Here is a 71,752-nt window from a genome sequence, read left to right on the forward strand (position 1 = left end):
CATCCCTCTAACCCTGACAGATTATTACCACCACAATAATACATCCGACTGTGAGAAGAATAAAGAGGCTATTCACTTGTTTCTGAAAGGGTCCGCCGGCTCTTTATTCCTCAAATGAAACGTATATTCATGGCGGCTTGGACACACGCATAGAAGCAGGAGAAAAATACACTTTTTCATATGACAGTTATTGATTTTTTAGGGCCATTAGCAGTTACATGAAACATGTTATCAAATCGCACATTGCTGTTATCCATTTACAAACTTCCCGACGCCCGCTCGGCTTTTCGTCACGCCGCTCCGTCGGGGGTTCTCGTCGGGGCGACGGGACATAAATGACCAAACGTCGCCCGGGCCGCGCTCTCGCCTTGGCATTCTTTTCCTGTCGCGGGCTCTCGGGGCCGACTTGCCGCGGCTCTGCCGAGGGGCTTTGTGGTATTACTTTGATAAGGAGCACAAAAGAAAAGTCTTGCATACGTCCTCTCTATCAGGAGAGCCTGAACTCATATGTGGGCATATTTTAGATTTAATGGCATAAATATCTTATCTGACTATGTGCATTCCTAATTTAAAAAAAAAAAAAAAAATATCCAGAAATGATGTAAAGGATAATTGTAGTGCTGTGGATTATAGCTCTGGGTGATTTAGCAGGTTGCTGAAAACTCAACTTTTTGTAAACTGATCCCAAGAAGGAAATTTGACAGAATTGACAGTCACCATAGCAACAGTCAGACTTGGTCATCTGTCCATACAAATGTCTGTGTTCGAACGTTGTTGATGTTTAGAGTGTATTCTCTGCATGCACGTGTGTGTGGTTACCTTACAACAGTGAACAACAGCGCTCACTAGAGGCTCGACAGGAAAACTACGTCACTGCTTTGTCACGTAACTGGGGTCTATATTAGAGTCAGATCATGCAAACTAAACATAATTCTCTCCTTCATTTTCCTTTAAATGTCAGCTTGAAGACAAACAGGACAAAAAAAATTAACAGATCGAGTTTTGGGTGCATCGTGTTAATTTAGTGACTCATAAAAGAAATGTACATATCAGCAGGTGAAACCGTTTTAATCAAGTGAACTGATTTAGCTCCACGACGTGAAACAATTAAAAAAAAAAACTGCATGAAAGAACAGGCACCACTTTCCCATTATTTTGTCTTATTGTGCTTCGAAGTGCTGAACAATTCGTCTTCTGTAATCGGCCCCGCGTCTGAGAATTTGGAAGAGCGATGCAGAAGCACAAAGCAGAGACACCAGGAAACAGATAACGGCTGCTAAAATATCCTCCGAGACCCAAAAAGACTTTGCGAAAGATAATGTGCTGCTGCATTTAAATCCCCGGGTTGCGACCGAGTACCACCTGCACCCGGCGCACGTGGTTTTGCAGCTTTGGAAACAGAAGCAGACAGCCGGGTGTCAGATTTTACCGTATCGCTGGCTTTCCATTTCCAAATCGCGCTTCCATGATAGCACCTGTGTTTGCTCTTCCGCTGTCGTACAGCCACGTTATCTATTACCTCCTAGAAATTCCAATCATCTCCCTCACCAGATAAGATCACGTGTGGCCGCGTGTCAGCGTCGCAGCCCACGCACAGAACGGGAGGCAACCAAAACTCAGCGATAGCGCTGATATAATCCCGGCCTTGAATCCGAGCTTTGCAGCCTCAACTGTAGACAAACTCCACTCCAGTGTAATTAAAGCTGATTTAGCATGATTTACACGCTATGGGCGAGATAAAATAAACATGATTAGGTTAGACAAATACTGAGGTCGATATTTCTGAAGGCTTGGAAATTAATAATACATTTGGTATGATAAACACTTGCACCGTGGGGTCTGAGCGCGGAATGCTAAACAGGCCGCGGCGCCAAACAGGGACGTGGAGCCCCCTGCCGTCGCACCGCCTCTCTGCTAATTGCTAAAAATATGAGTCTTAAAGCGCTTGTTATCAGAAGGAAGAGGGCGAATGGTGTCTCTTCAATGCAATATTTATGATTTTTCCCCGAGACCGTGTTGTTTATTTCATTTCAGCACGGAACAAACAATTTCAATACACAGACACACTTTGTTCTCTAAAAACAAAACCCAGAATAATGAAGACTCGCAACAGCCAAACACTAATTCTGCGGCACTGTGTGCGAAATGAGAATAGACACGTGTGTGCAGAAAAAAAAAAAATGAAGCAAAATACGTCCTGCAGTGTCTGCAATCTTGGAGATCTGGGACACGCTGTGTTTACAGTGATTTCCACCTGAGAAGGACTGAACCTGAGAGGGAGAAAATAATGTCCCGCTCATTGTGAGCTGCTTATCGCAGGCACTCAGCAGTGTCATCCTCTAAAATTAGCTTGTGCTGTCTGAGCACTATCTGGTGTAGATAAAATAAGGAGGGGGGGGGGGGGATCAGTTATGCTGCATTATTAATCTTGAGATGTGGAGAGGAAAGAAAAAGAGGAAAAAGAAAAGGGAGAGGGAGAATTGAATGGAGAGCGAGAGGGACGGGGAGTGAGGGAAGGACAAGATAACTTCCCTTTGAACTCCTTTTTTACAAGCCGAAGCTCCTGAGGGGGACGGGGACGGGGAGGAGGGGGGGTAAAGAAGGAAAAAACATTTAGCTAAATGAGGTTGCCACTCTCACCTGGCACAGCTGCAGATTTAGGTGGGTGGAGAGTCTGCCACTAGCTCAGGGTAAAGAAAAGTCAAGGAGATAACTGTCCCCTCAAGGCTGGTGTGAAATCACTGCAGCCAGACACACGTGCACGCACGCGTGCACACACACGGCCCGAAACATGACTGGCTGGGGTTTTTTGTTTTTTTGGTTGTTTTTTTTTCTGTCTCAGCAGAGATTTTTGGATGGCCCCTCTGCACCCAATTCCACCTGGTGCTCAGGCCGCCTCCACGTCGCAGCGCCATATCTGTTCCTGGGGTCAAAATTCAATTATACTGCAGTATAAATGTCTCAGTTCAGCATGGAGCTCATTCCGTGATAAGGCGCAGCCGCCAACGGTAGGTATGCGCTCGTATTATAGCCTGACTAATGGCCGTGGGTCTGAGATTCAACCTATTTTTGTCCCTTTCGTATCTGAGCACCTCTTATGTAAGGCGTTCATATCATTCCATGTTTTGGTCATTCACTAAATAGCTACTTATCCAAAGCAGCAATGCAGGAAGTGGCTTCAAATCAGGCTGACTCAACGGACACCGAAGAGCATGAAAACCACGCACAGTCAATTAGTGATGCACATGCATTTGTCTTCCTACTGAAAGCATTTTCCTGTGTGTTAGGGGCAAAATAAAGCATGTGGGTTTCATGCAGGAGGCACACAGAATTCATCCATGCAGGTTTTTGGGCCGTGTGCCTCTCAAAATCACTTACAGTACAATATTTACCATGAGAGGCGATTATGTGACGCTCGTGAGGCAAAGTGACATTTTCCACAGTGAGCTATATATGGAAATGTCATCAGAGGAAACAAGAGAGTCCATCAGAGCCACATCCACAATTTATGAATTCCAGCATCAGGGTAAGGTAAAAAGAAGAAGAAGAAGAAAAAAAAGAAGCTTTATGGCACTTCATCCACCAGTGATGAAAATTCAACCATGATCCAGCTGGATGGTTCTGGACAGGAGAGGTTTTTCAAGATAAAGCCGCCATAAAAATTGAATGACTATTTGCAACAAACACAGTGGCTCCTGAATCATTCATGGGTCATGTAATGGAAAAGTATGAGGGGAAGAATGACACAGGAAACCCTTCACCCAGACAAATGTCCACAGAACAGCAGGGTTGAGAGAACAGATGTCTCTGCATCCCAGCAAAGACTCTGGTTTTGCATACTGAGGCTCTGTGCAGGCCTCGTCAATGAAAAGACCAAACTGGACCAACCGTCAATCAATAATCAATAAAAAAAATCTCATAATACTACTTCTTTGATGTTGTTTAATTTTAATAACCGTGGTGCATGGGAGGCTCTTCTCTCAGATCTGGAGCGTCTTCCTTCAATCCAAACCATGCATGTTCACCTAAATCCTGGAAGGCCCCGTTTACACGACAGCAATCACATCAAAACACAAAACCTTTGTTCAGTTCAATTCAACTTTATTCATATAGCTCCAAACAAAAAACACAGTCATTCCGAGACACTTTTACATCGAAAAGACCAACATTTTCAAAGTGACTGTGGAAAGGAAAACTCCCTTCTTACAGGAAGAATCCTGCAGAATCAGACTCAGAAATGCTGCTAAAGCAAACACGTTAGTTCAGGAACCACATGCAGTCTTGGTTTTATTAAACATGTATATTTCTGTGAACATACAGCTAATCTGGACTTTTCTGCATGTTTGTCTAATATAGATGTAGGGGTTGATGCCAACATATTGATACTTCTGCTGCCAAATATGTCTGTTTTTGAATCAATTTTTCACGTCTAAATATCAATAGCAATTTTACAGTTGCTATTTTTTAACTGAAAAAAAAATCTGCAAATTTGAAAGTAATTATGATCTTTAGGATCCATTTCCTGCTGGTTTTTTTCATCTTTTTCTTCCATGTGTAAATTAGTCTAAAGGTTAAAAAACCTCCACACTTCTCAAAGTCGTGTTTCAGATGATGGCGTTCATCCAAGGTGCAAGACAGACAATATAAGAATGGCCAGAAACATGCAAAATGGGTCTGTTTTAGATGAAATAAAGAGAAACTTCTTTCAGTTTCCCCAGTGACACTATGAGGGCCGGTCAAGCAAACCCAAAGGGCCACATGTGGCCCACGAACCTTATGATGCCCAGATCAACCTCGTTAGTACAAAGTATCTGTATTGCATGAGTTTCAGAAAGATTTCTCCTCATCACAAGAATCTCTCTCTCTCTCTCTCTCTCTCTCACACACACACACACACACACACACCTTTGTTTTGAATCTACTGATTTTATTCATTTTTCTATACGTTGCTCACCCCTAGCTGCTTAAAGCTAGCCTGAAAAATTGAGCCGATATTGAAAAAGTAATCTAGATCAATAATTTGGTCATTACATAGATAAGTTCATGCCTCGAAACTTTCTTCAATGCGAGTCGGTGAAATGCTTCAATGCATATGCCTCAACTAAAAAGAAATTGCTTTCTTGTTCGCAAAGTGAAAGGACATAATTCAGCTGACCAAAACCTTAAATGCAAGAGATTAGATCACCGTAAAGATCTCGGGCTGAAAGAGATGAACGCCCAGCTGCCAACTGTGAGCACACAGAGCAGCCTGAGATCTGTCGAAATCTCTCTCTCACTGATCATGGGAGGATTGCTACAGGAGGATTCAAGGTCCTCCCATGATAAAGATGTCAGAATCAGAATAACTCCAGCAGCAATGAACGTGAATCGAATATTATTTGTGACATTGGTGCAGGAGCATGCAGTAAAATCATCTCAGTTACAGTACCATCCTACAGCAGGTACCAGTGAACGGATTCTAAACACGGCCTTGTTATCTGTTAGGTTGTGTGACTGGAACGAGTCCCACATCAAGCAGCCGTTGTGTCCTTCAATCCATTTTTTTTTTTCCTGTGATCACACATACGACACACGCTTTAACACCGCGTTATTTTTTTGCGAAGGGACAACAGCAGATATCCTTTCCCCAAGAATCTGAAAACAGAGTTTCACAATGATTTAAAGAAACACAACTGAGAGCGCTTTGCACCCAGAAAAGGGAGCTTGAAGTCCTCCGTCTGTGGTCAGAATGGTGGTTTCCACCAAAACACACGACACTGGCAACACTACCGTCTCTGATTTCACTCACACTCACTGCTGCAGTGACTCACATTCACCTCAGTTTGAATCTTCTCCTGAAGTTTTGTGACGACGGAGGACTTCAGAGTCCCGGGAAGCCATCGACACCTTCATGAGCTGCTGGAAGTCTTCATCTGGAGGTCATAAACATGCTCAGGTGGACTGTGGAGTTTCAACCTGCTCAGAGGAAGAACATCTCCTCCACACCGTCACAGCAGCAGCTGAAGCGTTGACACCAGCCAGGATGCATCCAACCTTTCACACATGCTCTCACACACAGTTATTTTTGTGCGGTAACAACAGCAGATATAGTTTTTCTCAGAAGAAGGCCTTCACTCGTCACTTTCCAGAGTGTCATCTGTGATAATGCTGTCACAACATGTCAAACACAGTCCTGCAGTCCTCCATCTGTTGCTGTGATTTCACTGAAATAACATTGAAAATCGATACGCGGCTGGATTTTTGGCCGAGGAGCCTTTTGGGAGTGTGACGTATGGATCCCATAACAGAAACACTCCCTGAACCTGCAGGAGCAGATCTAATTGGAAACGAGCGGAAAAAGCATGAAGCATGTGAATACATTGGATCATCTGGGGTTAATGTCAACGTGTTGACGGCTGGGCTTCGAAGATGAGCGTGTCATTCGTTTCCTAACATGTTGTCATGGTAAGGAGGTTATATTTATTTCCAAGGTGCTAAAAAGCATAGCAGACGTGCTGATTACTCTCGGTATGTTAAAGACCGTGGACATCCCACACAAGTGTTTCTCTTGTGCTTGATTGGACCTCTCACTGTGAACACAGGTACTCTGCTGAACCAACACCTGCTGCAGTGCAGCAGCCCCGTTCCCATTGTCTGGGACTGCCGCTGACATTATATAACTCAAGGCAAAAAAAAAAAAAAAAAAAAAGAAACGAATTAGCCACCAAGGGTCTAATTAACCAACGCAGACATGCATGGTTTTAATATCCGTGGTAAATTCAGCTGTATGTAATTACTGAGAGTAGGGACGAGGTTAACAAAGTGTGCCCCGGCTTCGGCTGGCAACAGCTGAGTCTGAAATGCCCTCGAAGATCCACGCAGGATCAAACTTTCTAGAAAACTTGCTTTCGCCGAAGATCGGGCCCTTTCAAATGTCCGTCAGGGCAAGAAGGCAATCAGCTGACAAAGAGGCAGACATGAGAGTGGCGTTGAGGCGATCATAAACACACATCATTTACTGAAGCATTCTTCAACAGCTTCAGTTCCTCATCGATTTGAACATTATTCTTCTGACTCATTTTATTTAAATGTGGAATTCAGAGAAAGGAAAACCGAACAGCATTGTCCTCTTCATTAAACATTTTTATCTCTGAAAACACAGAAACTTGTTGTTATGTGGACATTTCCAGTGAAAATGCAGCACTTTTCCATTTTCATTTAAGAAAAATTAATTAATGAAGATGTCCTTCATAAATGTTCAATTTGCAGCGGTGAATGGTGATTGGTTTATTTACCAGGTTAACAGGAGCTACTAAAGGCTGGGGTTTACAAAAGGTGGAGCGAACATGATGATGGCACGTCGAAGCTGAATGTTGATGTTTGATGACTTTGTCGAATAGCAGGTGTGTCAAATCACACAAAGAACCAGAGGAACTTCCATGTTTTTGATGGCGTCTGTTTTCAACAATTCTAAACACTCACTGCAGTTTGAGAAAGGGAAGAGGCTGTAAACATTATTTTCTATTCTTCCTTCCATTCTGGTATTATAGTATAGACTTTAAGATCAAAGCAGCTGTGGTTTAACTTGAGCTTCTGTTTGATGGATGATAAAATGCACTGTAGGTCTAGCCCATAATAGTACCTGCCACGCTCACTCAAACACATATTTAAGCATTAGTCACACGTATATCAGTCTGTTTTCAAGATAAAGCTTCAATCCCACTGCTCTTGGTATCTGCAGCTTCAGAGAAAAAGTGCCTTTATTTGATGTTGGACTTTGTTTATATCTCATTTCAGATACAAGGTGGCTTTTTCCTTTTAGCAGCAGAGGGAGAAAATCAATAGGTGGAATAATGATGCTGTTGTCTGTACTGCTTCCACGCTTTTACATTCACCGTCATCAATTTACAACCCAGCCTTTAAGACCTCGGCCCTGGTTTTTATTCATTTTCTTCTCTATTTATTTGTAACGGCTGGCGGTGAATGGGCGACGGGACTCGTGCGTGCTTTGCGGGCTGCGTGTGTGTGTGTGTGTGTGTGTGTGTGGGACACCAGAAGATGAAAAAGATGCGATTAGAAAATTAGAGACGATGAAGGTGGCGTGTTTGCTGCAAGGTGAGGTCCTCTGAAACAGAAAGCGGCGTGGCTGGGGTCGGTTCGGACGCGTTGGCGAGTGGCCTTCTCGCTCGCCAGCCTGCATAATGATGGGAAAAGAGGAAATGTTCTCACTCCGAGCCGGAGATAAAAGGATTTGTAAGGGTATGTAAGTACAGAAGAGGAGTCGAGAGAGCGATCAATAATTAATTTACTTTCAACAGTCAAGGGCAATTAACACGCTTTTTTGCCCATTACCCGCCTAAAAGGGCCGGCGCTGTGGCTCGAGCCCCTAATCTCACTGACCATTGTCACAATCGAGGATTACACCGCTAGCAAATCGATGTACACATACATACACACACATACACGCCCGCCCCTAAACACCAGAGACGTGGATTAGAGGCAGTTTTGTATAGTTACAAATGTCGAACATGCAGGATTTTGTTGCATTAACCTCCATCCCGAAGAACAGGAAGGCTGAGCTCCGGCTTCTGTTATCCATCACAAAAATGCAATCGCTCCCAATGTAATGGCATATCAATACCTGAGGTGGCCTAAATATTCAGAGCAGAACACAGAGAGCTGGTTTAGTGTTTCCAAATGCATCACTGTTACGACACATTTTTCACGGGCAAAGTTTTAGTGTGAAACTTCCTGCAGATGTCACAGTGGCAGCAGCAGATTTGTCTCCAGAAGAAAAATCTGTAGGTGTTAAGTTTGGGCTTTTTTGTTTCCTTTATGTAACAAGTCAGTAGATTTTCAATCCATTTTATTTCAGATATCTTTCCTCCTGTCCTTTCTGTGTCAGTGATGATGTATTCCTTACATTTTGGATATATGTCTGAAAGAAGTAGTAGTAGAAAGAAGTTCCCCATTATTTACTGTAAATGTTACATTTCCTTTATTGTTACTCGCTTTGCAGTGTGATACAAAACACATTATTGTCCCCACAGGGAAACTCCTCCTATGCAGGTGCAGACAGACTCTAAAACGCTGCTTTTTGCACAAAACAGTGTAACTTACTGACATCTATTTAAGCGGGGACGAAGAAAGAAAAACACACACGTCTTATTCAGAAGCAACACAGACCGACCCAAAAACAGGGACACACAGAAGATGCTCCAATATATGAAACAGCCACCAGGTGCAGGCAATCACACACTCAGACACAGGTGAAACACATCAGGGCAGGTGGGAAGTCAAGGCGCCTGAAAACAGAGGCAAACTCTCAAAATAACTCGAGAAACAAAATGTGTACCATGACAGGATGAAACTATAGAATATAAAGTGTCAATGTCTCCATTGCACTGAAGACATAAACTGCATATGTCATTGTTGCATAAGAATGTTAATTATTGCACCCAAAATATAAAGTGCACTTATTCCCATTTCAATAAAGACATAAAGTGTATAGGCTATCTCACTATTGCAATAAAAATGTGACATGCACCTGCCTCTTTTGCACCAGAGTTAAAAGTGCATATGTCTTTATTGCACTAAAGATATGAAGTGCATATATCAAAACAAAAACAAATAAAGTCAATGTCTCATTATTGCACCAAAAATATAAAATGTAGATCACATCTCACTGTTTCACAAAGAAATATGAATTACTGCTCCAGAGGTTTAAAGTGCACCTGTCAGTCTTGGACCAAATAAATAAGGTGCTCATGTCACAGTTGCTGAATAATGTAAATAACTGCATAAAAATATAAAGTGCAGATGCCATAAAATGGCATTAAAGCCATTGCATCAAAACTGTAAAATGCATTCAATGATCATATCATATTATGAAATGGCTTAGTGCTATATCCCCTTGATTTTTACAGTAAACCACTGAAAGCAGGGAACTACGTATATTCCTGTTTTTAATTAACCTGAGTGCATTTATAGTCCACTGCTTTGTTGATACTAAATACACTAAAGTGCTTTATTGATTGATACTTGTGCAGGGTGGTAGAGATTAAATAACAAGATACCGTCACAATCCAGCCAGGAAATTATGCGTAAAACACATTTTAATATAAATTATGCAACCAAACATTAATTTAAATAACAACAAGTGCATTTCCTAATTGACAGTTGGACATTTCAGGTAAGCTGAATTTAAAATTAAATCATGTTTTGCATTTTTACATCTAAAAGGCCAAGAAAAAAAAAAAACAACCTGCATATCAATAGTGTGACTGAATCCAAATGGTGAGTTTCCTGTGATCATGAGGCGGAGAATGATTTCTCAGCTCCAGATCTCCACTGCGCTCATCAGCCGTTGCTCATGTGAAATATGTTGCCAAGGAAACACCATTTACGCATGATGAGCTGACCTCGGAGTCAAGATCAAACTCTGCATACGAAGCAGCGCCTCGTCCTGCCCCGGCGTTACCTGATGCAGATGTGTCGCGGGCCGGGAGGAGAGAAGGGGAAACAAAACTGGGTCAGAAATCCCGGCTCGTCCCGCAGAGTCGGCTCAGAGATGGATGATACCCAACGCTTCGGGGGATAAATTTAACAGAGACTGAATTCTGGAGTTATGACACCAGTGATTAGAGCTGAACCGGCAGCAGGGAAAGCTCATTTAACTAAGTAACTGCCAGGGGACCCGGTTCCCACCAATCACAACAAGTCTACTAAAACTCTGTTTTTATTTTCTTCCAAGTTTCTTACTCACGTACACACATCTCGCAATTAAAAAAAAAAAAAAAAAGCATAACTGGAACAACTTCATCGCTTTGTTCAAGGTCGAATCATCACATTGAAGATATTTTTATTTAAATCTTTAGTATAACAAAGACCAGATGTGTTTTCATCACAGGTTCATCGCTTCTCAGAGTGTCATTGAGTTTTGTGCTAAAGGTTGTTATTACATCTAAAGTCATTAATAAAACAACATTCATACAATCTGTTAAAGGCATGATAAAAGCTCAAGGAAAATTCAAACTAAACACAAATATAGACCCGGATATTTCAGTTTAATTGAAGTTACAAGTGCAGTCCTGATGTTTCTACTCAAAAAACATTCTGGAAATGTTCATGACAATCTCCAAAAATTAGGCAGCCACAGCGTGCTCAGTCCTACAATACCAGGTTCTGCCACAAGATGGTGCAATGAGAAGCTAACAACTTTTAACTAACTATGAAGCTCTCAGCAACAACTGATTTTATATTATCAAATTTTCTTACAATTCATCAATTTTAAACACAAATGAAACACAACTCATCAGATATTTTAAACAGCCTATATTCCAAAATGATTTCCACTTGGGAACCTAATTTCTTGATTTGTACATGACGTGTGTGTTTACTGGAGATGGACACCTAACACACTGCCACCGATCCACAGACAGAGTTCACAAATGCATCATTTAGGCTCTGTTTTCACAACAAAACGTCAAGTGGAAACAAAATTTTTGTGCATTTTAAAAAAGATGCCCATCTGTATAGCAATAGCAGAAACATTGCAAACTGTTTAGTTAGCATGTCGAGCGACGAGTTGGAGTTTGTTTTGCCGCTGCAAAGAACAATACACTCTGAACTTTAACATTGGAGAACAGATACTCATATGGACAGACCACCAGGTTGGATTGTTATTACGATGACTGTTAACTCTAAAACTACCAAATTCAGGAGAATCTGGACTGGGAGTCATGACACTCTGGAGAAGAATACTGTTCTTATCGTCCTTCTACTGAGCATGAGCAGAAGAACTATTTCCCACGTACGTAAACTTGTAGCGAGTCCACAAAGTTTACGTCCGCGGTTGGACGTGAGGCTCTCCGGCTGGGTTTCGGGTTACTTCAGGACTGCTGATGTCTCCCGGTCTGACTCACAGTGCTGCTCACTTTGCACCACACTCACAGCTGACTGACTGCCGTCTGATGTTATGCCGGCTGCAGCATCGACTCTGGTGCTTCTCTCCTCAGCAGGTCACAAAATCTGTATTTTTCCAACAGGCGAGGGAAGCAACATGGTGTTTCTCTGATCAAGGTCATTTACACTGGCGAAATATGAAGAAAAATAAATCCAGATAATACAGATTTTCAAAGAGCTTCAATTATTTTGTATTCAGTGAACCTCACAACAAGCTGATCCAACAAACAGTGGTGGTTTCATTTCTGTGATTAGCCTCACGCAGAGATGGAAATTTAGCTGTACAAAATTAGAATATATTGTGTTTTGACTAATATTCTTGGTGCACTTTTTAAATAAATATGACTAATGTTTTTGTTTTTCTTTAGACGCCAATATGCAACCGATATATCAGGACTGCATCTGGTTTTTGGTCACAGAAGCACAGCGGCTTCCTACATCTCCATAGTCAAGGGCGTCGCCTCGGACGGGCACACGGCACGGTCACACTCCAAACCAGTGAACTGCTAAATAACGGAGCTTTCTGACGGTCCTCACTTCATTGAGCAATTCCATTTTACAAGCCCAGATACACATGGTCTGTCTTTATGCTGAGGGCTACAGATAATTATCACGAACATATAAGCGTTTCCCATAAAACAGGAAAAGGTGGGAAGTGGGTGAACGGCGAGTCGTTGGCTGGTGATGCACTGCTCTGACACAAAACTCTCACTATTGGTCATATTCAACCAATCACACACAGACACACACACACACGCCGATGAAGACAGCTGCCATGCAAAGTTCTGCTGAGCTCCTTCCACTAAATCAAGACAAGTAAAATGTTTTTGTTTGCTTCACAAATCAGTTCATTACAAAGTGGTTTAAACATGAAAACAGGAACGGCTGAATCAAGAGGAAAACTCAGGATGAGAACTTCAGACACAAATCGTCATTAAGGATCCAGATGTTGGCATCAATGTGTGATGCAGTGGACTGTAAAGAGTCTTAGTGACAAGATGTAGATTTATCTATCAGACACATTCAGTACATCCATCTTCCAACTTCTGGATCCAGGTTAACTTCGGAAAAACGACGAGAAGCATGGCTAACTTTTACCATGCTGTGAGCAGGAGCCTTGTTTTTATACACTCCTTCAACGAGACACAGCAGAACCTGGACACAGTTTGTATGGTTTTTACTTTGCTTTAAATTAAATCCCAATCAGAGGTCAGAGGTGACGAAACATCACAAACTCATGTCAGAGATAAAATGATAAGTGCAACTAGAAGAAAAAGACAGTAAAAAACTGACTTTCCAAAGCAACCATTGTCAGACCACTGTGTGTGTTTCAGGTGCGTGTGTGTGTGTGTGTGTGTGTGTGTGTGTGTGTGTGTGTGTGTGTGTGTGTGTGTGTGTGTGTGTGTGTCCTCCAAAGAGGCTCTCACAGTGTTTGTAGGAAAGTACCTGCAACAACCTTGTTGTTGTCTGAGCCACATTATGAAAGGATGTAAGGCGATAAAGAGAGACAGACTCTCACTACGCCGCCAGTTAACCTCAGACGTTCTGGGAAAAGTGAAAGGAAACTGGTATCTATGGGGGTGGGGGGGGGGGGGGGTGGGGGCATAAACAGAAAGGACCCACATGACGCACCAACTGAGTCATTTAAAAGAAATAATCCGTCTCATCTGTTCTGGATGATCCTGATGAAATGACTGAAGCTCCAGCAGCTCCTCTCCTCTTCTATGACTCTGATATCCTTAGATTTGAGTCTGGTTTTACGTGTGTGTGTGTGTGTGTGTGTGTGTGTGTGTGTGTGTGTGTGTGTGTGTGTGTGTGTGTGTGTGTGTGTGACGTGAAACCTGACGTGGTGTTCTACTTGGCAAAGAGTGGATTCCTGCCTCTGGTTCAGACAGAAAGATGACAAGATTAATATTGACTGTAGGACTGTGTCGGCAGCACCACAGATAATACCCTCCCTGGGTTCTGAGCGAAGCTCGGAGCCCTCACAAGCCGCCGCCGCTCGTCGTGAACCAACAGTTCAGCGTGAAACACAGAGGGAAGCAGCTCCTCCTCCAGCTCGTCCACACCAGTGTCATGTTGCCGGGGTTTCTACCTCCTGCACTTGTGCATACGAGGTGAGCTAGTGAGCGGGAGGTTGACAGTTGCCGCAGGCAAATCAGTTGAGATTTTTTTCCCCCCCTATTGTTGGGGTAAGAGGGGGGCATATATGAATAAATAAGGCACCCAGCTGCTATTTACAGATATGTTCTTCCCCTGGTGTGTGCCACAGAGACAGACTCAGTGGAATCCCAATTTCCTCCACCAAAACATTTATGGATTCAGAGACTGGAGGCAGAAGTCAAGTGTGTAGCTCTACTGCCTCCTGGTGGACACACGCCGTGCCCTCACTCTCTTTCACCTTGGCAACACACATGAGGTGGATGAACAGATTTAAACTGGAGTTTCAATTGAGCTGTCACATTTCTGAGGTCTGCTAAAGCACTGCCAGGATTTTACCTCATTCTTGTGTGTAAATACGAGCAAATCAATGCAACAAAGCGGCGAAAGAAAAGCCCTGAAGAAGAGTGGCGGCTTCAGCAGCTGATTTCTCTGGTCTGGCCGCACTGAGGCTCTATTCATGCAATGAATGTCAGCTCATTATAATTCACATAAGCATGGATAAGAGAGGGAGAAAGGCCCATATATAGGATATCCTCTGATTGCCCATGAGCTTCAGCTTTGATCCAATACGCTCCTAAACAGACATCTTTACAAAGGCTGCTTTGATTAGATGAACAGTGAACCTCACTGAGCTGAAATCACGTCAATACACAGTCAGAAAAACATCTAGTACTCTGATTTCAAGGTAACCCGCTCCTGATTAGTACAATTTAGTGAGATGTATTAAAGAAATGTTTTTAAAAAAAAAGACTTTTTGGCTGAAGTGTTTTGACATTGAGGCAGTGCCACTTTTACTACCGTGACTGATGTGAATATTATTTCCAGCTCAGACTAAAAGCCATGGTAGAGGAGTAAAAAAAAAAAAAAAAAAAAAAAAAACGTCTACTTCCTCTTATCAGTGGCTTTCTTATGCAGGAGCACATTAATGTTGCCTCTGTCAATTACAGGTGTCACCTCAGGTTTGCAGTTCTATCTGTCAGGACGGGAGAAATGAAATCTGCACACTTCAGGTGTCATCTGTTAAGGAGCACAAGAGGTGCTCATCAGATGGAGGGAAAATAGGTTCTGTATGAAGACATCACAAGACGGCTGCCAGAGGATGATTATGATCAGACAGCTTAATGAGAGCATGGACGAGTGTGAGGAGGAGGAAGGCACTGCGAACGCAAGAAACCCACAGAACAGGCAGACTCAGATAGATAGATAGATAGATATGGATAGATACAGGAGTAAAAAAAAAAAAAAGAAGAAGAAATGCCAGAGAAAAAAGTTCACCAGTTCACCCTCCATCAGAATATTCATATATTCATATACAGCCACGGATCCCAGCGGCACCAGAGATCAGAGGAGCACAGACGCTTTGTCTGCTTGGAGAATGACGGCTTATCAGGAAAAACACATGAAAGAAAGGGTGGAACCAGCCGAGCTCACTATAGGGCCAATAATCTAAGTTAATTGTGTTTTTCCAAGTGATAAACACTTGATCAGAAGGAGGCTCTTGACGAGATCGTAGAAAGCCACACTTTGGTGTTTTGTTAGTGCCTCTTCACAATAACCAAAACTAAAATTTGATTTTTCACCATCTCTAAGCCTGTTTTCTACGTGTGCAGTCAAAGCAAAGCGACCATAAACAGCACTGGATGGAGACTATAGGTCGTCTGTGGCTGTGTAAGACAGCACACACACGGATGAGTCAGGCCTGATATATTTAGGCTGAACTGTGTATTTATAGAGCTCCTGCAGCTCTTGACAAAGAAGTAATCATAAAAACAGATGGCGGCAGCAGGAAGTCAAACGGCAACATGTGGTAAATAAGTTGAAAAAGAGACTGATGTTTAAAGTATTCGAGTAAAAGTACAAGCATGCAACTCAAAAACTCAATTTACATCTAAAATACAGGGTGCAAATTATACACACCCTCACACACAGTGGGTAGTGGACTGTTCTCCTGCCACTCACTGAGAAGAGCCCCAGTCTGAGTCCAGGGCTGGAGTCCTGCATGTTGTTTGATCTTCATTTTTCTCTGGCTGCAGCTTCACCTCTTCACTCAGACCACTGTTTAATTAGCCATGTTCCCATCCACTAAGGATTCCTTCTGAAGTCCGCAGCGAGCCAGCAGCGGATAAAATCTCAATTATCCTCGGCTGCTCGGCACATACAGGCTTTATTATCTACAGACCTGCTTCCTATGTTCTCCTCATGGAGAGGCCAAACCTCTTTTCTTCCAGCCTCAGAAGACATTCCTGCACAACTCTCCTCTAATTTCCCCCTCAGTTGTCTAAATAGTGAAAAAGTGCCTTGATAGATTGTGTCAATTACAGGGAAGCTTAATGTAAATGGAAGAGTGGGGCCGAGCTGCCGATGCCCTCAAACGGCAGCCGATGGATGTCATAGATTACTTAAAGCTCCGGCAATTTGCACAGCCCAATAAAGGTGAGGGCTATAAAACAGCTGCAGCTCATAGAGAGCTTTTAATCCACCTTAATATAGTTACAAAGCCTCCAAATAAGAGTGGGGAAAGCGTAAGCTTAATGTGAGAGGAGTGACAGTGGGCCTCGTGACGGTTATTACTCACAGCAGCTTCATGAAAACATTTCATTACCGAGGAACAAGCTGTCAGAGCCGGTTTCACACCCAGCTTTCTACACGGCGCTGTCCAACACCGGGACGCGGAGTGACGGAGGGCCAGGAGGAGATTTCAATTTGTGAGATGCTGTGAGTGACAGCACAAAGCGTGAGCTGCGGCGGAGGAGTGGTTAGCACGCCTGTGTCGCTGGGTGAAGGTTAACTGGTTCAAGTCAGGGACAAAAGCGCGAGTCAGAGGTGAACTGATAACTGTCCTGCGATGGACCTGGTTCACGTTTTAATCTCAATACAAACATTTGGATCCAGCTCAAATAACTCCAGTAATCTCCGCTATAGTTGACTGTACAGATTTATTCATATTACTTCTTTTGAAAATTTCAGAAACACAAATATACATTTAAAGGCACAGTTTTCTTCCCTCCAAATATTCACAATGAAGTCTCGAGTCTGAAATGGAAATGAACGACATAAATAATCCTTCAAACTGAACACAATGCTGCAAAAACACATTCAGTCTGTGCAACTCAAAACTCCTTCAATACAAACTTAAAGCTGATCCGGCGGGTGAGAAATTAATCTGAGGTACAACAAACAATTCACGTTGCTTCTTGGATTATTTTGCTGTCATTTCTGGGACTGAAGAGTAGAATTAAAAATGTGACGGAACACTCCCTTTCAAACCAAGAGGAGGTTGTAGGTTTTTCCTGAAACCATAAATTAATTTGAGCGCTCATTTACAGGTGGTGTTGGGAAAAAAAGGAAAAAAGATGTTAAAAATCCCAAAATGCTGAAGTTCTGCAGAGATTTCGATCTTTAACGTAAAACAAAACGAACATCCACTGTAGCATTATAGAAATCAGACAACACTCAAAAAAGATTTCAAAAGTGCTCGAAAATGCTACATTTTTCAACAACAGAGTGCAAACAAACCCAAGCAAACTCTTATTTCCATTCCAGATGTTTTCCTCGGTGGGTAAACTTTGACATTCAAAAAAAAAAAAAAAAAAAAAAAAGATCGAGTCTTCTGTGGCTCAGGCGAGGAACTTGTTCTTGGCGTTGGAGGTGCTCTTTGTGGCCGTGTCAGCGTGCGACTGGTACCCGATCACCACTTTGGATGGCACGCCTAATCTCTCTTTGTACACTCGGCTGAGGAAGAAACAAGTCCACGTCAAAAACAGCATGGGAAAACGGGCTGAATCTGCACATGCCATGTTGAAACAAACAGACATTTTTTCCTTTTGTGACACAATGTTAACGCAAAACTTTCCTGAACATAAACTGCAAAAACAAAGACGTAACTGAGATTGAATAAATTCACTTATAGCCCATGTAACTGCTACTAGCCTTCAACAACCGAGTTTTCCCACAGTGTGAGACTAAAACATGATGAATTTCAGCAGCACTTCTTACTGCTTTAGTTTAAGTGGTAGTAACAGCAGCATGCTGTGCGGCTGACTGGTAAAACCTCTGGCATGAGTAACTCTTCCATCTTTGGCTCACCCGATGTGTGTGATGGCCTCTTTGCTGTCGTAGTCTGTGGTCCATATGGCTATTTTATCTCCTTTGGCTCGGACATTAATGACGGCTCCACACACTTCGTCACTGTAGTCATCAAACGCTTCACCCACGAGGCACAGGAGCTGCAGGAGGATCCCACATTTCCAGGTTGTGAACGAGAACCGATGTTAACTTTCAAACGCAGGATGTCTGCGGGGAGTTGTTCTTTCATGCATGTGGTCGGGAGAAATCCTTTAAGCATCAGGACTGAGCGTACCGTCTCCAACCAGAACCGATCCAGGTCCGCTTTACGCTGCTGCTTGGCTAAAGTGATGAGCCAGCGGCCGCCTCGTCTGTTCCTTTTGTCCTCCCACATGGGCTCGATGCCATCCTGTATTCACACACAAGTCTCAAATATATTACAAGACATTGAAACAGTCAGGAACGGGCCTCTGTATGAACTCAAACAAGTGATTGCACGAGGATTACGCTATTCGTCAAGTAGAAAAGGCCCATTTTTTCTCACAAAAATCCATTTCTCCCTATTTCACAGAGAGACACCCACTTTCCATCCTCAGTTTCTATTTGGCCGACATCTTTTGACAGACGAGGTCCAGTTTCTGCTGTGATTGATGCTCATAAGCGATTCTCTTTTCATAAACTCTCTGTGACCACCTGAGAAGATAAAGTGAAGTGCAGCCGGGTGAAGCCCGATTCCAGGGTAGAACCTGGAGTGAAATGTGTTTGGATCTCATCCACCTAATACATCAGCCGTGACAAAAGGCCCATAAGTCAGTATACCTGGAATGAATCACTCATCAGGCCATGTGATCTCATGATTAATGTGTGATGGGACGTTCCAAAAGGACTCATTTTGGTTTTGGGAAAAATGAAGCTGAACTCAGGAAAACATTAGCAACACTTTTGCAGACACGAATCCTTATACTGATCATTGATTAGGTATTCAAATGTCTTCTAAACACATTAAAATATCATACTGCCATTAGAAGTTTACCGACGCTCGACTTTACCGACTAAAATATAACCAGACTGTACCTCTGTGATACCATCCATACATATACCTTTACCTTAAATACAGAGTAATCACAGCCAGACATCAAGTTACTGGAGAGCTGTATGTGATTATATAACCTGGGAGGAAGACAGAGATTATGAATGAATTTCCTCTGTTCAGCAATAATTCCATAAATTTCACTTGTTTAATTCCACATTATACTGTTGGAGATCCATCTACTTACGCCCAGAAGTCTTCTACAGTGTCAAACTTGGCGATGAGACGGAGGTTCGCTTGCCATGTTTTGCTTTTGTCGTTCTTGAAAAACCACAGAGCCCACCTGAGCCACCGGAGAGCAAATATTTTCATTTAAGAAAACAAAAAATTAAAGTCTTACCCCAATCTAATCAAATAAGAAGATTCAGATATAATTTAGAATGAAACACATGAAATAAACGAAAAGATTAAGAACTATTTGCCTGTTATGTGTGGAAATAACAGATTTTACATACATTTGATTTTACACACTATTCAAAACAACTATCTTATACCCATGGGATTAGAATTAGATTACAGCTTCAAGATGACTTTCCGTAGACGTGAATGTCTACATTTATCGAAGAATGACTCTTTGCTGTCATGGTGGACTTCTTCAGTGCGTAGATGAGGGGCGTCAAGCTCACTTTAGTTCAGGAGCCACATTCATCCTGGGTTCATCTGAGCAGGTCGGACTCGTAAAACAGTGAGTCAACCTTTCAATTAAACTAAAGTTTTTCTTTGTTGTGGCATCAAATATATCTGATAAAAAATGTTGATATTTTCACAAAACCAAATGTTTCTTAGCCTGGTACTGGCCCACAAGCTTCATGTTTGGCACCCCTGGTGTAGCGAAAGAAGAAGAAACTCACTTGTTTTGTAAAGGATGCTTGATGTATGCTTCGGGACTCACAACCTTCTGGATGGCAGTTTCACATTTCTCCTTCTCGGGCTTGGCAGACACTGAAGTTGACACCTTGAAAACAGGGACAAAAATATGAAAAACCTCTTATTTTTTAATGGTGGTGCAATTTTCCTGCTGATAATACTTTAAAACATCAATTGAACCTCTTTTTCTTACTTTCATGGATTCAGAATCACAAACTAGAAGGAGCCTTTGATAAAAGTCCAACACGGCATATCAAGCTAATTAAATTCCCACATGGAGCCTAAAAGGCAGTATATTTCACATAATTACAAAGCCTTTAATAAAACTCACCGTCATAGTCGACTTAAAAAAAACTGCTTCAAATCAATTAAAAGTTTGGTTTGAAGAAAATTTGTTTAAGCTTCTTTTTAAAAACACAGAAGAGTTGTACAAAGTTTTATTACTCCAGCACGTTGAGCTGCAATCCATGTGATAACTAGTTCACTTAATTGTTGAGGTTAAAAGTTTATTAACTAACAAAAAAAAAAAACCTCAAGCAGGGTCGTTTTTGAGGACTGAATATTAGCTATTTTCTATACAAAACAAACCAGAAACCCTCTACTCAAAGTCAGGCAGTCAGGGTGTAAAAACATCCCTAATGCACGCCCACCCTCATTCAGGTATCAAGGTTCATTAAAGGATCAATCAGGGGGGTTTATTCGCTCTCTCCATCTTGAACAGACATTTTACCCAAACATAAAACAACTTGTTCGCCGTTTAACGATTAAATTCTGCAAGGCTACGTCGACGTTGGCGTCTTCGAGCCGGTCAGATGATTAAAGCTACAGTTCCGAGGCTCGTCGTTTCTCGGTGAAAACTGTATCTGTCGTGTGTTTAATCCGCTGTGCGCTGGGCTGTTAAAAATCGGGCTTCGGGGGCTTTAAAGCCGTTTTGGAGCAGGCTTTTGTTGGTGTTTCTGGAGGCGTAAACTCACCAGTAAGGCGGTCGCCATCTTCCGTACTAATCTGCACGCGCTTCTTCACGCGTCTTTTCAAACGTGTGATTGGTGCGCATGCGCAGACCGGTGGCGGGAAAACCGTTTACTCACGCTTCAGTAAAAAAAAAACAAAAAAAAAAAACATAAAAAATAAATAAATATAATTTAATTTAAAAAGGGAATTAAACTGTATTTCTACTAAGTTGTACAAATGGAATAATTTGAAATCATTTAAAACCAGGTTGTCAATATGGCCCAGCCCTGGGGGCCATGAAGGGACACAAGGGAAGTTTATTTGGGTCATTCTCATGTCCAAGTAATTTTTTTTCCCAAAAACATTGAATATAAAGCAATTGTGATATTTTTGATAAAGAGGATGAAATACAAAAATTTTATCATTATTTTCATTTTTTTTAAACAAACTATAATTTTCATTCCCAAAATATGTTCTTTTTTGAAAATTCAATTGAGTCATTTTCAAACTTGAAAAAAAATCTGTTTCTAGCATTCATCAGAATATCTTTTTGTTAGACACAAGGCAATTCACTGTTTCACAAATAGAAATACAATCCAATAAGGAGAATAAATCAAGTGAAAGCTTTGTTAGAAGTTTGTTCCTCGCCCCCTTTCAAACTGACATATTGTCTTTGTTCATTTATTTTCTAATGCACTTGTCCTTCTCAGGGCTGCAGGCAGGGTACACAGTTCACCAGTCTGTCACAGCGCCAACACAGGCAGGCAACCATCTACTATCACATTCACACCTAGGGGCAATTTAGGGTGATCAGTTAACCTAACATGCATGTTTTTGGACCATGGGAAGAAGAAGGACTACCCGTAGGGAACCCATGCACAATAGGGAGAACATACAAACTCCACACAGAAAGGCCCCAGGCCTCAACCAGTATTTGATCCCAGGAGGCTTCAAATATATGCTGTGAAGCAAGAATGCTGCCATACGGCCCCAGTGTAAATGTTCAGTGTGAAATGTTATTTTAAAATAACTGAAATGTTCAACTCATTTTAATTTGTTGGAAAAGCCCAGATTTGAACCTTGAACCACAGAAATACTCAAAGATTAACCTTGTGATTTATTATGTCAAACTTTCAGCGGTGTTCTTCCAAGTTTCAACATATATTTCAGAACTGAACAGACTCCAGCTCTACATTCAATTTCCACAGACAAGGACACCGCCGCACAGGGAGAGGCAGAGCCAGGAATCAAACCGTGGCTCATGTGACTGGAGTACAAAGTGCCACAGATCCCCAAACTGAGGGCACTGGGGATCAGAACAATGACGGGAATCCAGAACAATAAATTAAAGGTATTGTGATCAGCCACTAATGTATGGGTTTCCAAACAAAGTCTGTTTGACCTGCATCAAGGAGCTTCTCTGCAGCTCCGCTGAATTTTCTCAGCCCTTGAGAAATATTGCAGAATGCAGCGTCAATATGTTTCCCTCCACATAAATATCACTGCGCTTCTAGGTCGGCGTGGTGACGCACACAGCCAGGGTTACGTTCATACTACCTTTAATCAAAAATAGTCGGGAAGCTCATCACAATGGAGATGAATCAAGGGCGTGGCCTTCAAACGTCCAAGGGTAATCTACAGTATACTGTACGAGCACAGAATCACCTGAAAGAGGCTCAAAACATGAACTCAGTCAACTGCTGCATCATGGGATAAAAACACTGCTGTGTGGGTATTTGAGACTGTCACATTAACTGAGGAGACATCTTTTACCCAGGGAAAGTATTAAGTCTGGATAAAGCTGTGTTAACTGAATTAAATTCTGTTTTAATTCCACGGTGGTGTAGTGGGAAGCTGTCCTGCCTCACAATGAGAATTGTCCCCTAGTTTTTGAGATTGGATGAACTGTTATAAAAAACTGGAAAGCTGGAGGAGTGATGGACTAAAGATTAAACATCCTGACAGGCTGATATGATTCAAAATGTCTTGTCATGCAAGAGGAGCCACACACAGCAGGAGAGTCTGAAAAAAGTTTTATTCAAACAGGTCAATCTTGAAATGTGCAGATAAACACAGGTACAATAAGTGCTGAGGAGGAAGTGCTGTTTAAAGGCCAGATGTGAAGGATGTTCTGTGAGCACTTCAGACAGTCAGCACTGTGCGGATGCTGCAATGAGAAGAAGAAGAGAAAAAGTCTTAGAGGTCTTGCAGAGAATCACACAATCTTAACAATACTGTATTTTTAGAAGAAAGACAGAGTGCCACACCTCTTTCCTGCGTGCATAAGGTCAAACCCTTCGTTGATCTTGTCGAAAGTCAGAGTGTGAGTCACAAACTCATCCACCTTCAGCTTCTTCTTCAGGTAGTCCTCCACCAGTTTAGGGACGCTCTCCACGCTCTTCCAGCCTGAGGGGGGAGAGCAAAACCACTTCAACAACTGGACATTCAATAAACAGTTTAACCAGAATGCCTTGAGCAGAGTGTTTGTTCATTTAAAAAAAGCTTCTAGAACGTATAGAAAATTCCTTTTAGTTAGATCTGAACAGCAAATGACTTCTAAAGTGCTGCTTCAGCCCCCGCTGTGTTCCCCTCTTTTGGTTTGAAGGAACCACAGCCGGACTCTCTCACCTCCGAAGGCGGTGCCTCTCCACACTCGGCCGGTCACCAGCTGGAAAGGTCGGGTGGAGATTTCCTGTCCGGCTCCAGCAACGCCGATGATGACGCTTTCACCCCAACCTTTGTGGCAAGCCTCCAGCGCAGCTCTCTGAAAGAATCAACGGCATAACTCACCGATCACCAACATCCTTCTGAGCTTTGCTGCAGATTTCTTCAAAGCAGTTTCTCAGAACATAAACCACACTGTGCTCCACGTTAATATTCTTCTTTTACCATTGAGCTATTGTACTTTTTTTTATGCCTGTGTAGGATTACTATTAGCTATCAGTTATTTTTCTGTTTAATCTGAAAAATAGCTTAAGTTATGAAAATTGCACAATCTCGTTCTGTATTCATCCCTGAGCGTTGCTCTGTTGTGAGATATATCAAACTGTTGTGTATGAAACACTGCTGGAGACACATAATGTGGAGACATGAGGACATACAAACCATCCACAACATTTTAAAGCGTCAGTCAGGTGGTTCCAGGGTTTTTACGTTTATGCTGACTGTTATACAGACCACTTGAAGCAGCTCTTTGTGAAGCATTCACTGAAAATAAAACATTACTAATCTTGTGTGTTGTGGAGAGCTGCGCAGTTATAAAATAATCTGCACCGATTGTTTATTTACAGTTTATTCCCAGCTCAGAGTTGTGGGACATGCAGGGCTGTTGGAGAATCTCTGTACACCACTGTGTGTTAACTTCTTATATCTACTGAATGCAGCTCTGATGCTTCCACCTCTTGAAACACTGCAATAATGTTGGTAATTTTCCTGTTCCTTAACTCCTGGCCTGTTGCCAGCAGGCTGGACAACATGGTAAGTTCATATAACATTTAAAGGGACTTAAGGCAAGATTTGTGAAAAACTACACATGCATTTCTAGTTTATTCAATGCTAATGGGTCGTGAAGCATTAAAAACCTAAAATAACAGGCCAATCCGCGTATCTGTCTGTTGCCTTATACAGGCTGTGTGCCAAATAATTTGTTGCTGTTCGGGGTCCGAATTTCCCGCGCAATCGTGGGGATGTGACGTAAATTGACGCTGTATGCGCGTTGCCGAACAGGAAGAACATGGCCGCCGTGGACACGGACTCAAACGCTGCTGGGATCAGGGGTGGGCAGTGTTGCTAACTTGGTGACTTTCTCGCTAAATCTGGCGACTTTCCAAAGCCTCTTGGCGACTTTTTTTTGTCAAAAGTGACTAGTGACAAATTTAGCGACTTTTTCTGCTGCTCTGGAGACGTGACAGGACGTCTCCGCTGTCCTCAACCTGCAGCGGGTGCTGCGTGAGCCCCTCCCCTGTCACACAGCGCTCCCTGCTGCAGTCAGAGCAGAGAGGATACCCACACCACTCCGCATACACATTTCAAATGAATCGCGCATGCGCAAATACGCCGCTGCTCACTCGCTGACAAACCAAGAATCAACAGAAGAAAGTTCATTTGTTGTTCTATTTGTAGTTTCATTTGTCCGCTCTCCCAGTATATTATATAAGCAGCCCCCCCCCCCATACAATCGGATAACTGCATCCACTCAAAGCCCACAAAAAACACCACGAAGAAAAAAAGGACTTTATCAGCGTTATCTCGTCAGTCGAAAAAAAAAAAAAAGACCGAAGCCGGGCAGGCACCTGAATAAATATTGGATATGCGTTTGATTCACGGAGGGAACTTCAGCTGCATTTGGGAGTGAAAACGGATGCTTACAAAAATCACATAATATGCGCTGTGGTCTTGCAGTAAACCGCGACGTAGTAAACAGCATGAGCATCCCTGGTGCAGCGCTGTGAAGCCGGACATTCTGTAAAATGTTTGTGCGCGCTCCCTTGCCGCCTTGGCTGGTGGCTGCAGTTACCCGCAGCGCCTATCGCGGCAGCACTGAGGCAAATTTTGTAAAGTTGCCTTAAGTCCCTTTAAAATTAGTATTTTATTCTAAAAATGTCTGGATTCACTATGCTGTTTTGTGTGGCACCTTCCCGTCTGGCTGAACTTCCTCCATGAGTAACAGACAGCTGAAGCCCAATCAAGTGCTGGGTGTACATGTGAACAAAGCGCGCCTCACCATGATTTGCACATTTCCGATGCACTCAAAGGAATAATCCACGCCTCCGTCGGTCATTTCCACCAGAACCTCCTGGATGGGTTTGCTGTGATCCTTTGGGTTCACGAACTCGGTGGCTCCAAACTGCTCGGCCGTCTTGAACTTGTCGGGGTTGATGTCCACGCCGATGATCCTCGTCGCTCCCGCCACTTTGCAGCCCATGATTGCAGCCAAGCCGACAGCTCCGAGGCCGAACACAGCACAGGTGGAGCCGGGCTCAACCTGAGGGGGCAGGAGGCGGAAATTTTTGCATCTAAGATTACAACAAACTCTGATGGCTGTATTCGCTCGCTGTCATGAGAAGTAACTGGGAAACCCACCTTGGCAGTGTTGATGGCAGCACCATATCCTGTGGAGATGCCACATCCGAGAAGGCACACTTTATCCAGTGGGGCTTTCTCGTTGACCTTTGCCAGTGAGATTTCAGCCACTACAGTGTACTCGGAGAAGGTGCTGGTCCCCATGAAGTGAAACACCTGCTTTCCCTTGCAGGTGAAGCGGGAGGTTCCGTCGGGCATCAGCCCCTGACCCTGGGTGATCCTGCAAACAGAGGATATCAGACTCGAGTGTGTCAAAATGTCACCATTAATACAGCTTATATTTAGTCTAAGAGGTCAAATATTCTTCAGCTACTTAAGTATGAATGTGCGTACACACGCATTACCTAATTTTCTGGCACAGGTTGGTCTTGGGATTTTTGCAGAATTTGCATTCACCACACTGTGGTACATACAACGGGATGACGGTGTCCCCTGCGAGGAAAGACAAAGAAGCGGTCAAAACAAACCTTCCCGTTTGGATGGTGTGTTTGACTGCCGCTCACCCGGCTTGAACTTAGTGACTCCTTCACCGACGCTCTCCACGGTTCCACCACCCTCATGGCCCAGGATGACCGGGAAAAGCCCCTCGGGGTCACTGCCGCTCAGAGTGTAGGCGTCTGTATGACAAACCCCAGTGGCACAGATCTGAGAGCACAATGACATTTTAAGTTTAATTTAAAGAGCATTTTCTCAACATGATTACAAACAAGATGACTTGTAACAAAACCACAGCACATCAATAGTGAACTTCGTCAGGAAATTTGTTTAGAACATAATTTCTTCATTGGTTTAATTCTTCTTGTCAATAACTCTTGAATCAATTGGAAAGCCTGTGTATTTTCCATGACACAAACATAGCAATTGCTAGCCTGAAAAGAAGACCTGGAAATTTTTCATTGATGTAACCCACATATTTAGTACTTTGGCTCATCCCACAGATGAGTGCTCATAAAGTTTGTGTGCACAGTTCATTCAGGGTCTTGGAGTTGTATCCTTTCATCAGGACAAAGGTTCTGATAAATGGGTGCAGCTACAACAACAACAGTGTGAATTCCAGTTATATGGCTGTATTAAAGCCTGATAAAGGGGGGAAGGATTAAACAATTACTTGTTTGAAGCTTTGAAGCTGCTGATTTCTCCTCTCATAAGCCTTATCTGTCCAAAGCACTTTTTTTCTACCTCAAAACTTTAGACCCAAACAACCTTGATGGTGTCATGATGAAAGGATATTTGCTGTAGTTAGTCTTAATATACCCTTTTCTTTTTTTTAACTGGCAAAAACATCTTCTTTTATTGACAACTGCTCTTAAGTGGAGAGTTTGCACTCATCTCACTTTCTGCTGCACCTATGGTGGTATTAAAACTGGAAATCATCTGAAAGATCTCCTCTGTCAGATCACACTAGCCAGGCTTTTCTGGAAGATAAACGTAGTGCTGCTGTTATTCTTTATGTACCTTAATGCGGACTTCGTGGGCTTTTGGAGGGGCAACCTCCACCTCCTCGATGGAAAGAGGCTTCCCAGCTTCCCAGGCCACTGCTGCCTTGCATTTGATCACCTTGAGGAAGTACACAGAAGTTATTAATGTTAGTGCAATGTCACACGGGCTGCAGGTAACCGAAGCAATGGACTTCAGCTGCAATGAGCAGGACTTAACCGGCTCACAGCTTCAGCTGCATGGTGCAGTTAGTCTTTGTACTGATATTATGTAAGTGTTCCCGTTGAAATGAATGAACTCTTGTTTAACTAGCTGCACTTTCCCACGTGAAGGACAAACGGACGCTGTACTAACAAGTTGTTTCATTTGATTAACACAAAAATGCTATCTAAAAAAAATTTAAGGCGACCCAGTCAAATAAAAAGAACCGGTGATTATTTTTTGCAGGACTTCATTAACATCCTAAACTGCGTGCTCGCTAGCTTCTCAAGTCTTCATATTGCTCAACATTGAAAGTATTGTTTAATATCATCTTTGCACCACAAAGACAATAAAAGAGCGTATAAAAAGCTGTTTAATAATCCCGAGAAGCGCACTTACTTTCCCAGCTGTCTCCATGTTGTCTCCACCGGCAGAAAGAACATATGACGTCAAGACGTCAAGACGTAAAACCGCCACTCAGTGGACCAATCACAGCTCCGCGATCTCGTGACGTTGGCTCTGCGGAAGGCTGCGTTTTGGCTTTTAAAAAATAAAAAAGGAAGACAAACAAAAAATTAAAATACCATCGATAATTTTTTTTTTTTTTACAAAGAATATATCTATTTGAAAACAATGTTTAAAAAATATACGATAACATTTAAATTAATACAGAAAATCTTTTAATAACATATTTGGATTATTCATCATAAATTTCACATTCTTGCATAATAAGTATTACATTCATAGTTGCAAATACTCTGGAAAACAGCCACAGTTTACTGCTTTTCATAAGAACTTCAAACTTTACCATTTTCTCTAATAACGGTCTAAATGTAGTTAAAATGATAGATATCTGATCTTTATTAAATGTAGATCAAAACGTAAAATCAAACGTCCTCGAATGAGATGTCACTTTTTCTCATGATCTTTTTCATCCTTGCATGTGTTCTTATAAAACTGGTATTAGTGATGATGTACACTGAAAGTGCAACAACTGTCATGTGTGTTTTTTTAGGAATGTTTATTGTTCCCTTTTAAATCTTCTTCTTCCTTTCATAAATTTACTATCTCATGTGTACAGCTTTTAATACATTTTAAAGCTGTCTTTTGCATTTTTTTTTATATCTTTAAAGATTTGTAATGTGGCAATGACAATAAAGACTTATTCTAACTTATGAATGCAATTTTTACTGTTGTCCTGTTGAAATTATGACATTATAAACAATATTAAAAAAAATCAGATGAACGGGCGGTCCAACACACTGGGATAAGGGGCACCTCCATGGTCCCCCAATGTGTCAAACTTTCTATTTAAGTGCAATTTAAAAACAAAGCACTGTTGCTTAATGAACTGTGATTGTGTAATAATATTTACTATGTGTCTGAAGGACTTCAAACATCACAGGTGAAATCAGTTTGAGTCCTGTTCCCTTCCAGACTCATGGGGGACTTCTAATATGTTTTTAATCAGTGTTCAAACTCGACTCATCAGAGACAGGGAAAGCGAAGAGGACACGAGCACAATGCAAAGGTTTAGGCTTAAAGACTCAGATTGAATTCTATTTTCCAATATACTGCAATATATTTTGTTTTATAAGGGTAGCAGGTTGATTGATGAGCAACATGAAACTTTTTTTACAATAAAAACAAATAAAGACAAGGAGAAGACATATGGCAGCACTATTAATGCAACTTGGGCATCACGTCATGAACACAACATGACAAAAGCATTTATTCATGTGGACAGCAAATCTACAAACAGAATTGTTGCATTCCCCCAGCAGGGAAATGCTTTTAATTGGGGAAGCTTGTTTGGCATGACACTGGCTTGTGTCCTGGCACAGCGGCTCTCCACAGTACATCTGGAGTACATGGCACACCTGAAGAGTCCGGGTCCTGACCGACACTGTCTTACAGAGGCAGACGGACCATCACTGCAATCAATGAGTCATGAGTAGCGTGTGTGATGCATTGTCTGAAAATGAGTTCAATTAAAGATGCTGTTAAAAAATGAAACATGCCGTCTTACAACAAACGCCACATATCACCTCCAAAGAACCTTGATATCTGATACAATGATGAAATTAAACGTATGAGATTAATCTGAAATGAAATCCAACAAAACAGATTTAACAAGGCACCTTTTATTCAAGGCATTCATTAACAGAGTATTTTCACAAGTTTGTTTTTAAAATGTTCTTGTTCTTCTCTTCTCGTCTGTATAGAAGTTAGAATTTGCAATAACGCAAACATTTCTAAACGACCTGAAAAGTGTGCCTTATGATTTGAATCAAAATTCCATAATAAAAGGTTGTAAAGGCCCCCCTCCCCTCCCGCCAATGTTCCACACAAGCATACATATAGACCTTTTAAATAAAAATCTTCAAGATCCAGAGGTCATCCAAAACAGTACAAAAACAGAAGATTCTCTCAGTTCCACTCAGGGAATGTCCAGATGGCTCCGTCACTGTCGAGCAGAGCCTTTTTTCTGGGGCGAGTGAAGACAAACACAAGCTGTTTATGGCTGACGAACACAGATCATCTCCCACCTGAAAGTTAGAGAAATGAAGAGGTTATAAACCAGCAGCCAAACTATACACTTCTACAGATCAACAGAAAGGGAAAAAAAAACAAACAAACAAACAAACAAACGGATAGCTAGGCCAACCTCTAAATCCTCGTCCTCCTCCACCCCCTCGTCCCCTGAAGCCTCCGCCTCCACCGCGTCCGCCTCCAAATCCTCCACCACGGCCTCCTCCAAAGCCCCCACCTCGCCCTCCTCCTCCACGGCCGCCTCGAAACCCTCCTGAAACACAACAGAATCATTTCCTAAAACGCTCAGAACATCTCTTGCGGCAGGGGTGTCAAACATAAGGCCTGTAAAGCCAAAACCAGCTCACAACAGGCTCCAATGAATGTGAGAGAAATAAAAAAACACTGTTTGACAGCCCTGACTTTGGGTTTACATGAAATTAGGAAAAGACCAATAAAGGTGAAATAAAATAAAATGAGACAGTAATGGGTTACCTCCACGGCCTCCACCTCTTCCTCCTCCTCTACCTCCCCTGCCTCCTCTCGGTGGGCCTTTCTCTCCCGGTGGCCGAGGAAGGAATCTCTGCAGCGGGAGGAGCTTCATCGGATCGATATAAAACTGAAAAAGACAAACATGACACACTATTCAGCACTATCTAAACTCAGACAATGAAAATATTGCAGAGGATTTCAACATACCTTCTGTAACTTCTTAAAAGAAGACGCCTTCATATTTTCTGAAAGCTTGACTGAGAAATACTGAAAGAACATGTTAAGGAGTCAAACGAATATGTAGAAATGTTCAGTCGAGACTTCCAGCCAGATGTAAATGAGGATAAAATCCACACAAAGGATACAAAGTCCCGGAGTTGACCGAAAATCTCGTCCACCTTCCCGATCTGCTCCTTGTTTTCCAAGTACACAGGCGCGTTGAAGTAGGGAACTTTGTTTTCCTCTGTCGTGCACTTACACACAATGTCATCTTCACACGGGTGCATGAACTCCCCCAGCGCTGCACAATGAGAAAGACAAGAGAAGGTTAACATTTATATCACAACCGGTTTGACAGAAACCATATCCTTTCATTTTTTTTTAATTAGTTAGTGCTGAGTGGGAGTCTGCTTTTCAAATGATGTGCAAATAACTAATTACTTTTTCATCTTTTGTACCACAGATCTGATGTTGTCCTGTTTAATCAAAATGAATTTGACGGATTTTAAAGACCTACTTTGACTATAAATTTGAATATTATTAAGTGGTAATCATGGAATTATGACACAGTTCTTGACAAGTGAACTCTCCCATTGTTACACAATGAAAAAGACGCTGACGAAACCCACTGACTAAACAGTATCGTGTTAAATCAGAGATGTGTTAATTTCAGTTTCAAATAGCTGATGGTTCAAGAGAAAAACTGTTAAAAAAAAACACATGACAATATTACATTATTCTTACAAAAAAGGTCAGACTGAAGAGATACTGTTGTGTTATAATTTAGGCAGTTGTGGCCTTGAGGCTGAAGACTTCTACTAAAAAGTTTGCACATTTGAATCCCATAACAGACAGGTCACGACTGTGGGTCCCTGAGCATGACCCTTGACCCCATACAGCCCTATGAGGACTTCATGCAGTACTTACCCACTGAGAACTACATAATGGCTACCTAAATGAAGAACCACGAATTTCCCAAAAGGAGAATATTACGGTATAATAACTGATAAAGATGAGTTTATTAGTTTTTTTCTAACCTTGCCAGCAACAAAAGCAAAGCTTGCAGACAGACTTAAATCGTGGAATTTAGCGTTTCATGATTTGTAACAACAGGCCAATAGGAACCTTTTCGTGCTGTGATAATAAATAAGAACCATTTTAACTAACAAAACCATTTCAGACAGAAGGTGAAGCTCTTCAACGCAGCTTTTTTTTGGCTGAATAACCAGGCTTACCCACGACATATTCTGGAGGACCGTAGTCTTGCTGTCTGTTGAAACCTCCTCGTCCTCCACCTCGGCCGAATCCTCCACCTCCTCTTCCTCCTCCACCTCTACCTCCACCGAATCCTCCTCTGCCTCCTCCACCCCGGTTAAAACCTCCGCCTCGTCCTCCTCCGCCTCCTCGGAAAGACATGATCTACAACAAGTTTGAACACAACAAAGCAAAACAAGGTGAAAACACAATAAAACTTCGACCTCATAGCGTTCAATGGGCTAACGGCTCATGCTAACATGCACGCTAAACTTAAAAAAAACTCTAATATCCATTCACATTTTCACCAGAAAACAACATGCGCTTTGCTCATTTCTCTAAAGAAGCGACACAAGTACACATGATCGCTATCTGCACACAATAAACATGACATATTTACCAGTCGGTTCGGCTAGCAGCTCTTCTCACCGCAGCTAACTTCCATGCGACAACAACACGTGCGACTACAGCCTGCCGGAAAGCGACGGACGTGTCGTAAAGTGAGGCGCGCTTCCTTAAAGAGACAGGCGCGCGCCCTCACGGAGGTAAACAAACATGTTTGTGAGAAGAAAGCAAGTTTGAAATACAGACACAAGATCCTCTATTGAGGGAATATCATAGAAAATGGTGACGGCAGGTCGGGTAAGAAGCGAATTTTCGTTTTAAAAAAACAGGACGGTGTTGCTCTGGCCTCTTGGTGTGAAGTGGTTTGTACTTTTGCTTCACATCCAGAGGGTCATGAGTTCAAATACCGTTTGTCATATCTGTGATTGTGTCTCTGAGGTTTCCCTCTCGTCTTTCCCAGGTGATCCGGTGCCTGCAGCTGTTGCATGGGAGCCTGGGAGGTCTCTGTGGAGGAGGTGGAGGGGGCTCTGCTCCTCCCAAGGCCCACGAGGTCCGGATCAAGGTCCGCTGCACAGCCACGATCTGCCTCCTGCCCTGGAGCCAATCCCAGCTCACACTTGTCCATCATAGGACAAACACACATATATGGGCCAGTTAGGAGGACCGCATGTAGGGTTGCCAACTCCCAGAGATTGAAATAAGGAACACCTCTTGCGGGCAGCTGAAAGAAACTGGGTTTTTGGGGGGTCAATATATCTAACATATCTAACAGCATTTTGCCACAGTTATACCTATTACAGACTATAAAAACACATTAGGCTACTGCATCACACCTACAGTAGCAAGACTGCAATAACTCATGATCAGTTTGATCTGTTTGTATTTGAGGCCTACAGTGAGACAGTTATCATTCAAGTATCATCATCATGGACAGCAGCTCTCAGCCGCTGCACCGGACGGTGGAGCAGCTCAGCAGCTCCTTCAGCGGCGACTGAGACCCTCAGAGCAGGAAGGAGCTACCACAGGTCTCTCATCCCCACCGCTGTCAGACTGTACAGTTCTACTGTGTAGAATATGAGCAATAATCCTGGACATTATAATATCCTGCACCCCCCCTTTAAGAAATTCAGCGACACTTTATCATCCATTCACTCTGCTAAAGCATATTGTACATATTATATCATACTGTATAGGTATATACTGCATCATATATTGCATATTGTATTGTATATATTGTATATATATACATATATATATATACATATATACATATATATCCTGTTACATTTTTAAGATTCAGGTTGTACATACAGTTAAATCTTCATTGTCTTTAGCTTCTATTGTCAATCCTAGTATGATTTTCACTGTAACTTGTTAATTATTGCACCATTCATTACTTTTGCACCCTGCTGTGGGTTCTATGAGCCGATACACCTGCAAATGTCTCCACTGTGAGATTAATAAAGTCTTCTATTCCTATTCTATTCTATATTTATTGCTAAATGTGCAAAATAACATCAAACAGCTGCTGTCTCTTCTGGATTTTAACAAGTTATTTTTATTTTATTTTCAATTTAAAAAGTGCAAAATCAAAACTGAAAAACCTTCTGAACAGAAAAACCAACAAGGTTCCGTTTCTAAACTGAAAACACTCCACAGTCTGCAGCAGCAGACACAAATCAATGAACTGAACATGATATATCCGATATGTAAACGGCACAAACTTACATGTCTCTGGAAGCCATGCTGCGCTGCTTTAATGTTTTGATTTACTTCTTCCCGTGCGCTCTGTGACCAAACTGACTATTGGCCAATGAGCTGCCGTAGCCTCCGAGGAACGGTCTTTTTTTGACCAATGAGATGTGTTGTCAAGCCATGTTTGTCAGCTCATTGGTCACAGAACGTCAGAGAGCCGGTGAACAATTTACCGTAAGTTTTCAAAGAAAAGCGCATGTTCCATTGCTCACGTTTTGACTCTCACAAAAATACGGAACAAAGTGCGTTCCTTTTCAGCTCAATACGGAACGCACACTTTTACACCCAAATACGGAACGATTCCGTTTTTCAAGGAACGGTTGGCAACTCTAACCGCATGCATATTTTAGACTGTGTTGAAACTTGAAAACACATGCACACAGGGAGAACATGCAAACTGATACAGAAAAATACATACAGCTCAACCCAGACTAAAACTGGGGATGTCCGTGTTACAATAAGGCATTTTATGTATGGGCGCCTTTCAAAACACTCATTATTTATGATGTGTAATGTCAGCATTAACGTCTGAATTATTACCTTTATTTTGAGAAGCAGCTCAGATTTGTCTATTTCCACTGTAATCAAACTAACACATGAATCAGAATGTGGGTTAATTGTGCAGATTGTTGCCACGAGTGTGTGCCACACAGACTGGGAGAAACTGTATGATCATGGTAAGGGGATGACGTCCAGGCCGTTCCCTCTGGTCCTCGGTCATGAGGGAGCCGGCGTCGTGGAGAGTGTCGGCCCAGAAGTCACCAAATTCTCACCTGGTGAACTACACAAGTCTGGAGTTTTATTTATTATTTTTGATTAAATCTTGGATTCATTTTGCTTTCTGTTTTATTCCTAGGAGATAATGTTATCCCTATTTTTCTGCCTTACTGTGGGGAATGTGATCGATGTCTAAGTCCAAAAATGAATCACTGCAGGAAGAGCTGGCGATTTGATCCTCGCGTGTTTACACACAGTCACATGCACTGTCCTGCTGTCAGCGTTCTTTTTGACCATGCACTTTGTTTCAGGGCTTCTTCTCCCAGTACATCGTGGTGTCCGACGTCTCTCTGGCAAAGATAAGACGTGTTGCACCGCTGGACAAAGTCTGTCTCCACCGGGTACGGAGCCGGGAGGACAGGAAAGGTGAAAGGATTTAAATCTGTCTCTGCATTTTCCTGACAATAAAAACTCATAGAAAGCATGACACTGATTGAACTGTCACATATCTCAACAACCATAGTTCAAGAAATATCTACAAATGGAATAAATTCAATTCTGATTACTACTTCACTACAATGCACACAATCAAGCATGGTGACATTTTTCAAATTTCAAAATATCACTTCAGGCAAAAAGCTGAAACAGTTTAAAAAAACACTCCAAGTTTTCATTGTTAAAATACTGTATTTCATGATCAGCAGGAATAGATTTTTGAATATTCAGTTAGTATGTGATTAGTCTGTAGTCCCCCACATAAAATGTTTAATTCTATAATTCTACTACTAGAAATACCGATACTAATCCCACTGCTACTACAAATAATACGAACACTACCACGATGGCTTTTTAGTCAAAATCATGTCATACAGGAATGACAAGAAAATAGAATAACTTTTTTTTGTTTACATTTTTGATCCCATCAATAAAATCTTTATCATTATTCTTTGTGGAAACCTGAACATTGTTGAGGTGTAAATGTTTGGACGTAGTTTAAATACAGTCTAATCTGATGAGTGTCTGACAAATGAAACAGTTCTGGTGTTAAAATTCACATCATTGAAGAATATCAGGGTAACATAGACATAAAAATGAATTATTCCACATTATATGATTAAAAATAAACAAGCAAAACAGAGAAATGCACCGAAAATGTGTTTTGTTTTTCTGGTGACATGTTGTGGATGAAGCTCTGGCTCAGTGGCCTCTCATCTGTGTGTCCAGGTGGAGCAGGGCTCCTCCTGCGCCGTGTTCGGCCTCGGGGCTGGGCCTGGCGGTCTTCATGGGCTGTAAGGCGGCCGGGGCAAAGACATCAACCCGCAAAAGTTTGAGAAAGCCAAACAGTTTGGAGCCACAGACTGCGTCGATCCCCGAGTGGACCGCCGCCCCGTCCAGGCGCGAGGACTTCGCCTTGAAGTGTGTTGGAAGTACAGGTGTCATGGTGGGTGCTTCATCCTCACCACTCATATCAAACACGTAGTTCTTCGGTTGTTTGGATTCTGGTGTTCTGGAGGGATGATTAATGAAGAAGTGGTTTCAGAGCGCTGCGCTCGAGTCCACAAGAGATGCCTGGGGGGCCTGCGTGATCGCTGGGTGGACAAAAACAGAAGACATGAGTGCAGCTGTCAAAAATCCTCATGGGGCACACGCTGAAGGGAACTTGAAGCTAACATGTTAACGACAACAATCAGCACTGCACCAACATACTAAAACTGGAAACATCCATCCATCCATCCATCCTCTGTACTGCTTCACCCTGGTCAAGGTCATGAGGCCTTAATTCTCATAGAGAAGTGGATTGGACAGGTTTCGTCTGTGTGTGGAAGAAATAACCATTTGATTTGATTCAGGCTGGATGTTCCTCAACTCGTGGACGACTCCATGGAGACAAAGCTGAAGCTGGACGAGTTCATCACTCACGGCCTCCCACTGCAGCAAACCAGTGTGGCGTCCGAGCTCCTGAAGAGTGGAGAAAGGTGATTTCTGATTTATTTCACTGTTTCTAAACTCATCTCTCAACAGTGTGTTCACATGCTTCAGGCTGGAGGTATAAACTCTTAAATACTACTTAAATATTTCCAGTCAGTCAAAATTTTTTTTTTTTTACCCAAATGCATTAAATCAAATAAAATCAAAGTAAATTTGATGTACTGAGTGCTAACATATAATGCTTTACTCACTTAATAATGCAGTTAATTTATTTATTCTCCTTTTCATGCCTTTCATAATCACTGTTTGACTATATTTCCTTGTAAAGCACTGTGACTTGCCTCGTGTCTAAATAGTGCTGTATAAATAAACTGGCTTGCCTTAAAAGGAACCCCGACTATAATGATAAATTTGCTCTATGTGGTTCAGCTTGCTGTCAGTAACATATCTATGAATAATTTAAAAAAATATATACATTCAGTTAACTATATTTTAACAAAGTTTATTTCGCACGGAGGCCGCCATTGTTGTGCACGTTGCAAAGCATTCTGGGTAGTGACGTCACAAAGTTGTTTCACCTCTCAGCAGTGTTTTAGGAGTGATCTGTTCACAGCTTTATAAGCATGAGTGTTCAACCCTTTCAATTCGAACCAACACGAAACCAAATACAGAGCGAGGACGAAAATGAAAGTAACAGAGGAGATGACGATAAAAATGGTAGCTATCAAGAGGAAGAGAGAGTCGGTCACAGCCGCTGGTGCCTTTGTGGATGCTGCCTCTCAGTGGCGACCGAGAGAGAGCGTCTGCTGCAAAGAGCTCAATTTTCTTTCTGTCGCTGTTCATGGTACTTATTTACTTTATATCGTCACGATTAACATAATTAACACAAAAATGACAAACGGAGATGGTTGCTCTCTCTACTTCACCATAGATCTCCCCTGTATCACAGCGCATCCAAACTTTCAGGCTGTCTGCATAAACCCGGACCGGGGTGGGGCTGAAATTCAACCCGGGAGCGTCGTGTGGAGACGCGTTTTATCTGAGGAGCGGGCGGGGGGGGGGGGGGGGGGGGGGGGGGGGGGGGGGGGGGGGGGGGGGGGGGGGGTAGGTGCGGTCATACTTCGGTTTGCGGAGCGGGAGCAAATATATAACATACCGGAGAGCGGCCACGCACACGGCCGGGAGAGCACACACAAATCTTGTGTTATCATTTAAAATCTGGCACGGCGGCCTAATAACAGACAGTGTTCTTACCATATTTAACAGTCCAGAACACTCCACATCACGGCCATGTCCGGATTCTCCTCCTCCTCCCTGTTTCGGCTGAGCGTCACTTGCTGGTGTTATTCGGACTCGTTTTGAGTCATCATCGCGTTCCCCTTCCTTCTTTTTAAAAAATGACAGTAAATTTAACTGTCTTTTAGACATGTTTGATTCGCCCTTTGCTTACTCTCTTCATGAATAATCTCAGATGCAACAACTTTCTGTCAGAGGCGGGTTTGATTCACTGCGTCAGCAGATCTGCGGCTCTTTTAAATGACTTATTTTTTTAACCTTTAATTGTATTAAACAATCTGAAATTAGTAACAGTTGTTCTGTGAATTAATGTTAGAATATTATTATTTTATGCAGTTAACGTGATTTCTGAGCACAGGTATGGGGAGCTGAACTCTCCCACAGGCATCTTCCCACTCTTTTCTTAATTTTCTCTCCTTAGGAAAGCTGTGGATGCTCACCACACTTCTTTTAATTCCCTTGTTTTCAAAATTACATCCAAAAGTGACGCAATGTGGCATTTTGTTCAGTTGTAGCTGACGAGAGAAGTAATTTGTGAGTAATTTGTGGCTTTGCTCGGTGAACAGACAACTACCTGACGTCATCACTCCCAGAATGCATTGCGCGGCCAAAACATGGCCGCCACCATGTAAGCAATAATCCTATAAACGAGTGGCATTTTATAACTTATGCATTATGTTTATACTTTTCTAACAACGTATTTTAAGTGTAGACATCAGCGACAACATTTGTAGAGCTAATAGACATTTTAATCGGGGTTCGCTTTAAGACTTCCAGTCAGCATAAAGAGTCACCATGCAGTCATGCATGCAATCTCCTACTGAGCTACGAGACATTACTCACTTGGACTTATTGGCTGTTCATATATAAATGTATGAATATAATTTACAGCGAATTTGGGTGTGAAATCATAATTTCAAGCAGTTTTTCCACATTGTTTCATATTTTTCTAAATTAATAAACCGTGTTGGCAGACTAATGGAGCAAAAGAGCCCATTTAGAAATGGAATTTAAAGAGATACTGCAAAAATAACTCTTTATTCAGTCATTAGCACACATGTTTTTTCCTAATATTGTAGTATTGAATTTACTGAAGAAAATATGAATAGAGAAGAAATTTTCTTCTTCGTTCTTAATATGACCGTGAAGCACCACTAGATGGCGTCCTTGTGTCACTTAAAATCTCTACCCCTTCAAATAATAATGTTTTGTAGCCTTCAGAGAAACCTGTTTTCCTTCTGTGCTTATAAGGAGGGTGTCTTTGTTTAGTCAAGTCTTTTTGGAAACACAGGAAAAAAAAAAAAAAAAGAGCCTGAATATCATCTGCTCTCGTGTAAAGCGATACAGGATGTAATTCATAAACACGCAGCATCTGCAGGAACATCAGGACAAATTCTCCCTGCATCTGTCACACTTGGCAGCTTCAGTAACAGCGACTCTGGTCCAAATATGAGCGCTGGAACGGAATCCGCTGCTATAGAAGATGCGCTAATAGACACGGGAACCAAATGGCCTGATCTGTCACGAGCCGCAGAGACGCTGCTCCTTCATGTGGTCAGGCTTACCAAGTTTCATCCCCAGTAATATTATATATTGATTTAAAAGGGAGTCGCCGTGCGGGGCTGGAATAACAGCGCTGGGCTGTCAGGCCAGAAGACAAAAGGTTGTTTGGGGAATGCGTCTCGGCGAGGAACTGAAATAGCTGTCTGAGGAATTTGTTTTATTGAAGTTCCATTCAGATCAAATGAAAAGCCCTGGCAGTTCCCCCACTTTCCCATCTTTATTTAAAATAGAGGAAGAAATTGCCGCTCCTTCTCTCACGTTGGCTTTTCCCGTGTCTGCCTCCCAAACAGACTCAGACGCATGGACGGCATGCTGATGGGGAGAGATGGCATGGAAGAGGACAGACACGTCTCGACAGGTGGCTCTGCGACTCTCCTCTATAAATGTTGGACATGCACACAGATTTATAAGGCTTTCTCGGGGACATGTGCGCAAACGTCTGCCTCATCTGTGGAAAAACTATCCAAAGTGACGACCATAACTCTCCCCCCCTGTGTTTGTCCTGACCCTGAGAAGGAGTCACAGCATTATGCAACCGACACAGGAAGCATCTGCTGTCTCCAGTCCTCACTGTCCACGTCCCACCTGGACACCTCTCCTGCTGCAGGGGGAAACTTTAGCGCGAGTCGTTTCTGAGGTAACATCCCTGACATTTTACTAATGATGTTTACATTTTTCAGCTGTATGTTTGATTTGCAGCTTCGCCTCGCAGCCAGCGCTCTTTCAGGCTTCAGGAAAAAAAATAGTCAACAGACAGCTAAATGCCAGCACATAAATAAAGGTATGTGAGAGTAAAAAAAAATGTCAAAAAGTGCTGCCTTGCCTCTCACAATATTTAGAAAGGCATCAAGAGATTTCTTCTTATTTATTAAGCTATATCCCCATGTGACAGCCTGATGAGTTCACGTGAAATAAGACGCATTAAACACCGAACCGGTGTTGATTGTTACAGTTTAAAATAGAAATTAACCCTGTAATTGTGAATCTGTTGTTGAAGATTTCTACATTTCACTATTACATCTAATTATACAAAAGTCTTTCAAAGTGGCATAAAACTGCCCAAATATGTTTGAAAGTGACACTTTGTCGACATGTTCTTGCAGTCGGTTCACATATTTCTGTGAATTCTTGTGACTAAGGGTAATAGGAGATGTTTGCCGTGACATTATACATCCATCTCAATAATCATGAAGCTATTTCAGCTCTCTATTACACCCAATTATACCGTTAAACATCTTGCAAAAGTGGCAAAAATGGACCAAAACAGCTCTAAATTGTGGCTTTTTGAAGGAAAGTTGTGTGTTTTACAGTGAGACTGTCATTTCCTGTGGAGGGTTGATTTTTTTTCCTTCCACACTTTATTTCACATTGTTAATGAATTTGTTGTGAAGTCGGTTTTACACCCGTCTCAATCATCACACGGACAGTTTTTCTCCTACAAGCCAGTAATTTCACTGGACCTTACCAGTGATTTATGAGTTACCAAATGTGTTCAGTCCCCCCCCACCCCCCGCCCGAAAATGGAGTTAAATCAAGTTAATCAGACAAGACAACCACTGGATCAGCATCGGTGCGAAACGAGCTGGAGGTTAAGAAAGCTCGGAGGGCCGCAGACAGAGAGACAGATATACTGTATAGCCCCTCGGCTATGGAAGAACGGCCCACTTAAGTCACTAAAGACTGCCAATGTGAGGCCCCTGTTTTATCAGCAAATCCTGGCCATTATACGCCTAATGCCAGGCATTGCCTGTGACATCCCCGGTCTTTCTCTGACACGGTTAGCTTTAGCTTCCGTGTCAGTGGAATAGAGCGGGCTTCGCCAGAGGACGGCACTGTGCAGTCCGCGGAGCGTGCGAGGGGGCCGCGGGGTTATCCGGTGCATTAGTGCACCTTGCAGCAACAAATCTGGCGCGGCGGGGTGTGTTGTTGTCGGGCGGAAGCCCGTCGAGGCTCCGGCGAGCAGCAGTTTTGAACGCATAAATCATTTCAGAACAGGTATAAAGCGAGAGACAGTGGATGTAGTGGACAAAGGATGTTGGAGGTGCAGCTGCAGGAGCAGACGGGAGGGAGGACTGATGGATGTGGAGGTGGAGGAGGATCTGGACATGGTGGAGTAACAGTAGAGGAGGCGGAGGATAGGCCGAGAGAGAGGATGATGATCCGCTGTGGAGACCCATAAAGGGAGCAGCCGAACGGTGGAGAGGGGGGGAAAAAAAAAAAAGTCGCAAAAAGCCTTTTCCCACACATACCTAAACACATCCATGAATCTTTAAAGGCCTTCCTCACCTGGACGACAACTGCATCAGCTCTACCTGAGCCATCGCCGGCCACATGTTTTGTATTCTGTAACCGGTCAATTGTGACCATGTTTTACCGTTAGGTTGCAACAGAAATAGACAACAAAGAATAGGATTAGATAGACCACACATGGCTATTACCGGAGAGACTCACACACACACAGACACGAGGAGATGTGTGCGTGACAGCTCTAAGCTTTTGTTGTGTTTTGTCTGACAGCGGCAGCAAAGTAGTAATTGAGAGATTAGCTGTAAGGTGCCATCATGGCACTCCTTTGTTTGGTCTCTCCCACATCGGTCACACAGCACATCAGCAGCGGGCCTGGGAAGCCGTCACACACCGAGGGAACCTGAGCGCTTCGCCTAATTTTAGCTCTTTTGAAGAGACTCCCTGCTCCCAAAACAGCTTCCATAACAAAGGCACACACTGTAATCTCCTGATCGCAGATAAATGTCACACTTTGGCTGTCAAAAGCAGAATTATATGTATATGCATTGTAGATTTTATCCATTACTCCGTCTCTAAGCCACCTGACTTCATCGGTCCTGCTGAAACGCTTCGGCCTGGATGGTTTGACCCGGCGGCCTCGACGGAAACTCGTCCAGGACAGACTGGAGCGCCGCTCCGTGCCGCTGCCTCCTCCTCGGCGCTGAGTCAACACAGTCATTTGATGTGGTTCTGGGAGGGAGGTTGGGGAGATATTTCTCTCAGACCCTGTGTGTTTACCCCCTAATCTCTGAGAAGTTCACAAGCATGAGGGAAGAACCGGGAGACTTAGCTGCTCCGTTTTACTGCCCCCCTGATTCCCACAGCCGCCCCGGAGCAGGCTGGGGCAAATCTTCTCCCACAAATACACTCGGTTATTGACTCTAGATGGTAAGAATGTAGTCGGCACAAAGCAGGGCCAAATGGAATAAGCTGCAATGAATAAAGTTAAACTGTACACACATAGATCAGTTTTAGATGCATACATTATTTAAAACTCAGCTTTTATGTGTATGGAAACTCCAAACTATGGATTAATAACAGAGAGTCTGGAAAAAGATGGTTAAACTTCATATATTAATAGTTGAACGTTAGGATGTTTTAAAAAATGAGGGGCGGGACAGTAAAAACGAATGTTAAACAGAAAATGATCTAAGCTTTATGAAAACTTGATGTTTTGGTAAAGTAGTAAATATGATTCCTCAGATGTGGACCTGTCACTGTACTACAACAATATATTTCATGTTCAATAAAATCTGTAAATCATTGGGAACATGTGGATGAGCATGAGGCTAATGGTGTAGGGCAGGAGGGTGAGTTAAAACTATATTTATTAGATGAGTTTGGTTTATTCTGCTGGTGAAATGTGTTAAATAGCTATAAGAAAAAGTTGGATTTTTATCTCTGTGGTGAAAACAACTCGCCATGATGAGGTCAGAGGAGGTATTATCCCTAACCCTAACCCTGATAATTCATGAGTTCCTTCAAATTCAACAAAAAAACCCTAAAAATATTCTATACATCACATCACATCAGATGATATTAGTGTGGAAAAATGCAGATGCATTTGTGAATATTCTATCTATCTATCTATCTATCTAACATGCAGTTTAAATCTAAAATGTCATTTCTTCAGATTTTTCACAAAATTTACCTTACAGCAAGTTATAGAGTGTTTCTGGAGAAATGTATTTTCTCATTTCACTGTTTTGTCAGAACAGACATCACAAAATGAATGTATGAAATCCTGACAGCGAATGTACAAAGGAGTACTTCAAATTTCTCACTGCAAAAGTTGGTTCCTGAAATGTTTTTTCTGATGTTTATCAGTTATTTTAGAACTCTTCACACAGTTTTAATGTCATTAAATTCATATTTGTATCAAAGTATTTCAATTATTAACCCTGAAAAGAGCAGCGATGGTGATTTAGTGCCTTTTTTTCCCAGCTCCACGTTGAGTTAATGGAGATATAATGATGTTTTGATGGTGATATAATGGCGGGATGAATGATAAGGTCTGTGTGGAAAAGACGCTGCTCGTCTTTTTCTCTTCCTGACATCATACCTGTCAGGCCTGACGAAGCTTCGCATGGCTTTCATTCTGCGGTGAGACAGAAGCGGCGAGCGGTGAGTCAGAGTTACCTTGTTGCACCGCCACAGCAGAGCACATCACTCTGTTTTTCTCCTCATCCTCACAACAACTCGCTGTTGTCCAAGACGAGGCTCCCAAATCGCTGCCTCGTGGCCCGCCGCCAGACCGCAGCGAGAAGGAGCCAAGCCCAAAAAACACACTCCTCACTGAGCGCAGTTGAAACACTTTTCTGGGGCCGATCATTGTGGTGAAAAGAAAAGAAACCCGAAATGATTCATTTTAAGTGCCGGGGCCGATTACTCATTCTCAATCATCCCACAGTTTCAATTATGCTCTGGCAGCAGGGATTGAAGGCGGTAATGCTGAATCTACATTCACGTCAATAATTCTGAGCTACCTTTGCTTTTAGGAGGCTCCGCTGTAATCATCCCACTCATTATTTGTGCATATAATTATGACTTATTATCCTGAAATAAAAGCCGCCGATGACTGACGCCTGCAGTCATGTATAGGTCTCAAGTACAACGGGATGTGCTGCAAACAGCAAACAGCAGCATCACACGTGGAGAATAAATAAGTATTAAATAAGATGATATTAAATCTTGTTTATGACGGAAAACTGACTCCATCCCGCGAGCACAAACCCCCAATGCCTTTGGGAAGTTAGTTTTTAAGAAGGTTCACATTGTAAGGTCAACTCCGCCGCGAGCAAAAACACACAGATTTTAACTTCAGCAACAGATTAAACATCAACTCTGTAATCCTAAGCGGGGAGTTTTCAGGCGTGGAGAGAGTGTCACACTGAGAGAGCCAACAGCTCGCAGCCAGCGGCTTCCCTTCGCTTTACCAAAAGTCTCTCTGCCGCCCCGCGTCTTAGCCCGAGTCTCTGCGTGTCTCGTGTTTGTCTATACTTCCCAAATCCCGGAGAGCAAACAAGAGCATGGGCAGATTAGCTTAATATCATCCCTGGCACTAGATACACAAAAATTAAATGTCACCCGTGTCCCAGGGTATCGTCAAAATGAGAAAGTCAAACTGCCGCCCCGCTTGATGCAGAGCAAAGGCCAACGCGTCAGAAATAAATCAAATCTGTCTGTCCGTCCGTCTATCTGCCTGTCTGCCCGCGCACGCATCAGTAGGAAGCCATGATGAGATTAAAATTAAAAGAACAAGACAATAAGAATGGACTTTAATCAATAATCGGGCTCCTTCTTTGTGGACGGCATGGGAGAGAAGGCAAATGACTGGGAATGAGAGCTAAAGCTAATAAGCAGGCCACCGCTAATCTCTTAAACAAACCTCCTTTCTCCCTATGTGGCCTCCTTTCTAGCATTATAAATAATGTATATTTCAGCAACACACACACACACATGCACACACACACACAACACCCACAATGTCTCTTTTGACTTCTGGGTTGCCCGTAGAGTTCAATGTGGCCTTCAAACACATCTTATTCTCCGTCCTCCCCCAACCTTATTGGTTTACTTTAATTAGCGATATTGAAAGCAGGAGCAAACGAGGAGGGGTGGTGGGGGTGGTGGAGTGGGAGGGAGGTGGGGAGGAGAGGGGGGGTGGCGTAAATACTGAAAACAAACAAGAGATCTGAATGGGAGGATGGCGGCGGGTGCAGTCCCGATGCCGCTGCGCAGACGGAAGAGGACACATGGTGTAAGCAAACACTCATAATTGCATTAGATTCCCCTGGCACACGGGTAATCTAGCCTTCCCCTGTCCCAGAACACAACAGGACACATCTCCAGCTCCTCTCGCCCTCTTTGTCACACTCCTTGACAAATTATTAATGCGCAGCCCCACAGTACAGTCGTTGATCATTCAGCAGGCATGGCAGAGGACTAATTATCATTTAGGACACTGAGGTATGGAGTTTCTCTGAGTGTGTGCTCACAGATTCACTTGCTTGTGTTTGAGATAAGCAGCAGCATGTGTGTGTGTGTGTGCGTGCAAGCATGCCTGCATCCTATTAAACAGTTGTCCTGTTTGAGATATCATTCCTCAGCTCACATGTCTTGAGAGTATGAGCAAACACATTTGCTTGAATGGGATGTTTCCTGAGCAAACGGGGGAAATCTGGCCTTGATATGAATATCAGTGACAGTCGGGGATAATTGGGATGGGACGTTTTGATCCTCATTGAGATGTCCAGGATGCAGAAACCTTTTAAAGTGACATGCAAACCCTGATATTACTTGAGAGATGATTTGGTGTTGACTTTTATCACTCAATCTGCCCTCTGAGCTGCACAAACAAGCAGCTCCACTAGGTGGTGACGTGATTATCCACAACAAGCCAGATCCTCACATCCACATTATAAATACTTCAAGCTAATACTATCAAATCTTTTTTAAAGCATTTGTTTGCCACCGCAAATACGCAGAACTTTTTAAGGAGTTAGTACAACAAAAAAGACCAGATTGCCGTGTTGACTTGAATTTTGCTTGTTAATCAAAATTATTCTTTGTCTATTATTCAAGTGCTTATGTATTCTGTATTTTGACAGAGCTCTGGCTTTACATTGATATTTTAGAGATATTCCTCTCATATTTCACAGCATTAGACTCATGCCTTTAAACCAGGCGAGGGAAAGTAACGTGAAAACAAGCCGCAAATCCTGAATTCCATGTAAAGTGACAAATTGTAAAGAGGAACAGAATAGCGGCACGGTGTCAGCAGTCGGTTACAAATCCGTCCTCCTCTGTGGACTCCACTCCATCGCGCTAGAAGGAAAAAAAAGCACCCTCCAAATACACTATTAGTGACTGAAAGTGGTGCCGGAGGTCCAGCCAGGTCGCCACAAACATAAATGAAAGAGGCGGTGGAGGAGAAGTCTCAGATCTCAGATGGTATTTAGCGGATATGTGAGGCTTTGAGGCAAAGCCACAATGCTCCAGGGTTTAAATTTGTGTGGCCCCGGGGCCAGTGTAACAGCAAACAAACAATGCTTCACAGTTATGAGGACTTTATTGAGGCACAGCAGGTTGATGCTCAACAGGTGGGTCCAGTCCTTTGGAGGACCTCTACCTGGGACCGACTTCACACACACAACACACACACCGCAAAGACTGCGTTTGTGTTGTTAACGCTCACACAATTAACGTTTATTGACCACCTCCACGAGCACAACCACTCAGATTAAGAAGCCACACAGAATCTCTAATGACTGACAAACAAACAAGCCGGAGGAGGCAGGGAGAGGAACACCCACCGAGCCGCTTTCAGAGTAATACCCCCCTAAGCCCCGGACACCCCGGCGCAGTCTGCCTCCTCTAACCTGCCTCCTCACCTGTTTGGAAGCAGCCGAATAGCCCGGGGTAATCCCTCGTCCCCAGGGTACTGGAGGCAGATTTACCCACCCCAGAACTCTGTCCTGCCCCGACACGCCGCGGCACCGCCGGGACCCCTGGAACACCCACAGCCGCCGGCTCTCGGCACTTTCAGGGCCCGTCTGTTCCCAAAAAATCGTCCTCAGAGGAGTGTTTACTCACAATAAAAGAGGAGAGCGCACTCAAAACACACAAATACACTAAAAATGTATGAAAAACATCAATCTAATGTAGATTAACTTGTAATTTACTGTTTTTATATTGCAGCATAATGAGAAAATATAACATTTTCTCCATCGCATGGTTGATATAAAATAAATATTTGAGCAGTGACGGGAAGATGATTGAATTTTTTCTCCTTGTATGTGTCCTTTTCACACCAAATTACTATCAAATGAGCCTTAATCTGTCTGCTCATTAGGAAAGTTTACCTAATCAAGCTGTTTTAAAGAAGGTTTCAAACAAACAGATCATTTGCAGAGTCACAGTTTGTAGTGAGAGTCATGTTCAGAGACATCAATAGAAAAATAGAACTGCTCTATTCTGCTTTTTTTTCACCTGAATAATGATGTGAAGTGAGGCAGATTTGTTGTGTTCTTCAGATCTTATCAAGACTTCAGTTTGTGCAAAACCTTCTGATTCTCATGTGAGTGCAGTTACACACAGTCTCCACAAGAGGGAGCAAGCAATGTTGCACAAAATCTTTGGACCAAAGTGAATCTGCTGACTGGGACAGATACACAGAGAAGTGCTTTAATTTCATCAGATGGGACTTATTGTAGTATTTATTATCATCTTAAGTTACATTTCATGTCTGTTCCAGTTTATATCTTCTATCTATTAACAAATGATTCTTGTTCCACTGTGTAATCCATGAATATCAAACGATGATAAACATGGTTAGTAGATATAAAGCACTGCATTAAAAAAAAACACATCAATTATTATTATTCATATGTATGTGTAAAAGTGAATTCTAATGCTATGTGAAAAGAAGTCACTGTACATTACAGGCGAGTGCAAAAAGAAAAGCACTCAATCCATGAAGGTGCGATAAAACTGGCAGAGATTCAAAGTCATTAGTCTCTCTTCTATCTGCCAACTGGACCACATTAATCATGTGACTGCTGCATCCGAGCTTTTAAATACCCCAAAAAATAAACTTTACATTCACATTTTAGTAATGGTGCCGAGATAAGAAACGAGGGGAGAATTAGCTGGAGACTGTGGAGGCCATTTATCACATCTGCAGGAAGAAATCTTTAGGTTCTCTTTATATTTGATGATCCATTTAAGATTACACGTGCTTTTGAGTTGTGCATGAACAGAAGCAGCTGACCACATCTGGACTTTATTTGGCTCTTATTCTCGGGTCCATTTAGACATTTTGTTTGTTTGGATTTCAATCTTTACAATCCCTGAAAAGTAAAACAACTTATTAAGCTAAACATAGTCATTAATTAAAGCGTCCACACATGAATGAAAGCTGTTTGATGTGTTGCTAAACTCCCATACTGCCTTCGGTTGTAGTTTTTTGCTTTTAAAGTCTTGCGGGTTTTGTGCATCCCCTTTAAATTGGACGTCCTCACGTCCAAATCCGACTGTTTTCTTTTAGATATTGTGTTTTGGCTTTGCTGAGACATCCGTGAAGCAGCTTGTAGACTATAACTCGAAGTTATAAAACTCTCCATGTAAGCCATGTAAATTCCTTTCAGATTCTCATTTCTTCGGAGCGGGGTCGTGACCTCCGGTCTTTAACGGTGTGGGAAAATGGGAGGCGAATCCTTCCACGTCAAGAAGGTCAGTCACAAGGTTTTTGGGTTTAATGACACTGTACCTAGTTTTTTAGCCACCGTGATAATTTCACATACTTTTAATTGCTTCCTGAGAGGTGTCAAACACGTGGCCCGAGGGCCAAAACTGGTCGGCGAGTGCAGAAATTTAAATCCCTGAACAAAAAGCTTGGAACCATGTGCGAGTGGATCCAATCTGACCTCACAAAGTACTTCGATTACTTTCAAGTTTTCATGAAATGTTGTTCATGTTCCTTTTAGCTGGCTCTGAGAGACAACAGTGACCAACTTGAACCGCAAAGAATTAGACTCAAATCCAATTTATGAGGTGAATTTATGAGAACATGCAAGCTGAGGAGAGCAGGAAGTCATGCAGGATTTCACCAAAATTCAAGAATCACTGTTGCAGAGAAGGTTCTGGAGTTAGCTTTCAGGTTATCCATGTTAAGGTTTGCAAAAGAAAACACTGCATGAAAGGTGAACTTGATTTATTTCTTTGGAGGTAATATTTATTGGTCAATTTGTTATTATTCAAGTGATCCGAACCAACTCAAATCAAATGAGGCTCCTGAACGAAAACAAATCCCCGGGATCTGATGAAAGAAGAGGAAGACATCAAAAAGCTGCAAAAGGAAGAAAAGAAAAACCCACGTCTTTGAGGTTCAATCGGGAATCAAGGAAAGATAATGTGAAGTTTTCTGCTCAGTCTGAGAAAACGTCAACAAGTCGCCTCGAGACAGTGGAAAAAAAACACAACCAAATATCTGGTATTTATTATGTAAAAAGGCCTATAACAGCTTGATGTACGACTTCATCTCCGTGACCTGCAGAAACATTTGGCTTTTCCCGAACCGCCCCCCCACCGAAACACAACATGGAGGATCAGCTTGTGTACGTGTGCTTCGGCAACTGAAAATAGGTTCAAGTCAAGGTTAGATAAGTTATGATTGAGTTACGGCCCGCAGTGAGTTATGTGTCTACTGACGGGTAAAGATGTGCTTAGAAAGAAGTGTGGAAAACACATCATAAAATTTTATGGCATCAAGGCATGGGTGAAGGGAAGGTCCAATAAATCTCGGCTCTCCTCTACAGGAGCCCTTCTCTCTCCAGATGAGTCCTCGGCGAGTCTCCGGATCATCATGAGACCTCGACGTGTCAGGGTACAGGATACGTTCAGGATGAGCTCAATAAGCAGGGAAATTTAAATGCTGTAATTCAGTTAACCGTTTATTATCCCCGAGTCTTGTCTCTGGACATTGAACAATCATTTACACAACATAAAACATGTCAAAGGGCCCATATATTACGCATATTTCACAATTTGTAGCTTGAAAAGTCCGTAAATGATATTAATGTCTCACTTGATTTCAGTAAAATCACTGGCTCACTATATGATAATATCCATAATGTCATATCTGCTAAAAAACATGTAAAGCTTTGTTTCACATGGCTTTTCATTATTTTTCATATTTTTTGAGTTATATGTGTCAATCCGGTAAATAAATTAGAACAAAAGTGGGGAACCACACCAGTACCTTCAACATCCTCATGGTCAAAACTAAAATGTCATCATGTATAGCAAGACTGTCTTCAAGAAATGGGAAAAAATACTTATTTTTATTATATATTTCACACCAGCAGTGATGCAGCAAAGACACTGAGGAAAATCTGATTCAACATAAATATTCCTTCAACGTCCCACTAAACCACTGCTGAAGTCCATTTTGAGTCACTGTTACTGGAGAAAATTCAACATATTCAATGGGATTTTTCAGGGGGAGTTTGGAAAAACACTCACAATGCAACAGTTATAGAAGATTTTCATTAAATTTTACTGCAGAAGGTTTCATTAAAAATGACTTCATCTTAAGATTGTAGTCATTTTCCCTGGTAAATGCTTTTTTTTGCAGAAATATAGACATTTTGATCACATGCTCTGTGTTCCACTGTAAATTCAAAGGTCACTGTGTCACTTTTTGACTGGTCCGGCCCACTCCGGATGAAACTGGGCTGAACTGAAACGTGTTTGACACTCTTGGAGAGCAGAAGTTCACTCTGAGCTGAAATTACAAACAACAGTACTTGTGAAGTCAAACCTCAGAGAAACTTAACATTCACACATTTTTGATTCCATTTCTTTTGTGAAAACATTCTTATTATGCAGATTAAGTCCAGACTCTGTATAAATCTGCTTAATACATACAGAAAGGCACATAATCGGAGCTATTGTGTGAAGGATAGAGCATTCCTGAAGTCATGCGTGTGGTTCCAGCCCATTTTGCACATGTTCGCACTGTTCCAGGGGGTTTCCAGCCATCTTTCCTCCCCGTGCATGTAGACACACGGAGACGTGAGCGAGGCTTAACCTTCAAAGAACGGCCTCTGTTATTGTATATAATTAGGATAATCTCTGGTTTTACAGCTTTACTTTAGCCTTTTTGCTGTTCCTGTCACATACAGTTGACTTCTGAGTCGACATGCAACAATGAATTCACCTATTTTGATTTCTCATTAATCTAAAGCTGCAGCCATAAAACCAAGCAATTTCAAGATTTGATATCATTTTTTTTTTTTTCTCAACACATTCTTCAGGTGTTTACTCAGACGTCTGGATGTTTCAGGTAATTTACTGGATACAATGGAAAGTGGAGGGAAGCGTGGTGATATGTACTGTAATTGATGGAAAGCTGCAGAAAACACACATCATCTCATGTATCAGAGGTGGACTTTGCAGCGCAGCTCTCAGCGCCTCGCTCCTGTCACGTTGTTTGGCTTTGATGGGAGTTTTAACTATCGAGCAACAGTTCAGCTTGACTTACACTTAGAGCTCAGGAGGAGTAAAACACAATGGATGAGTGCACGGCACCGGGCTTTTTCTGCGGGTTCGGAAGTGAACATGAAAAGGTAAAAAGGAGAAATGAGGACACAGTTAATGTCAGTGTAACAGAGACAAATCTGACGAGAGGCAGACACTGGTCGATTATTTTCAAGTGAAAACACAAAACTTTCATGTGCTTTGTGGGCCCCGTTCTGCGACAACGGTTCTAGGAGACACTGAAAATGCAGTTTTTTTTGGAAACAGCTCCCCAGGTGGAACTTTTTGAAAACGCTCAGACACACCGTCTCCATGGTAACGGGGAAAATGCAGCTTTTCTGAAATGCTGCTACTGTGCACGCGCCTCATGGCCGCAGTTACGAGTTCCTCTGCATATGCTCAGTGGATAAAGAACAATGATTGTCTTTACAGTGTCATGACTCCCAGTCCAGACTCTCCTGGTCCCTGGTCCTGGTTCCAGTCCAGATTCTCCTGGACTTGGTAATAACAATCCAACTTGGTGGTCTGTCCATATGAATGACCATGTCCTCCCATGGTTTTCAAAATGTTGCTGTTTAAACGCTAAATCAATGCATTTTCACTGGAAACATTGTGTAACTGTTGGTGAGTATGAAAGTGTGTGTGTTTTTATGTGTGTGTGTGTGTGTGTGTGTCTCTCGCTTTCACTCCAGAAAGCGCTCGTCCATGTGTTGCCATTCCCATTAAGTGAAATGAAGACGTAGCGCCATGTCGCAGCCCGCTGGTCATTTAGAAAACAAACCTTGCTAATGCTCCTCATTACTTAATCTGCCTCCTTAGCGACTCCCTAACGTCGTCCACGCCGGGTGTCTGGTGATCCGATACATTTGCGGCATCGCACCCCTGCGTGCAATTTGCGGCTCCTATGGCCTCGCCGCCGCTGCCTAAACATGGCGGCGCCCTGACAGATTCAACACTCACTCACTCACTCACCCACTCGCGGCGATTCCAGCGTGTAAGAATATACAAGTGTCACAGAGCCGGGCACTCAGCTGTTGACTGAGAAATCACCGGTAATTTGGGATGTTGCTAATTCCAAAAGGTGCAGAGATGGAGATAAATAGCTGTCGGGCTCCTCGGCATTACGGAGGCATGCGGCCCCGGCCCGGAGCCCCGTGACCCCGGCGGACCGCAGAGGAGAAGGACGGCGGCGGCGGCGGGCCTCGACGACAGGTAAAAGATGCAGCTGACACAAACTGTCAGGCAGCTCCGGCAGCTCTCGCGCTTCGGATCGGCGCCCTGGCACCGCGTCCCGGACCGCCGGCCCGAGAGGAGGGATTTCCACTGAAACCCTCGCAATGCCGAGAAGGATAATATGTGCTTGTAATTAAGTCAACTCTGGAAAATATGAATAGCTATCAACACGATGTAAATCAATACGTCTGAAGCTCTGTCGCCGGGGAGCGCCACGCCAACGGCGACTTAGCCACGTGTCTGTCAGTGTTTCCGTTTCATTTATAGACATTTAATAATTAGCACTGGTACACACGTCTCCTATGTTAAAACTCTTGTTTGTATTTATTTTTAAACCTTTTGTGATGAAGAATAATACACTTTGTGCAAAAATTGCTTATTTTTTAAAGCTATCAGAACAACATAAAGTAGTTTTTTTCATGTGAGTGTCGGTACGACTTTGAGATAATCGTACATACCGTGCCTTCGTTTCATCCAGACGCTCTCTGTGTTGTCTCGGCCAAGCCTCGCGCTCACGTTTACAGTTAAAAGGCTGCAGCTCGTCTTTCAACTGGGAAACCGCTCTCAGTCCTGAACCCTCTGACCCCCGATCGCGTCTCCCCACATTTTAGGACTGATTTATACAAGTTCACCATAAATTCAAGAAAATAAAACGTACAAATAATAAAAAAAAAAAACCTAAAGCCATCAAGCTCGGAGCGGACGGTCACTGGTTTGAAAACAGATTTTAAAAAGTCGTCCCCCCCAAACCCTGAAGCTCTCCTCGGACGCAGCACGGAGGCTGTAGATCACTCCGCAGAAGATAAAATTTCACTGTGTTCATGTGAAAGTTAAAGGAGCGTCTTTCTTCTTTTCGGTACCAAGCCTTTGATCGGTCGCTCTGTCGGTCCGAGCAGCCTTTCAGTTTTACAGCCACATTCACACGTTTCTGCACGTAATCCTGCACACATTTCCCCGTTAATGCTGATACCTGTCACACACACACACAAACACACACACACCTTCGGGGTTCAGCGTGTCGCAAGTTGGCAGGTGCACGCAGCGCGGTAGGGAATTAAACCATCAACCATCGGTTCCAAAACTTGAGAAATTAACATCAATGAGATTATTTGAGGAATTATTTTTGCTTCCAGCATCTTTTTATTGAGAAAAGTCTGTTCAGTTCCTGACTCACTGTCAGTTGTTTTAACTTCATTTTCTCACATATTTTTTTGGTGTCTTGCTCAGCTGTGCAACACTCTGCCGGACAGCGGTGGGTTTTATAAATACGCTTTATAAATACAGATCAGACTGAAAAGTGTTCCGACAGACTCCGATTCTCCTCCTGACGTCCAGCTGGAGCCGTCGCCGCTATGCTGCACATGCGCGTGTAAAATAACACTCCTAAATGTTCATTTTCAAATTGCGAGTGTAATGATGGGCACGGCGGATAATGAGCTCTGGCACCTGACCGCCCATTGTTCCCGTGGAACGTTGTCGTGTTTGTTTGGCAGCCGCTCGGCTCTTAATCAGCCGCAGATCCCTCGGAGGAACAATAGCATAGCTGAGCTCGCTGGGCCGGGCCCTCGGGGACCGAACCTGGCATCGGTTTGCGGCTGGAGTGACCCTTCACAGCGGATTATGTGACAGGGTGGGTGGTGCAGGTATGCAGGCTCAGCGGGACACAATCTTTTAAAAAGCCTACTTTAAAATCCCACTGATGTTTGGCACTGATTCTCCTGTTGACATTTTAACATCCCCCGTTGTCAGTTTGAATTATTCAGCAATAGAAACAGAAGTACCATCAGATGTATATTATTTTTTTTAGGATTTGAGCATCGAGGAAACTGGCTTTCTAATGTCTATGAATCTATGGCTGTAATTCTGTTAAAATATTTCAAAATGTCCTTCTGTATGCTGCATTCTTCATTCAATTATCATTTTATAAGAGAGGATTGCCTTTCTGAGTGATATTTCTCTGTGTGAGTTTGCGGCGGATCACTGAACACAGTGGACGGCGTTATCGTCGCTCCTCCACAGCCGGCACAAACCTCCAGTCAAGAATCGAATCAAAGCCTAAAGAGTTTTATGTACCTTCACTCAAAGCTGCTATTTGTGGTACGTCTGTCAGATTAAAACATTGTTTTCCCAGATCTAAAGTTTATCTTTAACATGTTACCCAGAAATGTGCTTGGCATACCGTCCCGCACTCAAAAAATTGTTTTTTTTTTTCTTTAATTTTTTTTTTTTTTGTGTGACTCAATGAATTTGCAGAGGGATTTTATGAAAGTCTGCTGTCTACAAACTGTGAGGATGGCGGAGGAGAGACGTCCCACCTGTGTTTGTGCACATTTGAGCGTATATGTTTATGCCTACATGCACTGATTCAAAATGATGTGTGCACTTTAAATATTAATGTTGAAAATGATGATAAAAGTGTTTAGACTGAACGGATTCATCAGCCTCTCTGCAGAGCCTGGTACAGCTAAAGCAACAGCTACTTCAAACACTGGGGATTTTTTTTCTCACTTATTTGTATTTTATTTGTTCTTTGGGTTTATTCTCTTTTTCTTTTACTTCCTACATTTGAACAAAGTCTCAAGGAAACTTTATGATGGGTGCTCGTGGGAGTTTTGGGGGGTTTTTTTAGCCGAAAAGTTGTATTTCATGTTAATGCTGATGTTTAGCAATGGAAAGTTTATTCCCTTTTCAAATGGCGCTGCATTATCAGGAACTTGCATTTGTGGGATGAGCAGCGCAGCTACGAAGCATTGTTAGTTGGACATACTCATCAAATGCTTTTCTGCCATTTTTATTATGGTCTATTTAAAATGTAGATTAATTAGATTAATTTTAAGATAGTTTAGCTTTTTTCCATCATCAAAATTGATACATTATATTAGCTTTCAACTTAAAATCATTAGTTCTTCAACATTCAGTCTTATTGAGGATAAAATATATTTTCACACTTTTATTACTTTAGACTCCATTTGTGACAAATCTGCAGGGAATATTTTTTTACATGGTTAAAAATCGGTATCCACCATCTTCACCCCACCATTACACATGAGTACTTGACTATTTATTACTTTTTGACTATTTAATATTTTTTGGAGCAGAAAATTAACACTTCAGTTATTTTTTTACAGCAAAATTTACTTAAGATTGCCAATAAATTGACTTCTTTTGAATCATTGAGTCTTGACTAGAATAAAATAGAACAGATTGGAATAGAATGAAATAGAGATACTTTATTAATCCCAGAGGAATAACACATCTGGATTCAAGCTTCTTCTTCTTTTTTTTTTTTTCTTTTTTTTTTTTTACTTCCATCCTTCTGAATCCATCCTCTCAAGCACAATCAGACTCACTTAAGTAATCTGACTCAAACTTGTCTGATATCTTTAGAATAAAATGTTAAAACTCTGCAGGGAGGTGAAGTCGACTCAAATCTCTCCCAATGACGGAAACCAAACCACAGGCTAGGAGTCAATCCAGTGTAAATATCTTGTCCAGGTGTAGAAAGAGCCCAAGATCCGGCGTCAGCTCAGCGTCTATAGGCTGAGCGACTCCACGCCTCTGCTCCAACTGTGGAGTCTGGAGGAGAGAATCAAGCAGAATCAGTCTAATCACCCAGAGCAAATAATTCCCCGACAGCAACACTGATGACGGCATTACAGAGAGAGACACATGATCGAAGGCGCCGGAGATGGTTACAGAAAACCACACTTTCTTAACAACTTGCTTTTGAGGTTATGAGACTTGGCCAGAAGTGGGTTCAAAAAAACAGCAACTATACTTTAAAACAAGTTATAAATATGCATTTATTGGAGTGTAAAATAGAAGCTTTAAAGAAAAGTTCTTTCCAATGCTGAAATTCCACAATACAACTACCACATTTCCATTTATTTATGTACAGATTGACATCAATTTCTTATTTCTATTGTTCTAAAAGCAATATACTGGATTTATAATCCATATCTGATATGATATCTTGAATGCTTTTGAGACATTTTGTGTCAGCAGGTTAATTTCACAGATCTCTCAGAGCGTGAAAAGCCTCGTCCACACCCAGCCAGCGCTTCAGATTGATGAAGCGGTGCTGCGAGAGCTGCCGCAGGATTAATGCGCCCAGCCTTCAGAGTTTGGATGTTTTTATTACAGAATATACGACAGAGGAAAATCGAGGCGTGTGCAACAGTATTAAAAAAAGGGAGGTTTGAGCTTGAGACATATTTGCCAGTTTCAATGAATAAATCATATTGTGGATGCCAGACATACAACTATGGAAATGTTTGGCTCCTGCTTTGTGAAACAAAATGGCTTCTCCTTTTCCTCACAGTAAATACAGAAAAGAAACCTCAAAACAAAACAGTCGAGAGGATAACCATTGATCCCCATCTAAGCCACGCTCAATCACACTTAAACGGGGCGGCTCTTCCTACCAGAGGAACCAGAACAAACCTTTAAGTCGACAGCTAATGCCCGGTTTAGTCCTCTCTCTCTCTCTCTCTCTCTCTCTCTCTCTCCCACTCTCTCTCTCTTTCTTCGCCTCCTCAGAACTGCCATGCTACAACTTAATACCAGATGAGCTGACGCTGGGAAGCTGGGAGGTGCTATGGAGGCCTGACTCCACACTCTCCTGCCTTTGCTTCCCATTTTGTTGTCTCTTTTCTTCGTCTCGCCCCCTCCGATTCCTCTTTTGTGGGTCACCAAACCCTGGGACAAAGTGTGTCTGCCCCACCTCCTGATCCTCGGTCGCCAACACCGAGACCACCGCGCCGCACATAACGCTGGAAGATGACATTTCCTCACCCCCGAGACCCCCGCCTCCCCTCGTCTCCCTTAATCCAATCAGCAAGGCCTGAGGTTTTCTAATATACTGGCGGTCTCATACTTTGACTTTATCCCTGCAGCTGTGCCGGACCGCTCATTGGCAAGATTAGGGCCTCTGCAGCTCCTCTGATCATGTATTTCAATATGAATGGGACCAATAAGGGGGTGGATTATGGCTTAGTTACTTTGGAAATCCAAGGCCCCCCTTTGATGCCCCCGGGTTTGAACGGCAATGGCAGAACCCCGCCTGGTCTGCATGGCGTGGCTGCAACGCCACCTGGCAGTCAAATGTTTGCTCATATGCGCTCATTAAACAATACCACACTGGCACTGTGGGTACTGACTGCGGGCCCGATGGCGAGCCTTGGCCGCAACCAGATGGCACCGGCACCAGGATGCCAGGTGGGGTTCGTCGCTGCCACTCGTGAGATGCCTCATGGACGGAGGATGGGGAGGGGAGCTCTGTGGGAGGAAGAGGAGCGTGTTGCCAAGACGGAGCAGAGTAAACAAAGACACATTCCAATCACCTTCTCCGTCAGACACATTCGTTTTCCTTCTCTGTCTCCAGAACGCCGTTCCTTCTCGCTCTGCGCTCAGAGCCCAAAACGTATAGACACTCCGCAGACATAAAGACGCACTTAATGCAGATTTACCAACGCCACAATACGCCTCACCTGCACCGCTGAGTCCGACCGAATCTACTGGAGGAGCACATTCACACACCACAGAGAGCGGCGGCCTCAGCACAGCAAACATCCTGAGGGGGCTTTTCATTAGTTGTTGAGGCCTGTGTCTTCTTCTTGGCTCGCCCTCCTGCACTTGTGTCTTGGGGCCCTTTGTGTGCGAAGTGCTAGAGGTGATTAATATTTGTTTTTCCTTCTCTGTGGGAGAGGAAGACCCAGCTGATTCACTGTGACCTCTCCTTAATCCCCGGGAGGTCGACCCAGTCTCGGCGTTTCCCTCGTCTTCCTCCGGGCTCCTCGCTCGGAGGGCATCTGTACCTCGCACTGATCGGGACATCACTCAAGACCCTCATTATTTAATGCCCATGTAGAGTTCAGAGCTCAGCCGCGATGACAAGTTTCTTTACGAGAAGCAGTGAGTTTTTATCCTCCGTATCCTTGTTTGCTGACACTTGTAAATAATGTCGCCGTGACAGGTGAAATCGAGTTTCCTCCTTATATATAAATATGCTGCAAACTATAGCTGCGCATCCCTGCGAAGCAGAGTTTATTCTTCAAGTGTTCCTGAATAAATGCGGCGATAAGCTGAAAAACAGATCTGTGGGTTTTTAGGAACAGCTGCCGAACTGTCCTGCGTGACTTACTGGTCCCCTCGGACGGTTTGGAGAGGTGAAGGAAGTATCTTCCTTACCCGAAAACAGGAGGATATCCTGAGCGAGCGGGCCCGAGACGGCCAGGTTGAAGGGTTTGGAGGCTTTGTTGGGGCCGCTGAAGGGGGTGTCTTGAAGGATTGAGTGGCTTGCAGGGTCTATTGAGGACTTGATCCTGTTGACAGATATACTGCTCCCTTTGTGACCACATGGCTGTGATGGAAATGGCAGGTGCAGTATGGGTAGCCGATGGAAGGAAGAAAAAAAAAATCCTTTCTAGCGTTGTGTTTCAGTGGTTGTAAAAACACAGCTGTTTTCGGCTTTCTGAACCGGCTGCGTGCTCGGTTTCCAATTCTCTCCAGCTCCTTGTTGCCTTGTTGGCATAGTCACTAAACTCGCAAACACAGTCTTATGGTCTTAGCTCTTTATAAGAGCTTTGGTTGGGAAAATGTACAGATCAGTATTAACGATCAACACTGTTGGATGAAAGCTCTTAGCAACTGGCTCAAAAACCTGCTCAGAGTAACTGATAGTAATGGGAAACTGCTTGGCAATTTAACACATACACATATTAACACAGGAGGAGAGCGAACAATGCAGTCAAAGCCCAACATATCAGGAATATTTGCACATTTTTCCTTCAAACAGAAGTGACTCAGCAATAATATATACCGGACGCAAAACTGAAAGCTAGAACTATTTTAGTGCGAAAGAGCAGATCGTCGTGTATTTCTCTGCTGGGTTACAAATGTTCACATTTCAGGTTTAATTTATGTACAAATAGTAGAATGAAAATGCAAAAATAAGCACAGAGAAAGTAAAATAGACACACGCCTAAAAATGACTTAATTTGGGGGGGAAAAAAACAGGAAACGTGCTCTCATAATTAGAATTCAATCATTTCAATTTAATTTTGTGTATTTCATTTTGCAACTCAGAAAATAAAAAGGTGAGTGTGTGTAACGCTACAACATACGAATCCTGCTCTTCACTTTAATTCATTATGAACTATAAAAAAAACTAAAATGGTATTAAATTCGTGTCCATATGTTTAACCGGGCAGTCCAGACTGTGTGTACGGTGAGTGTTGTTTTCAGCCGTGTGTCTCCTGACCCGGCCCGGTCAGCTCTCAGCTCTCTGTGGGAGTGGATTCATCCGGAGGAGCAAAGCTTTTAGCTCCTCGTGAACTTGTCTCAGGAGCGGCGCCGAGTGTCACAACTCCTCCACAAATTACTTTTCCCAGCTCCTCCACAGCTTCGATCGCCATTTGTTTCACTTGTCGACACCTTTGGGAATCTTTCTGGACACACAATATGAATATTTCAGTCCATTATCGTCAGACTAATGCCAGAGGAATAAGTGAATGAAAAAGAAATGCGACCGTGGGGATGATGCTGGGAAGAGCTTTCTTTTTTTTTTTGATAATTTTATTTTGCAGATATGATTAAATGTTTTATGTTGTTTTATGCAGATGCTTTAAAATCTACTTTGACAAAGGAAACTGTGGAGATCTTTCATCATTTCCATGATAATATTCAGTTAGGGCTTTTTTTCCTCCTTTGAATGCACATTTGAATGGAACAAATCTAAGTAATAAATTTAAATCAAATCATGGCACCCAGCCAGAGGTGGGACTTTTCATTATACAGAAAATCTTTTTATTAATAGTCACTGATTGTACAGAAAAGTTCTAAATTTCATGAAATAAGCTTGATGTTCTTGCTGACCAACATGAAAGCGAATGAAGTGGGACGGTTTTCGATGCCGTGTCCATCAAGCGGGCTCCAGCTGATCCGTGTGGACAGAAGTGAAGCCGCGGCCCTCTGATCTCTGCCACCGCGCTATCTGCCGTCACTTTTCACTTTCCCAGCGTGACGCCGCCGTACCTGCTCCCGGCTCCGGCTGATGAATGACACTGTAGTGTGCTGCGCCTCGCCACGGGCCCATTTGTGGGGAGATAAGAGAGACTTCCTGGATTAAGGAGGTAGTTGAGGTACATCTCCAGAGAGCCTGTTTGTTTGGGTAAGACAGCTCCTTCATTACTGCAGAACTGTGGGAGGCTGGGAAGCCAACCTGTCTCCGAGATAGCACGGGACCGCTGCCAGAATCTACTTAACCAGACTGAAAACGCAGCCCACTTAGCCCTGATGCCTCCATTATATTATCATGAATTGTGCACAACGCACACTTTGAGGTGCTGATATTAAGTCGGTGCAGAAATATTGACTTAAAAAAATCTATCTCATATCCAACTTTGCAGGGTGTGAAGCCACACACACTCCTGATGTTCAGACTCGTATACCAGTGTGTGTGTGTGTGTTTTTCTTTTTTTTCTTTTTTTTTTTTTTTTTTGCTTTGTGGGTGGCCCGGCATGACCTGGCAAGTGAATGAGTCTCAGCATTAAAATGAATGAGTTTCTGATGGCAGTGTCACATGAAAAACCCGAGCTGACCATCGTGTTCTTGTCCAAGTCTGTGAGATTACGCTCGCAGCAGCCGTGCAGCTCCACTCTCGTCTCAGACATGAAAAAACTCAATATCAAAGAAAACACTGAACTCTTGCGACGTCTGCTGCTCTGAGTCGTCTGTTCAGACCCTTTAAAACAATATTGAAGCGTCGCTGTGCTTCAGCTGAAACACATTTACTATATGAAGTGATTTAAAGAGCCGTAAATTAACTAAGATTAGAATTTTACTTTTTCATCTGGTTAGAATCATGTCAAAAATTATAAGTGACCACATAATTAAAAAATAAACCGTGTTCATGTGTTTTAGGGCTTATATCTGCAAGAAAACACGATTATAGCTCCAAGTCATAACAGCTAACTGTGTGTATAAATTAATAATTAAAAAAACACTTTTATTTACATTAAACTGAAAATGTAATTACTTCACATATCTTTCAAATCATAAAATAAAAAAGGAAATTTTTACAAAGCACTATGTTCGTGAGAAAAAAGCAATATTGAAAAACAAAGTCATGCAGAAAAAAAAATACAGATGATTTTAATTATATGAGGGCTTGAAGGTATTTTAATATCAGGTTCTGGATTCTCCAGATCATCTCAGATGTCCCAATTTTGACTTTTGACTGATAAAATTTCTAAAATACACGAGAATCACTCAGCTGTGTTCATTTGAGTTAATTTCAATCAATATTTTCCAGGGTTGTGAGCTGATCATCTTAATTTGATGTACAGTCTGCATGTTCTTCAGTTGAAATGCAGAATCGGTGAGTTCATTCCAGCCTCTTCCCTTCTGACGGATGGATGCTGTGTTGGTGTGTATTATGGGATGCAGGGGAAGCTGCTCGGTGCAGCGCTGCTGTGTGAGGCCTCTCGTTGCCCCAGTGGCGGTGAAGGGGGAATTAGATGTAGTGTTGTCTGAGTCCCTGTTAATCCTCAGATGATTAGTGGAATTCTCATCAAGGCTCCTTGAGAGAGGGAAAGTGAGAAAGAAAGAGTGCAGAGGAGAGAGAAGAGGGACGGCCAGTGAGACGGAGAAAAAAGGAGGGCAGATGAGCTGTTGGGCCCGGCCTCCCTGCCCTCCGTGCGTCCGTCAGCGGCTCGGCTGCCCCCCGCCACGGACCGCCGGCCCGCGTCTCCCGTGGCCAATAAGATCTCAGGCCCTGGGGTCACCTGGCTCACCGCACTAATCCCGAATCTGCCTTGTAGATTAGCACTTTCCCACTCACAGCCACTCCAGCCCAAGTCCCGGTAAATCCCGAGGTAAATGTCGGAGCTTCCGGTAAGTGGGTGAGCACGGCGTCGCGCAGTGGATTAAGGAGAATAGGATAATATTTACAAGCCCATCGCCAGTCGTGATAAGGCTGAGGATAAACAGTAATGGTTTGTCTTCAGCCTCTTTTTTCTCTCCCTTTTGTCGAGGCGCACGGTTAAATCTCCCAATCCCCTCCTAGAGTCCCTGACATTGATGAGCTAAATTAGTCAGCTGTGAATTAGTTCACGTCACTCAACAAGCTTTAGTCCCGCTTAAATGATTACAACAGTAAACATTTTTTCAGGAATATTCCAGCAAAGTAGATAATGTTAAAACAAGCTGAGATGTCTTTTTTTTTTTTTTGCAACATCATTGTAACACTGTTGTAGGTTTGAGTAAATTCAGAGAAGAACACATCCTCAGTGGGAGTGGAGCGGTAGAGGAAGCTGCACAAATGCTTAGAAAGACAGAACACCGGAGACAACTTACTCAGCTATTTTCAAACATTTGAATAATATATCATATGACAAAAAGTTTCCTGTTTTAGCTGTTTTCTTAGCACGTTGCACATAAACATTTAAATAATTATATCCAATACTTACTAATTTTCTTTCATTAAAAATATTTATTTGGCTTGTTTAATAATTACATAAATTATCTTTTTCATATCATATATATTTTTTGTAATTTTTTTTAAAATTGTGAGTAACAACTTAACAAAACTCAGGATTTCCACTGTACTGTGCAAATGGAAAATACCTTTATTCTATTCTACTGCGTTTCATCAGAATCTCCAGCGTCAGCCGGGCAGGTTTTCTGAAGTCAGTCTGGATAAAAACCCCAGCAGGACGAGAGACGTGCTCGTCTTCACATTTCATCAGCGTCCACATGATGGGCTGGTTTTCTCTTTACTGTAGATGGCACTGTTAACCTTGACTTGCACTTGGTGGTGAAGCGGAGCGGCGTGGAGGCGGCCAGCGTCTGTTCCCGGGTTTCTGCTCCAAACCCGGGGGAGACGTTAATTAGAAACGGGGAATGGTAACGATAATATTAGGAATAACCGATACAGATGATCTCAGGCATCAGAGGAGCCTTGAAGGTCGTCAGCAGCTGGAATTAAAACCTTTTTTTTTTTCTGTGTTTTTCAGGGGGTGTTAGTGGCGGTGGGGGGAGGTTCGGGGTTAGGACCGGAGTGAAAGGCAAGTGTGTTATTGTAACAGAGCTGAGGAGGGAGTCAAGAGGAGGGCAGTGTGCCGATCGCACGCTAGGCTGCATGATTCACAGAAGAGGCCTGAGCACGAACCCTCTGGACCCCCCTACCCCCACCCCACCCCCCTGCTTCTGAAATCCTCGCCGCCAGCCTGCGTCCGGAGCCTGAACACCGACGTGACGGTGACTAACCTCGCGTCACCTCGTCCATCCATCTGGGTTTAATTGGCACCCCGACTCGAGGACAGTGTCAACACAGACAGAACGCGTCTCGCTTCATTCTGCTGCTTTCTGCTCCTGACGGTAGACAAAATATCGCCGTGACCTTGAACTGTGAAACAACAGTTGAGAAAGAAAAAAAAAAAAAAAAAAACTGATCCTCATGACTCAAGCTGAAAAAAATGAAGATATAAATAAATACCCCGGGGGAAGTATGACATTTCCCATGGTTCTCCTCTGAACATTGTTTGTGTCTGCAGATGTCAGTGCACGCACGCGATATTATCTAATCGCATTAAAAAGGGCCTGCAGCAGCCACCTCGCACCGCCGTGTTGTCTGAACTGATGAACCCAGCCCTGTCTCGTGACCGGTGCTCGAACCTCTTTTCATGTTGCCCGTAAAGAGGGACCGGCTGACCTCATGTGCTGCCGGGATGATGACTTTACGTCTCCGTCGGGCCGCTGCCTCCGCGTGGGCTCGCCGATGCTTCCAGACCATCCCACACGTCACTGCGCGGCTTCCTGTGCGCCCTGAGTCAAGAGGTGGTCACTTAATACTAACGCAAGACAGGTGCTGAGGGAACAGAGGAGAAACAAGCGGTTGGAGCACTGATAAGAATGAAAAGATCAGCGTTTGGGGAGAGTCTGTAGAATCATTGGATCCAAAATCAGCATCATCCATTGAGTGACTGGATCAGAAGACTGAAAGAAAAATGGCTTCTGCTTTGTATCAAACATCCTGCGAGGGATGTACCGATAACGCCTTCTTAAAGAACAAGAATGAATATTTAGCGACCTGCTGATACCAAGCATCAAAACCAGCACTTCTTAAAAATGCCATTAGGTCTAATTTATACTCCATATTCAAACGATACATGAAGGCTGTGCGTTGCAGTGAAGCGCCTCCACACAGCCGTACAGCCGACATGAGGCAAGGCCAGTTTATTCAGAGAGCACCATTCAGAGTGTTCAATGAAGAAGTCAAAGTAAAACAGTAAAGCTTTGCAAATAAATAAAAGAAATACATTAAAACAAGCCATCAATAAATTCCTGAATCTTGATCTGAGCAATAAAATCTCTCATTCTAGGTGGTACGTAGTGTGTATCTACTGTAGACTGTAAACTGATGGACTGAGCTCTCTGTGTGCCGCAACACGCTCCAGTTCACTGTTAGAGCGTCAGTCACACCTGAATTACAGATGGGTAGTGTTTAGAATTTAATGGTACTGCTACTTACATTGATACTGCTTATTGATCTGATTCTTTAACGGTATTGTTACCTGTATTTTCGGACTTTTTTTTAAGAAGATTTTTAAAAAAACATATTTAAAAAGAGATTAATTTGAACTGTTGAACACATTTTTTTGAACAAATCATCTTTATTAGCACTAATGTGGGGAAGATTACTATTAAAAACAACAGCTGTTAGTGAGACTAAACTGTCCGTGGATCAGCTTAATGATAGAATGAACACTTTTTTTTTAAACTACACATTTACATGTCTGTAAGTCTGCACTGAATTTCATTTTGAAAACTGTGCCACTTCTGTCAGTGCTTTCCTGCAGTTTCCTCCGTCAATTCGTTTTCACACATAATTAAGCTCTTGTTAAGTGGTTTTTATAATCCACTGTCCTGCCGGTCCGTGGAAAAATGATGCTGTTTAATGATGCTGGCCCCTGGTGCAGGAAAGGTTGTGTTCTAAAGTTTCATTAAAAGAATCGTTACCGTCTTAACAGTTGAACTAATGAGCAACATCAGGCTAAGTCTGCTGGTTACTGAGTTGCAAACTAGCTTTTGGCTCTTAATATTTTTGGCAGAACACAATTTACAGTCACTGATACCAATACTGGTATCGCTATTGGTGAAAAACACACCAGGAAAGTGCAGATAAGACTAATCCAAATTTCCAAAGTTATCTCCAAAATCAGACTCATCTATTGACTGTAAAAGGTTGCGAGACTGAATAGACATCGGTCCCTCATCAATACTTAATTTAATGAAATGGTAATGCAAGCCAGCAAATTTGCCCAAGATATGAATTCTTTATAATTGTGAAAGATAGATGTTCTTTGTCCTCTTCACTTCTCCACAATCCAATTAGGGTCCGACGCCTAGAAAATCAGATGACTGTATGCTCTGGAACAAGACAAAGTTAGCTTAGCTGCTCATTAGCCATTTCCTTGAGCCCTCTTGTAATATTGTCTCACCCATGTTAGCTTTGGTCTGAATTACTAATCAAGAGCACACATCCACTGTTTGATGAAATTTTTACCTATTCCCAAAGTATTTCCTCTCCCTGCAAAGATTCATTAGTTTCAGCGAGAAAAGAAAAACGAAGGAGGAGTCGCAGTACTTTGCCTCATTTTTTTCCCCTCTCGTAGTCATTTAATCTTTTTCCTCTTTGTCATCTTCTCTTTCCAGTGTGCCGCTGACTGGACGCAGGGTGTTGGAGTTTCTGGTAAGAGACGTCTCGCCTCTTCTGTGGAAGCCTTCGCTGTTTTGACTGGAAGCGGGCCCCCAAGTGGGAACAAGCTGGGAGGATCATTATGTGCTGGCAGACACCACTACAAAAAGTATCAGACTACCTTTTCAGTACGCAAGACCTGGGTACATTTATAGAAAATCATGATAGGTTTTTGCTGAGCTACAAATGTGATGCATCACCCATGTCAGTACATCCTGCATGGCTCCACTCAGCTGTAGGTTTAGGTCTAGTATAGATTTATGGTCAATCGACGTCACTCAGCACTTTCACACCCAAAGCACTTTACACTGATCATCACATTCACCCATTCACACACTCATTCACACACCAGTGGATGTGTCTGGCATGCAAGGCACTCAGTCCGTCCACTGGGAGCAGTTCAGGGTTCAGTGTCTTGCTCGAGGAAACGTCGACATATTATGGACAGGGCGAATCGAAGTTGCAAAGTCACCGCATGGTACAGACATAATCACAGGACTGCAAACTACGGAAACGAATATTTTGCTAATATAGTGCTCAATTACATGTGAAGATAGTGTTATTAACAAACAAGTGTACACAGAAATTACTTAATCTTCTGGACAGTTTTGATGGTACCGTCATTTGACTTTTCAACCAACCAACCAACCAAAACACCAACCAACCAATCCACCAGCCAACCAACCAATCAACCAACCAACCAATCCACCAGCCCATCCACCAACCAACCAAAACACCAAACAATCCACCAAGCAATTAACCAACCAACTCACCAGCCAACCAACCAACCAGACGATCAATCCACCAGCCCATCCACCAACTGTCCAACCAACCAACCAACCAGCTTCCAAAAAATACCCAACAAAAGCACAGGTATTGTCATTTTGGAATAAAAAAGATGTATTTCAGTGCATACTTGTTTGGTGTATGCTCTCATGAAACATAATCAGAGTTTGATTAAGTCCAATGAACACAACAGTTAGAAAAAAAAAGGTGGTTACTGCAATAATCTGCAGATCACACATTCATTCAGTGTGATATTTTTTGCAGTGTGGCCAGCGGATAGCCTGGTATGTACATAGTAATTACATCCCAGCGCCCTGCGCAGAGTACATAGCTGTGACACACGCAGAAAGGTCGCTCCCCACGGGATCCAGATCTGCCCATTAAAACATCATCATACAATGCAGTTTATTTAAAGAGACATATGACTCTCCACAGCTTCTGTTTACCCTCCCTTCACTTGAGAGCAACCATAATATTGTTTGAAAATCAAATAAAACACTGGAAACTGTAATTTCCATGGAGTGGAGTCACCGCAGGTCACACACTGCACGTACAGATCCAGTTACTTTATTTATTTGCGTTGAGTGGAGACGAGTGGAATATAAGTTGACTTTGGGTCTCAGTCACTTTTTGGAAATCCTTGAAGCCACTTTGATGTTTTTATCTTTGAGGGTTTCAGATATTGAATGTTTTGCTCCTCGGGAAAGTTATTTTTGAAGCAAATACTTTACTTATTGCTTGGACGCCGGCTGAGCACATGCCAGTCTTTAACCTTCCCCCAGATAAATCAGTCAACACGAGCACCCACATGGCGCCCAGCTGGGAGAGTCCCTGGAGGGTCCGTCACCCTGCTGCATGCCCACCCTATCTGGAATATTCGGCTCAGATAGCAGATTTGCTCCCTCTAATTGTCCTGTCAGTAAATCTGTAGGCTGGGTTCCTCCCTCACTTCACTGCTTCGTGTCACTCGTTCTTCCAACATGCTGCCTGATGTGTGCAGATAATGTCTTTGTTCGTGAGGGGCACCGGCTGTTTCCACGGGGGGCGAATGAGAACTGAAGTCGAAGCACAGGTGGGAAAAAGTACTTCGACCTCAGAAAAGCTCCATTTCCAGACTGCGATTTCACATTTATACAATAAACACTGAGCCTCCATTGACAAAACGACCTCTTTTTGGAAAATCTCTATTACAATTCGTATATCTCTGTAAAGCAAAGCTGTAAGCTTTCCCTTATCTTGACCTAACCTCCACACGTCCCCTCCCCCACCCGACATCCATCAGGTTTGTGAGAGACATGGTGGTAATTTGTTAACCTTTATCCAGTGATCTCTGCTGACCTCCGGATCACCCTCATCCTCGCGGTGTGGCGAGGAACACTCCACTGGATTTGTTTAGCAAAACGACAGGAAGGAAAGCGTTCCCAGTCTGATGTATGTGCTCATATCTCTCATTAGAACACAGTTCGCGACATTTGTTTGCTGTTTGCCTTATAAGATACGATAAAAACTACTTTTTTTCATATTTTTTCATCTATTAACACATCATTTAGCTGATATGAAGGCCATTTTTGCAATTATAATAATGGAATAAATAAATAAAATCATTCTGACTCAATTACAAGGTGAAGGCAAAGAAGCAAATGCGGTTCATTTTGCAGCTAGATTATTATTCAAGGCACAACGCTGGCTCGCTGCTAACTCTGAGAGCAAATGCTCTCTGCCGATGCATATTCATATGTTTAACATACAGACATGCATTCCTAATGATGTAGGAAAGAGTAGAATGCAATAAAGCTCATTAATGGCTTTTACCATGCCAGTCAGCCCTCAGCAGGAGGCGGCTGCCGCACGCCGTCGAGCTGGACTAATTCAGTCCACCAACACCGAGCAGGAGCAGTGTGAGAGGAAAAACAGAGGGAAATGAAATGTAGCCTCTGCAGTGTGTGTACTCTGTCGGTGGTAAATTTGTACTCTATTATTATTATTGCTCGTGTTTGCATGGTTTGTCTCACATGGTTCAAGCTGTTGCTCCTCAACTCTCAACTTTATTCCTTATCATCAGACTTTAATGAACACATTTGGCCTTTTAACTGTTTTTGGTGAGTTTTTTTTCCTCCTAATTTAAGGAAATGTGAACAGTTCTCATGTGATTTAGATGTAAAGGATCCCAGGTTCCATTATGAATGTCTGATTTTGAAATATATTCATCAATAAAGAGAGAAATCTTCTACACTTGGAAATAAAAAAAGTCTGTTATGTAGTTAATTTATAAAACAAAGAAAGAAAAATATGAATTTATAAACAGTTGGCAAAACTATGTCACTTGAGAAACAAAAGTAGAACTACTGATGAAAGTCAGAGTCTTGTTGAGAATTTAATAATACCTATGATTAACCTATAAAATTATAAATTTCAATGTGGGGAAAGAATAAACAGATTATTGCTTGTGCACACCAGCTCGGATTTATTTATTAGTCTCCTTGGCTTCATAAAAGATACTTTAGCTAATTTCCACAGCTTTGCTAAAATCTCTCTCTGGGCGGCGCGTGCCAAAATTACAATTACTGAGAGAGAATATTAACCTGATATTAGAGGAAATTTCCAAACGGCACCTTCCTGCCCGCTCCTCCGAAACGATAAAAGAGACTTTAAATCACAGACGTGAGCAGTTCATTTGAAAAGTCTGTCTGGGCCTAACCTTCTCTTATCTCCATGCATTCCCTGTCACTTCTGCTTTTAGGCTTTAACATGAACCAGCTCCTGGTGTTTGGGGTGAGGCCGTCCGACGTCCTGTCCGGGCCGAGTGGCCAGACGTCAGCAATGGCCGTGGACCCTGTTTATAAATTATTAATGATTTCTCTTTTCTTCTCTCCCCTCCCCTCGTCGCTGTCATTTTGGACAGGCTGCGAAGCGAGCCGACGCCTCTCCTGTTTGCGTGGCAGCATGCTCCTCAAACAGATTGCAATTTATTCCTCTGCAGTTTGTCCATCAAGGCTAACTCTGACAACATAATCCCGAGCTAATCCGCCATGTTCAGTTTTTCTTGTTGGCTCTCATGCAAAGTGCTCTGCCAAATCCCGCTACCTGTCAGCCTGGCCTTGCGATGTGGAGCCCAGACGAGCTGCCAGCCCTGCTGCAGTGGCTCCTGTGGGGAGGAGGGGCGGGGGGCATTGTGCCTGGGTAGACTTAACCCCTGCCTCCCTCTCTGTAATCCACTGTAAACAGCCAGAGCCTTAGAAGGGCTAACTGCACTAATCAAGCCCCAGGCTTGCCCAGTCACTATCATACACAGCACCCTAAGAACTAGAGATTTGAGTAGCTACTGCAGTGTGTGCAGCGTATGAGCGTGCATGTGGAGCAGAGGGGCCCATTGACAGCTCCTAATCCCCGAGGAAGGAAAAAGATGCCAAGATAAGGCAGAGACGGGTGTCCCTGCAGTGCAGGACTTTTCCAAACATTTTCCAATTCAAGAGGACGCAATAAAGGATGCATAAACGGCAAGAACTGCACCGCAGGATAAAATACGATATCATCTTTAATATCAAAGTCCATAATTACATATAACCCTCTTCCAAAAAACATGATACATGGAAAAGCAGATACTCACATCTCATTTACATGAATCCCGAGCATCAAAGACGGAGTCAAACTCCCGTAAACTCAGGTCAAAAATTCTGTATTTCTCCCAAAGAAATCCAGCCAATCAATATTTTCTTTCAGCCTTTTTGCAGCAGAGCCACATTTAA

The 71,752-nt window shown here is 42.7% G+C and overlaps 3 protein-coding genes and 1 pseudogene across 4 annotated transcripts; 1 reads left to right on the forward strand and 3 right to left on the reverse strand.

Moving 5' to 3' along the window:
- Positions 1-17,628: 17,628 nt before the first annotated feature.
- Positions 17,629-20,211, reverse strand: LOC115400212 (eukaryotic translation initiation factor 4E-1A). Of its 2 annotated transcripts, XM_030107938.1 has the most exons (6): positions 20,113-20,211; positions 19,449-19,544; positions 19,278-19,341; positions 18,467-18,580; positions 18,193-18,332; positions 17,629-17,838 (listed from the first exon to the last, which is right to left on the reverse strand). In XM_030107938.1, exons 3-6 carry the CDS (start codon positions 19,305-19,307, stop codon positions 17,724-17,726), a joined length of 399 nt encoding a protein of 132 aa, XP_029963798.1. In that variant the 5' UTR covers positions 19,308-19,341; positions 19,449-19,544; positions 20,113-20,211; the 3' UTR covers positions 17,629-17,723. The 2 variants fall into 2 exon arrangements, with proteins under 2 accessions (XP_029963798.1, XP_029963805.1); XM_030107945.1 differs by lacking the exons at positions 19,278-19,341; positions 19,449-19,544; positions 20,113-20,211 and adding an exon at positions 18,716-18,765.
- Positions 20,212-23,095: 2,884 nt separating this feature from the next.
- On the reverse strand, positions 23,096-28,247 carry LOC115402821 (alcohol dehydrogenase class-3). The gene is made up of 9 exons (XM_030111399.1): positions 28,199-28,247; positions 27,617-27,718; positions 26,665-26,806; positions 26,506-26,593; positions 26,162-26,381; positions 25,803-26,063; positions 23,708-23,843; positions 23,347-23,485; positions 23,096-23,246 (listed from the first exon to the last, which is right to left on the reverse strand). Exons 1-9 carry the CDS (start codon positions 28,214-28,216, stop codon positions 23,222-23,224), a joined length of 1,131 nt encoding a protein of 376 aa, XP_029967259.1. The 5' UTR covers positions 28,217-28,247; the 3' UTR covers positions 23,096-23,221.
- Positions 28,248-29,613: 1,366 nt separating this feature from the next.
- On the reverse strand, positions 29,614-32,458 carry gar1 (GAR1 homolog, ribonucleoprotein). Its single transcript, XM_030109519.1, has 6 exons — positions 32,278-32,458; positions 31,189-31,343; positions 31,031-31,090; positions 30,827-30,950; positions 30,468-30,605; positions 29,614-30,348 (listed from the first exon to the last, which is right to left on the reverse strand). The coding sequence occupies exons 1-6, from the start codon at positions 32,456-32,458 to the stop codon at positions 30,338-30,340; spliced, it is 669 nt and encodes a 222-aa protein (XP_029965379.1). The 3' UTR covers positions 29,614-30,337.
- A 362-nt stretch (positions 32,459-32,820) lies between these two features.
- On the forward strand, positions 32,821-41,814 carry LOC115400301 (alcohol dehydrogenase class-3-like; annotated as a pseudogene).
- Positions 41,815-71,752: the final 29,938 nt, after the last annotated feature.

This window comes from Salarias fasciatus, chromosome 2, assembly GCF_902148845.1.
Source record: "Salarias fasciatus chromosome 2, fSalaFa1.1, whole genome shotgun sequence".
Lineage (NCBI taxonomy): Eukaryota > Metazoa > Chordata > Actinopteri > Blenniiformes > Blenniidae > Salarias > Salarias fasciatus.

What these genes read in the sequence shown, in the direction of transcription:
- LOC115400212 (XM_030107938.1), bottom strand. Translation starts at nt 19,307, where the DNA reads ATGTCTGGCTGTGATTACTCTGTATTTAAG. An exon ending in GTGATTACTCTGTATTTAAG is followed by an intron (nt 18,581 to 19,277) that starts GTAAAGGTATAT and finishes GTGTGAATACAG; the next exon opens with GATGGCATCGAGCCCATGTG. An exon ending in GAGGCCATCACACACATCGG is followed by an intron (nt 17,839 to 18,192) that starts GTGAGCCAAAGA and finishes TTTCTTCCTCAG; the next exon opens with CCGAGTGTACAAAGAGAGAT.
- LOC115402821 (XM_030111399.1), bottom strand. An exon ending in GAGAGGCACCGCCTTCGGAG is followed by an intron (nt 23,486 to 23,707) that starts GTGAGAGAGTCC and finishes CTCCCCCCTCAG; the next exon opens with GCTGGAAGAGCGTGGAGAGC. An exon ending in CTTATGCACGCAGGAAAGAG is followed by an intron (nt 23,247 to 23,346) that starts GTGTGGCACTCT and finishes TTCTCATTGCAG; the next exon opens with CATCCGCACAGTGCTGACTG.
- gar1 (XM_030109519.1), bottom strand. Translation starts at nt 32,458, where the DNA reads ATGTCTTTCCGAGGAGGCGGAGGAGGACGAGGCGGAGGTTTTAACCGG. An exon ending in TCGGTCAACTCCGGGACTTT is followed by an intron (nt 31,091 to 31,188) that starts GTATCCTTTGTG and finishes ATGTTCTTTCAG; the next exon opens with TATTTCTCAGTCAAGCTTTC. An exon ending in AAGAGGTGGAGGCCGTGGAG is followed by an intron (nt 30,606 to 30,826) that starts GTAACCCATTAC and finishes GTTGTGTTTCAG; the next exon opens with GAGGGTTTCGAGGCGGCCGT.